The 65,775-nt window shown below is 42.7% G+C and overlaps 3 protein-coding genes across 4 annotated transcripts in view; all 3 read right to left on the reverse strand.

The window, feature by feature from the left end:
- The window catches only part of TBX19 (T-box transcription factor 19), a 19,301-nt gene extending 7,163 nt beyond the window's left edge, over nucleotides 1-12,138 (reverse strand). Inside the window, exons 1-4 of the mRNA XM_065417298.1 lie at nucleotides 11,942-12,138; nucleotides 4,021-4,285; nucleotides 1,243-1,377; nucleotides 9-70 (exon numbers count right to left, since the gene is read on the reverse strand). Coding sequence (XP_065273370.1) covers nucleotides 9-70; nucleotides 1,243-1,377; nucleotides 4,021-4,285; nucleotides 11,942-12,138 — 659 coding nt within the window. The remainder of the gene's footprint in view (nucleotides 1-8; nucleotides 71-1,242; nucleotides 1,378-4,020; nucleotides 4,286-11,941) is intronic.
- Nucleotides 12,139-27,370: 15,232 nt separating this feature from the next.
- On the reverse strand, nucleotides 27,371-40,587 carry SFT2D2 (SFT2 domain containing 2). The gene is made up of 9 exons (XM_065417616.1): nucleotides 40,519-40,587; nucleotides 37,786-37,872; nucleotides 36,316-36,401; nucleotides 34,244-34,325; nucleotides 32,403-32,438; nucleotides 32,253-32,311; nucleotides 30,340-30,369; nucleotides 28,682-28,724; nucleotides 27,371-27,527 (listed from the first exon to the last, which is right to left on the reverse strand). The coding sequence occupies exons 1-8, from the start codon at nucleotides 40,579-40,581 to the stop codon at nucleotides 28,685-28,687; spliced, it is 483 nt and encodes a 160-aa protein (XP_065273688.1). The 5' UTR covers nucleotides 40,582-40,587; the 3' UTR covers nucleotides 27,371-27,527; nucleotides 28,682-28,684.
- Nucleotides 40,588-46,041: 5,454 nt separating this feature from the next.
- Nucleotides 46,042-60,658, reverse strand: TIPRL (TOR signaling pathway regulator). 2 transcript variants are annotated; one of them, XM_065413871.1, is made up of 8 exons: nucleotides 60,469-60,545; nucleotides 59,618-59,773; nucleotides 57,811-57,990; nucleotides 56,835-56,934; nucleotides 53,768-53,899; nucleotides 51,483-51,578; nucleotides 49,572-49,634; nucleotides 46,042-47,612 (listed from the first exon to the last, which is right to left on the reverse strand). In XM_065413871.1, exons 3-8 carry the CDS (start codon nucleotides 57,969-57,971, stop codon nucleotides 47,463-47,465), a joined length of 702 nt encoding a protein of 233 aa, XP_065269943.1. In that variant the 5' UTR covers nucleotides 57,972-57,990; nucleotides 59,618-59,773; nucleotides 60,469-60,545; the 3' UTR covers nucleotides 46,042-47,462. The 2 variants fall into 2 exon arrangements, with proteins under 2 accessions (XP_065269943.1, XP_065269937.1); XM_065413865.1 differs by lacking the exon at nucleotides 59,618-59,773 and having other exon boundaries at nucleotides 60,469-60,658.
- Nucleotides 60,659-65,775: the final 5,117 nt, after the last annotated feature.

The following is a 65,775-nucleotide window of genomic DNA, read 5'->3' on the forward strand; positions in this document are numbered from 1 at the left end:
GAACTCACCTTTCCTTTGCATCCAGGAAGGCTTTGGCAAAGGGATTATACTTGATTTTGAGAGCTGTTATCTTGGGTTTACAAAAAACAAGGCATGTTAGTGAAGGTAATTTTAACAGAGACTTGACATAGCATTGTCCAGAGTCAACTGAATGGACTGAGTTCCTCCTCAGTTAGTGAAACAAAAGATAGGCATTGTATTTACCATGCGGCTATATGTCAGCCAGGTGCATTGTGTGGGAGCATTGCTCTCCTCTGAAGCATCGGACATTGGTCACTGCCAAAGGCAGGAAACCAGAACTGATGGACCAATGGTCTGATCCAGTATGGCAAATTCTGTATTACTATGAATACTTCTCCCAAAGTTGCTGAATTGCATAGAAATATGTATAATATCTGTAGTGATATTAACTAGGAAAAAAGGGACAAGGGCCACCAACCCTCATGCTTCAGGGCACAGCCTGATTACAGTTTGGGGTCAGGAAGAAATTTCCCCATATTATAGTACAATAGTCTGGGTGCATCATAGGAGGAGTGGAGGGGTTATACTTTCCACTGAAATATCCAGCACTGGCCAGTGTTAGAGACAGATACTGGAGAAGACAGAAAGTCAGTCTGTTCCAGCATGGTAAGGGGATGGGCTACTGGTACAGATAGACCAGGGGTCGGCAACCTTTCAGAAGTGGTGTGCCGAGTCTTCATTTATTCACTCTAATTTAAGGTTTCGCGTGCCAGTAATACATTTTAACGTTTTTTAGAAGGTCTCTTTCTATAAATCTATAAACTGTTGTATGTAAAGTAAATAAGGTTTTTAAAATGTTTAAAAAGCTTCATTTAAAATTAAATTAAAATGCAGAGCCCCCCGGACTGGTGGCCAGGACCCAGGCAGTGTGAGCGCCACTGAAAATCAGCCCACGTGCCGCCTTCGGCACACGTGCCAGAGGTTGCCTACCCCTGAGATAGGCCAATCCAGTATGGCAGCAGACAGAATACCAGACTAGCCTGACCATTCATCTGTCCTGGTACTGCAGTCAAATTCTAGACAAGGTGGACCAAGGGTATGTTTTGTTCCAGCAAGGAGACAGAGTATTCGATTAGATGGGCCCTCAATTCGCTCTGGACTGACAGGGAGACAGGATACTGGATTATTTTCACCATTGGTGTGTGCTGATCTGGCAGGTCTTAGGCTTTTAATATTTCTCATCCGCGATGACCAAACTGTGTGACATTATTACCCACCTACCTCTTCATTTTGATAAGCAGTGACAGCTATGAACTGAGTCTCCGGAAAGGAGCAGTTCATCACCATCCTGTGTGGGCCTCCCACACGAATGATGTGAACCTGAGGCTCATATTTATGCAAGGAATTCAGCATTATCTGCAGAAAACAAGAAGGAAGAGAGATGGAATTAATAGGCAGCAAGTTTAAAACAAACCAAAGGAAGTATTTCTTCACACAGTGTACAGTCCACCTGTGGAACTCCTTGCCAGAGGATGTTGTGAAGGCCAAGACTATAACAGGGTTCAAAAAAGAACTAGATAAGTTCATGGAGGATAGGTCCATCAATGGCTATGAGCCAGGACGGGCAGTGTCCCTAGCCCCTGTTTGCCAGAAGCTGGGACTAGATGATAGAGGATGGATCACTTGATAATTGCCCTATTCTGTTCATTCCCTCTGGGGCACCTGGCATCGGCCACTGTCAGAAGACAGGATACTGGGCTAGATGGACCTTTGGTCTGACCCAGTATGGCCATTCTTATGGACTGTCACAGCTACATCAGTGATACCCAGCCTGAAACAGCTGAAGAGCTATGTTTGTCACCAAACAGAGCCACAGAGGAATTACGGGTTTCAGAGTAGCAGCCGTGTTAGTCTGTATCCGCAAAAAGAACAGGAGTACTTGTGGCACCTTAGAGACTAACAAATTTATTTGAGCATAAGCTTTCATGGGCTACAGCCCACTTCATCAGATGCATCCGAAAAAGTGGGCTGTAGCCCACGAAAGCTTATGCTCAAATAAATTTGTTAGTCTCTAAGGTGCCACAAGTACTCCTGTTCTTTTAGAGGAATTACGAGCAATTACCTGACCTTGGCCTTGTGGTATTTGCATCGTGTCATTGATACTCGTTGTCAGTCCCATATTGAGGGGACATCATGTACCATCATCACGGTGCAACCCCAATGTCAGCAGAGCTCTCCAGGGTCATCCTCTCTGTGATTCCACACTACACTCTGTCCCCTCCCCAATTCCTGGTTGCTGAAAGAGAGAGAGAAGGATTTCTCCTTTCCTCCCTCTGTTCTAGCTGCAGGTATGGACAGGGACAGACTCCAGCTGAATTACATTAGATGCTTCTGATGCAGCAGTAAATATTTATATTATGATAGTGCCCAAAGAAGACCCCAGTCAGAATTGAGGCACAACTGTGCTGGAAGCTGTACAAACAGATGAGAGAATCCCCACCCAGAGGTGCTTATGGTCTAAAAAGCACTGGGACCATGATCTTTTTCTGTGTTTTGCACAGTGCTGAACAAACCAGGGGTCCACAGTGAACAATACAATTATTTGTTATTATTATAAAATACCTCCCTCCAAGTATCACATTTTGATTAAGAACAAAGAAGGGGAAGCAGAGCCCCAGACAGGGGGCATGACTTGCCTAAACACCCAGATTTGTTTGTCTTTGGCTCTGCTACTGACACCGTGTACGACCTTGGGCAAAGCATGTCACCTGTCTATGCCTCTGTTTCCCCATCCAGAAAATGGGGAGAAACAATTCCCTACCTCATAAGAGTGCTCTGAAGCTAAATTTTAAGGCTTGTGAGGTGCCTAGGTGAGCATAATAGAAATGACAACAAATTAGAAATACTACAATAAGGAGATACTACTCAGGACTAAGGTTAAAGTATTTATAGGTTTAGCAGAATTTGATTTTTTATACATATATAATTTTGACAGATAATATTGATGTTTATTTTTAAGCATTTTTTCTAATTTTTGTATATATAAAAGTTCACAGTTGCACAAAATTATGGGCATGACAGATAATGGGGGGCGGGTCAGATGATTATTATTTAATGACAGTAGATGTTGAGATTTGAAAAATTAAAGCTTTATAATTGTTAAACCACAAATTGTCAACATCACGTCAAGCTACACTTAAATCAATATCCTTAAATCAAACTCTAATATGTTCTCAAGCAGCATTTTTCTTACTTTGCCTATCTGGACATTTTGATTATCATTGATGGAAATATTTTTTGTCTGCTTGTGTGTATATATAGTAAAATTGACATTTACTGATAAAAATCAAATCCTTCCAAGCCTAAGTATTTACTTGAAAGGAATTGACTCCTGGCTGACAAGTAGCATCCAATATAGGAGTTCTGTACAAAAAACAAAACAAACAAACAAACAAAAGATCTTGTGCAATATTTTACTTTCAGATACGTCTTTAAAAAAATACAGTCCAAACCAATTTTTCTGTTTGTATTTTTAAGGGGCTCAAAGTGAATGTCACTTATTTCTAGTACATGCAGTTTCCTTCCAAAGGCCAAAGCTGACTCAATAGAATATTCATAATTATCATGAGGCAGAAGCAGACATAATAATTATTTCATTTAGGAGCAGCCTTTTATTCTGGTATCTGACTCTTGCCAACATTCCACTTACACCAAACAACATGGGGGGAAACAACAAAAACCTAATACCCACAACCATTTTTTCCCCTTTCTCTAAAGTTCTATGTAAAAAACCCAGCACACAAGACAAACTATGAAAAGCCCCCGATGATTAAGTAACCCACAGCACTCTCTGTCTCTCTTAACATCAAGAAGTCCATTAAAATCTGAAAGTGCCAATTAAGACCTGTTTATTCCTGTTTACGTTTGGGCTCCAGAGAATAATTGGCATCTGTGGGTGAAGAGGGCCCCTCTAATTGCATAAATGCACCCTTGATATTTCTTGATTGGTAGGTGCTTGCGATGGAAGACAAGAGGTGTATGGGAAACATCGTGCTGTACCTGCCCGCTTCCATTGAGCTTGTTGGTAAGTTTCACTTTGCTGAAGGAAACAGAGGCTTTCATCCAGTGTGCCCCGAAGTTGGGAGAGTCTGGGTGAATGTAGACGCAGCTGTGGCTTGGTGGCTCTGGTTTCCCAGCAGGCACCCATTCACCGTTCACGTACTTCCAGCGGTGGCCGTCGGTCGGGGCAAAGTCCAACAGGAAGGAGTACATGGCGTTGGGATCCAAACCTGACACGCTGATCTTTAAAACCGGGAACATCCGTCTGTAGTGGAAACAGAAGGCAGGAGTGGGAAAAGCATCATTAGTCCTGATATAAAAGAGGCTAGTTAGTATGTTTCTGCAAAGATGCTCCCTGAGTTGCTCAAAGAACAAATTACCCTCACTTTGGCTGAACCAGAGATGATGTTAAAGGGCTACCATCACTTTGTTTTCATTTCCTGTTGATCAGTCAGAAGCAGTCACAAAATGCTTTCATGTTACACCTGAAATATGGAATTTCACCCCAAAAACACCCTGATTGATGGGACCAGGACTGATAATATTGTCCTGCACTAGTCACACTCTTAGGGCTATCAACTTTATTCCACTGGAGAGGTGGATGGAAATCCCTATGCCACTGTAGTACAGAGCTAGAAGACAGCGAGAATTCAAATCTTATAATTTTAAGATCTTAATTTCTAGAAAACTATTAAAAAAAAATCATTCACACATCCCCACTTTTATCCCTGACCAGCCAATGGGGAGCCATAACTCTGACCATAAACAAGATATATCAACACAGGCAGATTTAAATTCTTCCTTCACTACATAGACATTTTGGAAAAATCACTAAGATGGGAGGGGTTCTTCAATCTAGCAGAGAAAGGTGTAACACGATCCAATGGCTGGAAGTTGAAGCTAGACAAATTCAGACTGGAAATAAGGTGTACATCTTTAATGGTGAGAGTAATTAACCATTGGAACAATTGACCAAGGGTCGTGGTGGATTCTCCATCACTGACAAATTTTTAAATCAAGACTGGATGTTTTTATAAAAGATCTGCTCTAGGAATTATTTTGGGGAAGTTCTATGGCCTGCTTTATACAGTTGGTCAGACTAGATACTCAAAATGGTCTTTCTGGCCTTGGAATCTATGAATTATATAGGTCGCTTGAAGTTGCATATGGAACATACATACATAAGAACAGCCTCACTGGGTCAGACCAAAGGTCCATCCAGCCCAGCATCCTGCCTTCCAACAGTGGCTAATGCCAGGTGCCCCAGAGAGAATGAACAGAACAGCGAATCATCAAGTGATCCATCCCCTGTCGCCCATTCCCAGCTTTTGGCAAACAAAGGCTAGGGACATGATCCCTGCCCATCCTGGCTAATAGCCACTGATGGACCTATCCTCCAGTTCTTTTTTGAACCCTGTTATAGTCTTGGCCTTCACAACATCCTCTGGCAAGGAGTTCCATAGGTTGACTGCGTTGTGTGAAAAAATACTTCCTAGCTTCTGGCAAACAGAGGCTAGGGACACCATCCCTGCCCATCCTGGCTAATAGCCATTGATGGACCTATCCTCTGTGAACTTACCTAGTTCTTTTTTGAACCCTGTTATATGGAATAAGGCAGGGCTTTAAAGCCACCTGCATATCTATATGGTTGATTAATGTGCACAGTGAATGAGGAAGACCATTTCAATTAGGGCCTGATCCAAAGCTCATTGAAGTCAATGGAAAGACTCCCATTGACATTGGTGGGCTTTGGATCAGGCCCTTAGTGCACAAAAATGCACACTTGTTGCATGTGCATCTTGAGCGGGAATTCGTTCTACAGATGTCTAGCAAATAGCTTTGCATCATGGAATTTTTGTTTTCTTGTTTTATGTGTGGAGATTGTTTTGTTTTTTTACATTGTATACATCATACAGTTTTATTTACACACACACACACACACACACACTCCATGTTGTAAATAAGCCTACTCTTGCCATGGTCCCCCCAGCACATATTGCCCCCTTGGTTTCACCACAGCCCCACTCATTAACATCACTCCCCACACCTACATCGTCACTCCCCCTTGAGGCCCACACTTCTCTCACTCAGCTTGTAAACTATGAGATGCGCCAACTGTTAGCCGTGTCAGTGATACATAGCAACATTTAAAAGCTGCAGGTGGTAGGCAAGCAGGGAGGCTGTGGTAGGGGGAGGGGCTGTGCGGGGAGCATGTTGGAGAGTAAGGCTGGGGGTGATTGGGAGACTGCGGGGGGGGGGGGGGGGGAAGAGGGTTTGGGGGCAGCACTCTGGCCTGTCCATGGAAAAGTGGCCTGGTGGCGGAGTGCTGTTCTGAAAATGATCAGGAGGGGAAGTGAGTCTGGGGGTAGACGGTTGGGGGTGAGAACTCAAGTTTCTGTAGGGATAATAACAAGGAGTCCGGTGGCACCTATTGATAGCTGTCCATGGGAATGACTCTCCATGTTGATATATATTAATTGAAAACCTGGGAAAGGCACACAACCTCCTCCCCCACCCCCCCCAGTTTACTTTGAGGAAAGGTTGTTAGACGGATATGTCCTACCACTGCAAACCTTAGGCCTTGGCTACACTGGCACTGTACAGCGCTGCAACTTGCTGTGCTCAGGGGTGTGAAAACGCCCCCCCCCCCCCCGAACGCAGCGAGTGCAGCGCTGTAAAGCGCCAGTGTGATCCGAGCCTGCAGCGCTGCATGCTCACTCGCAGCACTGCAAGCTACTCCCCTCAGAGAGGTGGAGTACATACAGCGCTGCGAGAGCTCTCTCGCAGCGCTGGCGGCGCGACTAGCCAAGGCCTTAGAAAGCATGCAGTGAGGTTGAAAACGGGCTGCAAACTCCGCTTCTTTGTTATGTTTAGGAAAAGCTGTACGACAGGGCGAACTATGGGGCTAGCGGGAGGGGTTCTCCCATTGCTGTAGTAAATTCACCTCCCTAGTAAGCAGTAGCTAGGTCGATGGAAGAATTCTTCTGTCGACCTAGCACTGTCTGCACCAGTGGTTAGGTCAGCATAGCTGCACCTCTCAGGCATGGGGATTTTTCACATCCCTGAGAGATGCAGCTATGCCAATGTAAGTTTTCAATATAGACCAGCCCTTAGTCTCTCTGTGCCTCAGTTTCCCAGCTACAAAATGAGGATGATAGCACTTCCCTACCTCACAGGGGTGATGTGAAGATAAATGCTTTAGCGATTCAGAGACACTCAGATACTACAGTGATGTGGGGGCTATACCTTAGATAAAACTTTTGAAATCAGGAGTTAAGTTATGGTTAGGATACGAAAACAGCTCTAACGTAAACAGCAACAGAATAAAAACAGTGGTGAATCTCACTGCATCAGCATCACAGCTCAGCTGCGTTTCATACTATCGTGAACTAGGATTAAGTGGCGTATCGGTTTAATAACTGGTATGTCCAGCACTTCTTGTGGCAATCAGAGTGCAGACGCCTCAAGGAGAGAACAGATGGATTAAACCCCAGAAATGAACGGTTGATTTAACTGATTGTAGACAATGATATTGTACTATAAAAACATATCGAGTACATACGCTCAAATAAATTTGTTAGTCTCTAAGGTGCCACAAGTACTCCTGTTCCTTTTGCGGATACAGACTAACACGGCGGCTACTCTGTACCATATCGAGTAAGGTCTTTTATGAAAGCTTGCAATGTTCTGAACTTGATGGTCATTAGGAGATGTGTACACACCAAGGTTAGGAATGTATGTATGTGTATAGATAGAAAGTTGCAAATTGTAACTGTGATGCAACTTTAGCATCACCTCATAATAGGGCCTAGAAGTAATCAGGCAGGGAGGGGCTACCTCCCGAGCCAGTTGTGTACAAGAATCCAGCCATTGTCCAGCCCAGAAAAGGACAATGGTGAACCATTAAAGCTAATGGAAAGACTTTGAGACAACTGGAGACAGGGGAGCGAGAACAATTTGTATAGTGGGGGTGCTGAGAGCCATTGAACCAAAGTGTAAACCCTGTGTATGACGGGAACCACTTCAAGCCACAGGTGCTGCCGCACACCCAGCACTTCTAGTTCCACCATCTATGACTGGAGATTTTCCCAGTCTGAATAACCATGAATTACCTAGTCTGAAAGGAAGAGCGGGGGGAATGGGAAGCCTTTCAAAAAGGAGGCTTGAAACTGAATTTTCCATCCAGAAACAGGGACAATTAGTTGGCAGGTGCTGTCCATGAAACACCGGATGCTCCTTATGGCTAGGGTGTACACTGGGAAACTGTTCCGAGGCACAAGGAATCTTGTATTAGACAAGGGGTTTTATCTAATATGGAAATGGAAAGCCTGAGATTGCATCTTTCTGTTTATTTTCTGTGTAACATGGATGTTTGTTTCCCTTCCTCCTTCATCTTTGGATCTGTGGCTTTTCTATTAAATAAACCTTTTGTTTAGTTTTACCCCAAACAAGTCTACGATGTGCAAACCACGTGGAGTGTGCGTGCCAAAGTAAATTGCTGTCGGAGGGCTGGTTTCATGCCTTCCGCGGGGAGGAGCCAGAGGGGAAAGCCCAAGTGCCTGGAATTCATGAAGGATGGATTTGGGAAGTCTCAGGACTGGAAGGACTGTTCATGTCACGCTGCAGGGAGGAACGAGGCTGGTGGAAGTCAGGGTGAGACTTTGTGCTTGTGGGCAGGCGACTGGTGTCAGGGTTCTGAGCCATCGCATCCCAGCATAAAGACACCCCAGGGTACAGGGCAGGCAGTGACAGAACTTCTTCCTGGGCTGTGTGATCCCCAAAACACTACATGTATCCACCTCTAACTTCTGTGATTCTCTACATCCTGCTATGCCAGTTACATTATTATAACGGAGCATCACATTGTATCGGATACATATATCAGCTATAGTATCAAAGTCTCTAATTCTGACTTGATATTCACTGTGGGCACTTGGAGTCACTATGATTCAAGCACATTTGGGGAAACATCAGTGCCCACTGGAGACTAATCTATTAGAAATTGTTAAATTGTACATGTTATACTTGTGCTGCTAAGTCCTAAACTTTAAGGCTATGCAGCAGTGCGGAGCCCTCCCGGCAGAGGGCACAGCAGTCGGGGCCGCATGGCGAGCGCCCCACTGAAGCCCTGGCCGCCCCCCTTCTCTCTCTATCCCCCCGCTCCCTCCCCCTCCCCCCGATAGCCGGGGCACATATGCAGTGCAGGGAATCCCCCTGCACCCTGGCTCCAGCCGCGCCGCAGGTTTTTGTTGTTTTTTTTTGCTTTGCCATTCTGGCTGCCACGATTTTTTTTTTGCTTGGGGCGGCAAAAAAGCCAGAGCCGGCCCTGTTTGCAGCCTTACATTTTTCTGGTTCTATTCATAGCGCTGCCTTTGATTTGGTAGATGACTTTGGCCAAGTCGCTTCACCACACTGGGCCTCAGTTTCCCCAGATAATAACACTTACTGGTTTGATAGTGTGTTGTCAGGATTAATTCCTGGTCGTTCATAAAGCTCTTAGGATGGGATTTTCAAAATTGCTCTGCGTTCCTCCCTTTGAAGTCAATGGGGGTTTTAACATAAACTTCAATAGGAGCAGGGCTAGGCCAGTGTCATGAACTTTTGACACTCCCACCCGAAAAGCCCAACACAAGACTTTTCTTGTTATTTACGAGTCCCTAGCCTGCAAAAGGCCATGAGTCATAGAAAAAAAGAGCTCCACCAGGTCCCACTTTGTCTGTCCCCTAGGACTCTGCAGGGCATTGTCTATATTTCCCCAGCTTGACCTCTGGTTTTAATTAAAATATACTTTTAGAAATTCAAAGAGGCCTTTTTACAAAAGCCTACATGATTTTATAGTAACAGCCCCAAACCCTCTAATAACATAACTGTGCTTAGGGCCATAAAACCAGAGACTATTGTACTTTGACTTATTTATAAGGCAACTTACATTTTCTATTATAGAAAGGACCCAGTCCTGCTTCCACCGATGTTAGTGACAGCTCTCATTGACTTCGAGGGGGGAGGGGGCAGAATCAGGTTGATAATGAAGGCAAAGTTTAGATCAAAGCAAAAATATTGAGAGTTTGATCAGTGGAAAGCTATCCATAGCCCACCCAAAAGTAACCATGAACACCTGATAACAACAGACCCATCGAACTCCCTCTTCCCCATGGCAAAAACCATTATCCACACATACTCACTTGTATGCTTTCCCTCTGGTAAAATACTATTCTGTGTAGGGATAAGCAGTATAGTCTACACTGATTGTTTACAGGTTGGTCTACAAAAGGAAGTTGCATTGGTTTAACTGAGGGTGTGATTTGTAACCAATTTAGTTAAATCAATGCAAAGCCCTTTTATCTGAGTTTAAACAGGCATGTCTGGGTTTGGCTTAAGTTGATTAGGAAACAGCTTAAGCCAAACTGAAATAAGCCATGCTTACAGCAAAACAAATGCCCACACAGGAGTTGGCTCTGCTTTAACTACATTCATTTAAAAACCAATTGAATTTAAACAGGCACAACTTCTGAATGTAGACGAGGCCTTAGAAGAAACAGATGTCTGTTTCTCCATACAGGTCACTCTTGGGAATGAATACAATACTAGTGTGGTATCAGTTCAATATCTGATAACTCAGGAATGTCAGCTGTTTTTGCAGGGGAGTAGGCTTCCTGAGTGAATAGATTGTTTTGATCTCTAACTGCTATGATCCATGACAGGTGCTAGCAGCTAGTACCACAGTTCAGCCGATGTCCCCTGTTCTGCGTCAGAAAATTGCTGGTCTTAATCTCTTTCTGCAAGATTGACACACGTCAGCCCTTCCGCTTGGCTCTTTCTCCCTCTTTGTTCCAATCCTTCCTTAATATGCATGTCTTCTATGAAATCTCCCAACAACAATCCAGCAAAGGAAGAACTGTGTGCTCTTAAAAAATGAAATCTCTGCCCTGCTTTGTGACTGGACCTTCCTCTAATCACCCCGTCTGTTACAGATCTAATGGCACGGTCTGCCCAGTTTAGAGTGGGAGCACCTTGGGTGGACAGTTCTCACTCCCAGCTCAGCAGAGTGCTAGACTTTTCCACTCCCTAAGGCTCCAGCTTTAACACTGTCTCCTCCTTTGCATTTTGTAGAGTGCCCACACACACTGATTGTGCCCAGCAGCTAAGAAGAATCGTGAGCAACGCAGAGGACATTTTGACTTCCTTAGATCTTGTGAATAAATCATTTACCAAAGTTCCAGCCAAGTTTCCAAATCCTCTGCCAAAGACAAAGGAGCAGCAGCACTGCTAAATCTGTACCACACCTATATGCTGCCAATGGGCTTGTCTTGCACCCATTTCTAGCACAAATTGTTTATACAGGACTGCGCATCAGGGTAACAGAGACAGGAAACTTGGTTTCTAGGCTGAGATCTACTATTGACTTGTGTGATCTCTGGTAGGTGACTCACTTTCTTCAGCTGTAAAATGGGGATGACGACACTGCTCTGCCTTTGTAAAGCACGTTCAGCCCTACAGACGAAAAGCTACTATCTAAGCACTGAGTACTGTTATAATAAGCAGTGTTCAGAGGGAATTATTTGCAAAGCCCTTGCAGTGGGGTTGGGAGGTGGAACTATCCTTCCCCTGGAAAATGTTCTTTACTATTTTGTTCAGTCCCAAGGCAATAAATATCTTCTTGCAGTGTCTCTTTCGATCAGGGATAAAAGGACACAGGAATGGTTTGTCAGTATTCAGAAAGGAACATGAACCTCCTCCTTAGTTTGCAGGCTGCCTCTGAGACTGCCTTTCCCTCCCTGCACAGGATATGTGGATGCACACACAGCACCAGCAACATTACACCATGGCTACAATTTTCTTTAGCCTATGTAAACAGCAGTTGCTAATATTCCCCATATACCGTAGGATACGCTAATTACACTGGGGACAGTACAGCACTCACCTGCCGTTCTTGGTCACGATCATCTCGTTAGTGACTTCCCTGAACCTCTGCCATAGCGCAGCCTCCTCCAAGACAACCTGGAGTTGTTTCTCGGTCGGGTCCCCTTTGTCTCTGCCAGCTTGGAGTTCGCTCTCCACGACATTGAGCAGCCTGGAGACGGTGCAGTCACTGGGCTTCTTACATCCCAAATCAGTCATGGTGTACTGTCAAAAACTTCTCAGCTGGCTTAAAAAAACAAACAAACACTAAACATACCTCAACCCAAGCCAATTAATTAGCCACACTAACAAATCTGCTCTCCCTGATCTTTGGCCATCTACTTGTTCCTCCCCCCTGGAAGTCCCAATGGGACAATGACACCAGTGTGTTAAGGTTGACACACATGCACATACAAAACGAGGACTATCTCCTAATTACTCATCAAGTCAGGTGGGAGGCAGCCTGATTACGCAATTGGCTGCCTCGGAAGAAGAGTTCTCCATCCAAATTAATGGGCTTTTATCTTTTTTTCAATCTGAAGTGGGTCTAATTGTTCTGCTTGAGAACCAGGTTTCCATTAATGAAAATTGTTTCGTTTCCAGACTGAAACAATGCATGGAAATTGTGCTTGTGCTGATGCAAACCCCAGCTAGCAACATTCAAGATTGGGGTGGAGAGATGCTAGTCTTGCAAGCTTTCCATCAGAAATCACAATGTGCTCACCCTGCTCCCCTTTTTCTTAAAAAAAAAAAAACCAACAATAAAAGGCCCCTCTGCACTTAAATTTTGCCCATGTGGTCTTGTGCCTGGAAGACAATTTAGTGCATGTTCAAAATGTCAGGAGTCTAAGACAAGCCGCAGGTCAAATATATGGGATTTTTAAAAAGGTACAGTTCTCTTTTTGGAAAGTATACTAATAATTTCTGGTCACCCAAAAATGACATGACAGAGAACCTTATGCTTTTTAAATTCAATAGCCCTTGATGCGCTTTTATGCTTATGATTTTTTCTGAGAAGTTGGAAGGGCGTATTTTTGGAGTTATTCATTTCATTGTAAGAAACACATTCAGCCCCTGCATTGATAAAAGTCAGATGCACTTTATAACGAGCGTTAAGGGTCTGGCAGACTTCCGACAGTCGGCAGGATTTAATAAGGTCCATCAGACCTATGGCAGGTTTACAAAGTCCACCAGACTTTACAGGACAAGAAGTCTGATCGGTGTCATGCTCTTAAGCACAAAGGGCTGGATTTTGCACCCTTTTGTGTTGAATAGTACCTCATTCTGCAAGTAGTCCCTTTGATTCCAGTCAGGGCCAGCTCCAGGGTTTCTGCCACCCCAAGCGACTCTTCGGCGGCAGCTCAATTGCGCCGCTCCACTCTTTGGCGGCAGTTCAGCGGAGGTTCTTCACTCCATCTCTTCCTCTTCGGCGGCAACTCAAAGAGGAAGAGAGGGACCGAGGGACCCGCCGCCGAATTCCCGCCGAAGACCCGGACGTGCCACCCTGATACCGGACGGAGTGCCGCCCCTTTCTATTGGCCGCCCCAAGCACCTGCTTCCTTAGCTGGTGCCTGGAGCCGGCCCTGATTCCAGTAGAGCCATGCATAGAATGAGGCTATTGGAATCTAGCCCCAAAGGAGTGGGGCTCCAGTCTTGCAAAGATTTCATGCTGTACCAGACTAGAGAGACTTGTTTACACTAGAACAAATTAGGACTCAATTCCCAGCAGTGGTAGCAACAGAGGAAGCTGTAATTTAGACAAGGCTCAAATGTTTTTACCACTGTGCCACTTAGCCCTGCTATTTTCAAACCTTGGTTTTGTAAAGTATTTTGCTTCCTATAGATTCTTTTCAGCCTTAATGTACCACTTTTTGATCAGCTTTCCTGTGATAAAGAAGTGAGTTAGGTTACCCTGTCAGTTCCAAGAAGTCAGCTTCCTTTCTCAGTTGCAGTATTAGGGCCCATTCCTGCAATTAATACTACCCACTATATCCTGATTTTCAGCATGCTGGATTCCTGCAATGCGTGTTGAAGTCAACGGGATTTTGGGGTGCTCAGCCCCCTCTGAAAATCAAGCCAGGAGGTTTTTGATGAGATGGGTGGTGATGGGGGTTAGTGAATTTGTGTAGGGCAGGGTATTTCTAAATTAATATTTTGGCTGGTTGTTTCTGCTGCATGGAGAGGATACGTTGTTCTTTTTGTACGCACTGCACAATGTCAAATGTTGTAACAAGCACCTAGAGGACAGGGCAGGGGGCTTTTAGTTGTTTATATATAAACATGGAAAAATACAATAAATAAATTAAAACTCGTTGAAATCTTTTGAAAATTCAACATTGATGCGAAGTTTTTGTGAAAAATCATCAGTTTTTCAACCAGCTCTAAATAAATACATACAGATTTCCTGCCATTTTTTAAATTTATCTTTCTTATTTCACGCCAAGGAGATGAAATGCAAACATGATTTAGATGCAACCTTAATGTTAGGAATTCAGTTGCTCAGAACTCAGGAGTGTCAAAGTTGGGGACCTGCAGCAGTGGTGACCCAGCCACATAAGGACAGTGTTATTTCTACAGCTGTAGTTTGGCATGTTCCTTTGACGGATAAAGATGACGACACAAGACTTGATGTTCAGAGATACTGACTGCCCATCAGTCCCACTGATTTCAACTGGAGTGGCAGCTGCTCAGCTGCACCTCTGAAAATCAGATCCAAACTCTCAGCATCAAGTTGCTCAGATCTCAAGGCAAATCAATGTACACACAAAAATAACAGACCACAGTGGTTGGAAAGGGAAGGAAGCAGGACAGCAGTAGGGGATACTGTCGCTGAATCCCTAGAGGCCAGTTATTTGCTGGTCACAGGCAGGTGATGGACTTGATTAATGTTTAGCCGGCTTATTTGTGACACTGGAACAATCCAGGGGGCAGGAGGATGGGTTGGGGTTTTTTTTGTTTTTGTTTTTTGTTTTTGGATGCAGCAAGTTAGTTTGAGCAACTTTCTTTGGTGTGTTATATTAAAGTGAGCACCACATACAGTAATGCAAACTCAGATGCCTAGAGCCAGCAGCTAGATCCATAAAGGCCAACTAAACCAGTGGCCTGATTTTCTGAGGTCTTCAGCATCCAACACTTCCACTGAAAACAATAGAAGTTGGGGGTGCTGAACACTTCCATAGCAAGCACTTTAAATGGATCCTCAAGATGGATCGAGGTGCCAAACTTTTAGTACCCACATTTGAAAATGTCAGCAAAGGGAAATACACTTCAGTTGCTCAACTGTCCAGACATTTGCACAAGTAGAATCTCAGTCTTATAGCTGAATTAATAGGGTTTTGGGGTTATTGAACCATCAGCATTTTCCAAAATGCAGGGTGTGTCCCTCCCTGACTAGTTGGAGGGGTTGAAGTGGGACAGACAAACCTCTCAGTTAGCCTCCAGAGTCCCAGCTTTTATTTTACCTTTTAAAAATTAGTCTCCAGCTGTTATGATTGCAGAAAATAAAAACAACAACCAACCCATCAAACTGTGGAGTGAGAGTAACTGAGCTAGCAAGTCTGCCTGAGTCTGCAGACAGCCTGAAAAATAGCTCTGAGGTGTGAACTCAGGGATCAAACTCAGATGCCAGCAATGACACTTTAAATGTCAATGTTGTTAATTATTTCACGGCTCATCAATGCATATAAGAAAGGAGCTGCAGGGCCATGGTAGGAAGATCTACACCAAGGTGTGGGGCACATCCCCCGCCCTGGAAGGGCCCAAAGGACAAGCCACGGCGGATGCAATGAGGATGCATTAAGATGGATGGTCTTTAACAACATAAGGTTTCTGGGTGGGGTGGTAATCGGTTTCATTTTTGTGAAGCGGAGCTCAACTTTTAGAAGTTTGGCAAATGCTGCATTCAAGGCAAAAATAGAACATTTTTCTTCTGTATCTGGTCCTCCTGCAACTTTCTCATTCTCCCATCACGTAACAACAGCCATCGAGAGATGCAACAGCAACCCCTCATTGGGGCTCCAGCATCCTGTAAGGGAGGCAAGAGTAATACTTCGAACAAACAACAACATTGGCCATTCTGTTCTAGAGCCCCTTGTCACCAGTCATTATCCCATGAAAACAGCATTGAGGCCAAAATGTTTCAGACCATAGCTCTGCCCAATGAAGAATTTGACTGTTTATCAGCGAAGTTGGAACTAAATGGATCTAAATCTATGTGAATTATTGAAATGGCAAAAATGCTCATTTTGTTCAAATAATTGCTCAGCTGGGTTTTTGGATGCGAGCTAACATGGCTCATTTTTTAAATGATTAGATAGCGACTCGTGCTCAGTGTGACAGGCCATCCTAAACGTGGTGATCTGCACTGGTCACTATTCTAGGTTTGGAAAAAACAAACACCTGAAGACATACCTAGGCTGCATGCCAAAAATATAGCAGACAGAGCACTCAGGCCAGAGATGATTGGTTTAAAATCCGTATCTCAGGCCTCATCTTGCTCTAGCTCATAGACTCATAGACTTTAAGGTCAGAAGGGACCAATATGGTCATCTAGTCTGACCTCCCACATGATGCAGGCCACAAAAGCTGACCCACCCACTTTCCCTTGAAGTTTTTAAATTAAGTCGCAGAGAATCCTCCAGCCTGCGACCCCTGCCCTATGCTGCGGAGGAAGGCGAAAAACCTCCAGGGCCTCTGCCAATCTACCCTGGAGGAAAATTCCTTCCCGACCCCAAATATGGCGATCAGTAGAACCCCGAGCATACAGGCAAGATTCTACAGCCGGACCCTTATTTTACCAGCGATGGCTCGTTAATGCCTAATTGACTAAAATCAGCTTCTTCATGCTTTACAATATCTGCATGTCCCAAGACCCACTTTATAAAGCCTTTCAGGGAAGACACAAACATCTGCATGACCAACTGCCCAGATGGAATGAGTTGTAGGCCAGGAAGCAGATAATAAACTAGTAGGCAGGGTTGTTTGGGGAAATTTAACTTCGTCTTTCCACCCTTTTTTTTTTTTTTTTTTTTTTTTTTAAAGTGAAACCTTCATTTTGGATTTCCAGGCTGCTGGGGAGTCAGAGGCTGAGCCTAGGAATTCCTGGTTCCCTGACCTGTTCCCAAACCTCTGCTGAGTCTTATTTCTGTTTGGGGGTTCAGGGATAGCTCAGTGGTTTTGCGCATTGGCCTGCTAAACCCAGGGTTGAGAGTTCAATCCTTGAGGGGGCTATTTAGGGATCTGGGGCAAAAAAAAAATAGTTGGGGATTGGTCCTGCTTTGAGCAGGGGGTTGGACTAGATCTCCTGAGGTCCCTTTCACCCCTGGAAATCTATGAAAATGGCCCCAAGCCTGGTATTTGCTTCTATATGAAGCTTCCTTGGTAAAGGAACACAGAACACTGGTTATTTGTGTTTGCCAATCATTAAAAACATAAAACTGGTCAACTCCATCTTCCTCATGTAGTCGTAGGGAAAGGATGGCTGCAGGAGTGACAGTCATACACTTTTTGCATTTACTTCCTGTAAATACTTCAGTGCACAAATTTACTACCAGAGATATTTGGCAAAACAATGAATATGCACAAAAAGCTAATATTTAGCTTATAAATTGGAGTCTGTATTGAAAACCCAATTCTAGGAGTTATACTCATCCAACCGGGGAGCAGAAACAGTATCGTGTGACTTGCATCCAATCAAAAACTAACCAATGCAGCTCAAATGTCAAATTATTGGACAGTCCTTGTGAACAGCTAATGCCAAATCCAAAATTTATTTATATAATTATTTGGTGAATAATTTTAAATGAAGAGACCCAAGAAAGCCAGGAAAAACAGCAAAGGGGAAAGAGAGGCTAAATCCATTAAATAAAAAAAAGGACATTCACTAGGACTTCTTTTTTGCTGAGCTCCAACAATGAGCATGCTCACCTAGGCATTGCTTGGATTATTTCTTTGACTGTCTGATTAAACTCAGACTCTTTTTGGCCAACAGCTGCTGAGACATAGAAGGAAAAAAAATAATTAACAAGGCTTGCTCTCCATCTGACATTCGATAGCTGGTTTTTGTCTTCAGGCCCACGCCTGCAAATAAAAGACAACCCTTCTTGATAAAATGAAATCCACAAGAACGAGACTCACTCTTTCCATCTCCCCAGTATCCATTGAACCACCTGAATAAGTAAGCCTCTCTGAACATTCAGTCCCCGCAGCCGCGGGAAATTGAACACCTCACTCGCCATGACACTAGCAGGAAATCAACACCCACCAAGTATGGAGTTATAATTAAAAAAAGAACAATAAGACAGCTGCTTTCAGCAGTGTTTTTAATCATGGATCTAGCACCCTAGGAGATTATTGGACTACAAGAGATTTAGGAAAGATTAGTCTTTTCATTACCGTTGGAGGGAGGGGGTGGGGGACGGAGGGGTTAGTTCCTATGCAATGCCAAACAGACATGTTTCTAGTATATATGTAGACAACTTGTGCTGTTGGTACCTGATTGTCTGGAATTTCAGTGGAGATCATAGGCAACAGGAACTACTTATTTCTATTTTGGGAGGGAAAAAGTTAATTGAAAACAGATCTGATCTGACTAGACTGATTAAAAATATTTTGTAAGGTAATTATTGTACTTTCCCCCCCTTCTTTAGCTTCTTCAGGGATCTCCAAGCTCTAAAACAATCATGAATTTGTCTCCACAACCTTGCTTGGGTGGTGGATTGATATTATTGCCCCACTGTTACAATGGGGAAGCTGAGGAACAGAGATTAAAAATTACTTTGGACTCTTTTTTTTAAACCCTTACATTTCAGAGCCTTCTGAGAAGTGGAAGTAGGTGGGATCTTTTACACTGGGAAAGAAGAGTTGGGATTTTGGATACAGTTAAGGCACTAAATCCATATGTGGGGCACCTAAATTGAAGTGGCCTGATTTTGCAGAAGGACTGAGTCCCCCAAATCCTATTCAAAGCAAATAGGAGCTGCAGGAGAGCATCATCTTTGAAAAATAATCATTTTTACCTCTTGCCCCCTATCCCATAGATGGCAGACCCAGAAGCTTTGGAAAATGCCCTCCGCATAAGAGTCAGATCCTGTTCAGGCAGGAAGTGGAGAATTAACAGGTGCTGAGGGTGGTTTAGCAGCAGTGGAAGAGAATCCACCTCATGATGCCTCCTATAGGCGAGGGATCCACATCCTGGAAAGGCAAGGTGGGCAATATTGTATTAGATGCAGTCTGGGGAGATAGGGGGATGCATGTAGGAGCTCTTGTACATTTAAACCCAAATGCAATCACAGGTGCACTTCCTGCACCTTTGTTTTACCCTGCACCAAAGACTAAGCCAGAGATGACCATGCAAAATAGGCCCAGCAGCATCCATCATCTAGGTGTCAACTTGCAAAGTTGAGGGCGTCAGTTTTCAATAAATTGTGTATAGTAGGTACCTTAACCTCCAACCTTGCACTAAAAGGCATGAAAGAAAACCAGGGCTTTTGTCCCCCTACAATCCTGTCACCCAGAGAGATAGCTAAGACAGTCACTGGGACAGCCTTGAAACATCTGCTCCAGCCTACAACTCCTATGCACTTTATTTGTGCCATGTAATCATTGTCCCATGCTTGCTACCACAAAAATCAAAAGCCCAAGCCCTCAAAGCTACCCCTTCATCCAGCTGCCTGAGAGAGCACCTCCAGCAGGCTGCCAAAAGGACAACTAAAATATCCTCATTCCAAAGCTTCCCCCTCAATCACACCTACAGCAAGTGCTCCAGCTCTCAGTGTATTCACTCACTCTCTCACATGATAAGGTCTCCCGGGAGTAGAAAGAAAAAAGGAACAGAAACCTATTTCTTAAGCATCTCCTGTTCTTGTTGGATGGGCAATCACCATCATACACTAAACCTCGGGCTGCTGCTACACAGACTGGAACAATGAGGAAGGTGCACACAGAAATTAAACCCTCTCAGATCCTAAACCTCTCCCTGACACTGAATTTCTCACACTGCAGGGAACTCCCCCCAAGCAAATCAAAATCTTAACAACAAAAAAAGGGGGGGAGGGACAGAGGGAGTTGGGGAAAGAGGCAAATCACTCTTCTGAGTCTCTCATCCCCAACGGGAAATACGCTACCAGCCCACCACCTATAAAAAGGGGACACAGTCTCTGCCCCAGAACTTAAGAAAGGCATAAAAAAGATCTGACTGGAAGCTGAAGCTAGATAAATTGACGGCTAGACATGAGCAAATTAACAGTGAGGGTAATTAACCATTGAAACAAACTTACCTAGGGATGTGTTTGATTCTCCATCGCTCAAAGTCTTGACATCAAGACTAGATACATTTCCAAAAGACATGCTCTTCCTCAACCAGACATCATAGGCTTGATGCAGGAATCGCTTGGTGCCGTTCTCTGGACTGTGTTATGTAGGAAATCAGACTAGATGATCCTATTGGACCCTTCTGTACTTAATCTAGGAACTTGATAGACAGTAAAGTCTTTAGGCCTGGGTCTTCATGTGTATTGAGATAACACTTGAAGACAGAGTTGTTTGGGCCCTTGCTGTCTGATTCTCCAACAAGAAAAATTCGCTTTCTGGACAAAACATTTTCTGCAGAAAAATGTCAATGCTGTTGGAAATCTCTGATTTTCCATTGGAAAAATTGTTCTCAGCTCTCCAGCTCCCCTGCTCCTTGGCAGCCTGCCTAGAGGGATGCTGGGGAGCTCGGGTTTGCAGGCTCCTTGGCTCCAGGGCAGTCTTCCAGGCTGATTGTCCCAGAGTGGGGACTGCCAGAGCTTCCAGCTCCTCAACCCAGCTCCCAGGGCTCCTGGCAGCGCAGGGACCCTCAAATATTTTGAAAATGTTGAAACCAAATAACAGAATTCGTGTACTGCAGGAAATTTCCATTTTTTGTTCATTTTGAAAAAAAAATAATTTTTTTTTGAAATTTCAGAATTTCCCACAGCACGGGAATTCCAGTTACCAACGTTCAAGGGCTGGCCAAAGACTGTGGAATGAATTCCTCCAGGAACTAAGGACCATCACAAACCTCACGACCTTCTGCTGTAAGTGCAAGGTGTATTTCTTTGACATTGCCTTCTCTAACATAGCCACATGTGTATATATTAAAAATCCTAAATGTGGATCAATTGTATAGTCACTTGCTTGAGCACACGGTGGTTTGTTGTGAAATATACTCAAGAGACCCAATAATCAATGTCAATCAGGTTTATTAAAACGGTACAGGAAAAAGGTTCTATATACCAGTCTCCGAACAGCAGTCCTGTGCAATGACGTTACATTCACCTTACACAGGTGTGCTCCAAGAAGTTACATCCCTAAAGCCATCTTTTTATACACTACTTGTTTACCAGTAAAAAAAGGTACTAAATTTGTCACCTGAAACTGAATTTAATCAATCACTGTTTACCTTGTTTGTTTCTGGCACCATGGTGTACCAGTTTATCTTTTGTTCTGAACCCACGCATTCCAGATCATTATGCACCCGTATCTTTCTTCTGAGCACATGCATTCCAGGTACTAAGAGGCATGAAGACACCTTCTAGGTTTCTGTGGGTAATGCCTTTCCTGTTGCTGTGAGGAAATAATCGTATGTACTGATACTGACAGTTTTCTTATCTACTCAAGCCCAAGCTCACTTCAAGGTGTTATGGGATACTTAGCATGTGTGTACAGGACTATAACAAAAGGTACAGGCCAATTTGACCTCTATAACTTCTATACTGATGCTTAATAATATATATACTTAAATGCTTGGAATATATGTTGCAGATAGTATTATCAGAATAATACACTGGTATGCTAACCAGGATATATTAGTCAACATAAACAAAACACTTTACTGCACACAATTCTCCCCCTGGGGAGAGATGAGAGAACACACACGACATATTAGCCATCTCGCTTAATGCACTACTGAAATGCACTCATATTACAGTATGCAGTATAAGAACCTATACAGAATAGAGCCTAGCACATTGTGGGTGCGACCAGACATGTAACTGTTCCTTTTATTCTAAAGAATTGTATACAATTCTTTAGGAGCATGAGTAACTATAAGCAGCACAAAAAATGAGGGCATATCAACATTTTCGAAAACTCTCCTTTTTGATCAAGGGACTTGACCAAGAACAGAAAAAGACAGTGTCAGAGACAGGATTAGACCAAGTGTTCCTGGCTCCCAGGTCTATATTCACTCTATAGCTCCTCACCTGATCTTCCCCTTTTCCACGCCAAGAGAAAAAAACAGCTGAATTTAATATAAAAGAAGCCCTTTTGTACTATTCTATTTTCTATGGACTACTTAACTTCACTTGCAGTTTCACCTGAAAACTCTGCATCATTTAAATTAAAAATTAAAAGCAATTGAGAAGCAACAGATCATTTACTGCAGTGTCAACTTTATTGAAAAACAAATGATGTTCACATGTCTTAGGATCTAGCTTCATTACAGAAATTTTTTTGCAATAAGTTAAAAAACGTTTACTGAACAATTACGAAGTCAGACAAAGCAACCAGGATATATATAAAAGGTCCAAAAGCAGCTTATAATACAAAACAGTTATTGTAGTGGAGAATTTCACAAAATGTTTGTTTGTTTTACAAAACTCCCTCAGTTGATAAAGCTATTTTTAAAAAAATCACATTACATTTCAAAGCTCGGCACGAGATTTTAAAAATGGAATAGCCCCATATTTAACGGCTGTGCTTCCCTTCACAATCTGGTTAAGATTTACTATGGTCTTAACATGTACGCATTTGCATTTAGGACAAAAACATGTTTTTTTTACTGAATAGTTTTTAGAACCTATAACAAGAATATTACAGATACCAATGGTGTTGATCTTGAAAAGGAGGTATTAACAAGATGAAAATAAGGCAACTGAACTGACTGCAAACTATTTTTAGAAATTAAACTGGTTAAAATGACAGATTGCAATCACATACAAGAAAGTGTCATCTCTTAGTACACGAAGGCTGGCCAAATGAGTTTCCCCCCAGAGTTCTACAATGCAGTTTGTGGCCACCATTTTTAATAGAAAAATGTGGACCATAGTAAACTGCATGCTGGGAACAGCGGGTCATACATCTGCATTAAAGATAAAACAGACGCAATCTGCTCCCAATTTACACAAATTTGGCACAGAGCTTCAATTCCCTGAATGAAACCTGCCCCAAGATGCAACACAGAATTCTGGCAGCTTTGCTGTATTCTCCAGGAATATCCACACCAACATCATGTGAAATTTGAAAAGTAATTTTCACAAGATATTTTCTGTATCTAAGACCTGGTGCAGAGTACAAAACACACTTCCTTGGGTTTCAAGATTGCCCATTCAACTGGTCTTTAATATTCAATAGTCATAAAATTATTAACAAGACTGGATATTTTGTTTCTTTTTCTAAAATGCTGTTATCACTAAAAAAGCCTCAGGCAGTATCAGTATTCAAAGTGCACTTCATTATGTGTCATTAAAGTCAGGTTCCACTCAGAAGAGTGATTAAAAATTGCATATAGGCTTTCATATATAGTGTGCCCCAGACACTCCAGAACTAATGTGCTTTCTTTACAGGTGAAAAGGTTTTTCTAATTTCTGTTCCTACCAAATCTGACAAGTCAGGCTTTTTTTGTTTGTTTGTTTGTTTCTTTTTTTAAAAAGTTATTTTCCAGGCTAGAATTGCATTTTAAGGCCTTTTTTGGTTAAAGTAGCATTGCATTAACATGTACTGCAGCTTCAGCAAATGAAAGACAAGCTGGTCTGAGACTTTCAAGCCTGCCGAAGGGAGCTAGATACTCGAATCCCACTGAGTTTGGTACCCATGTGCCCCTTAAGCTTCTTTGAAAAATCTCAGCCCTTGTGGTTGTGTGCTCTGTAAAATTAGGAAGGAGCTTGGCAAGGGGAAGAAGCTTTGAGATCCAACACATGATTTTTTTTTTAAATGAATGAAAGACTATTTTCTATGTGTTCTTGATGTACTACACACTCAGCAGAAAGGTTTTGAATGTGAGGAATTGTATACAGGAATCTGGTGGCTTTAAGACACCTACCTACCCACCCATCGATAAATAACCACCCATCAGAACAGAAGCTTGTTTAACAACAAAAATAACTGCCTTTTCAGTGCAAATGAGTTCACATGGAATGTATTCTACTGTCCAGTTTCATTATTTCCACATTAACTAGACTATTATGTTGTTTGATACCATAGTGGATGAGGTGTGTATGCAAGGCAGGTAGAATACAGTGACTACTGTAATACGCAGGCATTCAAAGAGGACAGGTTAATTACAGGCACAAATATGGGAATGCAACATATTTTAGTAACAAGGCAAGTGTTCAGTTGCAATCAAACATAGCAGCAATCTGAACAGAGGTATTAACGAGCAAGTAGAAGTCACAAGCCTTTGTTTCAGTAGAATGAAGTGGTTTTATTAGGCAAAGCCATTTGGAGGTGAACCCACAAACCTGAGTTTCTCTCATATTGGAGACAGTCTGGGTGGAGTCTTTCCTACCCAGTTAGCCCCCAACCACAAGAGTATGATTCATTCATGGAAAATTTTTGCAATGCCGGAGGATAATATGAACACTATTGTCACTCAAGTGGTTATTATGCCTCCATTCCCTCTGCCCTCCCCTTTCTTTCAAAGTTCTGAGTCCGCCTCCCGTACCTCCCTCCATTAAGGACATTCAACAACCCTACATGAAATACAGTTTACTAAACTTATTGACTCAAGAGCTGCAACTAGCTTGTGGATCTGAAATTTAAGACACCCAGACAATCTGTGTGCTGGCAACAAATTACTGTACAGCTCCAAACCGTAAATTCCCTATTTATAAAATTAACCATTCTGCCAAAAAGTTAGCAGGAAGGTTTTAAGTAGCTAATATGCAGACACAAAAGTTCTATCCAGTGTATAAAACGGAGGTTTGATTCTGGTGCTCCTGATTGGGTTAGAAAGCTGTGTGCTCTGGTGCAACATTCCAGTGCAAGTGCTAGCCCTTTACGAAGGCAGTGACGGTCAAGGAATGAGTGATCTGAAGTACAGGAACAAGCAATCCAGCACGGCAGGATTTAATTGCTTACGCTCCTACAATGATGGACTTGGTTAACAACACTTTTTGGGGGAAAAGAAGCATATGCTACTTACATAGAGCTTTCCGAGAATTCCCACAGAGACGCTAGTGCTAAAATAAACTTGGGCTTGAGCAAGGTATTAAGGGATAGATTTTCTAATTGCCTCTTACAGAGGCATTTTGTAAACATTGCAAAGACTCTTACAAAAAACCTGGATAGGATCCTTTGGCAGGATACAGACTGGGAGGTAGCTCAATTCCCAGTTACACTGAGGCACACAGGTTAAGTGACTTGCCCTAGCCAGGAAAAAAAAACCCAAAAACTCCCAGCTTTCTGCTTTAACCACTATATCACGCAGCCTTAAGGAGGCATAATAAACCAGGGAGCCATTTTTAAAAAAGGCAGATCCCTGGAAATCAGAGCTCAGAAGCAGCTGAAATAACAAAGAAGTCAAAGGAAGCCAAACTGCCCAAACCAAATGTGATGCGTTTGTGAGAGATGGACAAGGCTTTGTATGTGTGTAAACAGAGTTAGGCTTTGTTGCAGCCTGAAAGCAAATCAGAATCATCTCCCCAGAGAAAACTCAATTGCTGGACAATGACTGGTGTCCACCTGTCTGCAAATCATGCGAAAAGTGGGATTTCATCACCTCCACAGAGGCGGGGAATGTGGTATTCTAACAGAGTTACAAAATGACTAGTCAAGCAGCAGCTTCAAGAACAGCAACAGGAGACAATGTGAATGGGGCAATTGTCCCTAGTTTTCCCCAAGCTCTCCACTCACAGATGATTTGGGAGGGGGACCCTAACTGAACAGAGCCTACAAGATTACACTTGCCACCCCCGACCGATATTTCATGAGTGTCTGCTGCTGCCTCTCTCAGTGCCTAAGGGAGTCTGCTTCAACCCTGAGAGGCTGCCTGCTCAGCAACACACTTCCCAGTAACTAGAGACCACAAGACAGTCAGAGGTTACAGTTGTGTATAGATTCTGGCTCAAAGCGGGAGGCTACTGTGGTTGGAAAAGTCAGTAGTCGCACTTCTCCACCCCTCCAGTCCCTAGGATCTAGACCTCAGGTGGTGGTACAGCAGCTTCAGGACCTTAGTAGCATAGAGCTGAAGCCAGAATTGCTTTCATGGTGGAAGTGGAATAATTCAGTAATATCTTGTGGCCAGGACCCCTGGAGTGCTGGTGTGCATATAGAAGATGGCAGCAAGGTTGTTGTTAGAGGAATGTTCCACAGTCTCCACCCAACAGGACTGCAACACAGAGTAAGACAACAGATCAGGGCATCTGCCCAGAGCCTCTATTCCTGGGGAAGGAGAGAGATGAATGCCATTTGTTAAAACCTAGGTGGCCCAGGGAGGCTACTGCTTTAAGGTATCATGACATCGGAATTTAAAAACCATGGGGGTACAAACAGGAAAGTGTCTCTTGGGTCCTTCACTGCTCCTTCCTTTCAAGGAATAAGCGTGGAAAAAATAATGGCGTCAGCATATTAATTTCAATGTTAATTCCCCATTCCTTTTCATTCACAAACACAGATTATTTTATGGAGGAACCTGTTCTCTATAGCTCTCCCATACTTCCAAGCATAGCTAGGGCATATTTTTAAGGTCTGTTCTGTTCCTAATGGATTTCTAAGGAAGTAACTTTAGCCACAAGAAGCCCATAGATATCTTGTTAAACTGGATGATGGGCTTTGAAAAGGATCCTGTGACAATGGAATGCACTAAGCTATCTAGAACGACTGAAGGACACAAAGGTTTGGTTTTTGTGTTTTAAATAACTCATGGCATCCAGAAAGTTTATTAGAATCTGAGAAGGAAACTGTGTGACTGATGCACTGTTTTGTTGCTGGCCTGGTTTGGTTATGAGCCATGGGTAAGGTCCTAGCTATGCTACAAATTGGAACCACGTTTGCCCCTAGGTTACAAGTTGTGACCGGGCTCCCTGATGTGGTAGTCTTTGGGAGGCAGGTAGGGCCTTAAAGAACAAAGGATGAACCCTGCAAAAAACACCAAGATTTTGCAAACACTCGTCTACAAAGCCTCACTGATCATCATCTTCCCAGACCTTGGTCCCAGCCCATAATGTGAAAGATAAGCCTTTGTACCAGTAAGGTAAGGCTGCATTAAAAGGAGAAGTGGTAAAGCAGTGTCCCACACAGCATAAGAGTGTCCAAGGGCTGAACTTATACCAAGTTTGCCAATGAGCCACTGTACAACTTGGAGCCAGATGACTCTGTGTTGAGCTCTCACAAGAATTTGGCTAAGGATTCAGAGAAAGAGGATGCTAAGGTGGTCTTGGAACTTGTTGGCGTCATAAAAATCCCAGCCACTAGGTAGAATTTGTTCAAAGTTGGCAGTTTAATCCTGCATACATTTCCTTAGCAATAGCAAGTACAGCTTACTATCACTCTTCTCAGAATATAGACACTTGAAGATCATACGCTTGTGCATTTCTTCTGGTCCACAGAGTGATATTTGAACCGCAGGGGGATTTAACGATCTCTCATCTCTGTACAGAGAAGTGACAAATGTTATGAACCGATGAGAGAGGGAAGTCAGAAGAACAGTGTCTCTTCCTTTTCTAACACTAATTCTGCCACCCTCTGTAGAGGATTTTTTATTTTAAAGGGTGTATAGAAATGCTTTCCTACTTTAAAGTAAAACACATGGACCATTTAGAAAGAATCTCTGATAGAATCTGTGCCCAGAAAACTAACTGAAGCTCAGTTTTTCCTTTGCTTACCTATCAAGTCCTGGGTTGTCTTTCTCCCATACTACAGCTGGGAACAGGATGGGCACCTATCCTGATGTGAGAAATGCAGCTCCCTGCCCTGCGATACTGCTAGCTGCTGCAGAAATCAGGTCCGTAGCAGGTAAAGGGCCTCTTAATTTACCTTGGTTGCACTGAATTCCTAGCACTTTTCCCATGGTGATCAATGCTCTTTTTAAGTTATTATTTTACAGAGACACTGTCAGTAGTTTAAACCCAAACTTTAGTAGTTGGGTAAAGAAATGAAACTTTCAAAAATATTCAGCCAAAACAGTTTTCCCATTTAGACTGAAACCTTCCCTGGTGGTGTTATAAATCCCACCATGCAGCACTGAGCTCTTACAAGAGAGCCAGGAAGTAAGAATGGATCAGGGGAGTTTCATTGTCCAGTGAAAAAATTAAACACAAATCTAAATGGTGAGACATTAGGGTTTTAAAAGTTATTTCAAAGCTAGGTGGAGGTCAGAAAGTGCAGACTTGGTGTCTTACTATGCAACAGATCCTCAGCTGGTGTAAACTGACATAATTCCATTGAAGACAATCGAGCTGTGCTGTTTTACACCAGTGAAGGATCTACTCTATTATTTTTAGGCTAACAGTGTCTCTTTAAATGTTATTTTTGTTTCACTCTGCATGATTTGTGTAATTTATCTAAAACAAAAAAACTGAATTCTAGATGTCAGTCCAGCTGGGCTAAATGTTACAGAAAGCACCACTTCGCTATTCTGACTGACTATCATTGTTTACAAGTAACCACATATGCTGGATTTTAATACAAGCCTCCCACTACAAGCTGCAAGGCATATATTTAAGACACAAGTAGGAAGGTACATACAAAACGGTTAGCATAATTCCACTGTACTTCCTAGAGTGTCACAAAACAGCACATATACCTGTTATGACAGACAAACAGTAAAGCATTTCTTCACAGCATCCCTGTGGAGAGAGAGAGAGAGAAATACGGACATGACTGGGCTGATTCCCCAAATATTTCATTGCAGTAACCAAGATATGCTGCTTGAAGACTTAGACATTTATTCCTGCACAGTGTACATTTCCATATGTAAGGCTGCAGCATTCCCCCTGCATAACATATGTGTATGCAACCTGTGTGATGACATGTACATAGTGGAGACAACTTTCAGTTTCGTTTAAATGGGAGATGCATCTATGTACTTGTCTGGGTGGGGGGGCGGGTGGAGAGCAGGAAAGTGGGGGAAAAGAGAGGATGTCAGAATTGGACACACGTTTGTACGCATACACGCTAAAACAAGTATTAAAAGAAATCTTAAATGCATACAAGAAAATCTAAATTAAGGTTCCCACAGGACAGCTAGTTTAGCTCCATTGTTCATCTGTAGTATTTTGGATTATTGCTTATGTTTTCAAAAGGCAATTCTTAGGATTCCATTGCAGACTATGTACCACGTAGCTAAGGACTTGACTACTTGGGAATACTCAGTAAAGTTATGGCAAATCAACTAAAGGTGCAAAGTAAATGCACCGAAATGAAAACATGCTAAACACACCCATGTGGATGCTCTCATTCAGGGGTAAAGTGGCTTTAGTTCACTGAGATTAAGGCCAGGTCTGCACTACAGACTTATATTGGTATAACTACGTCACTCAGGGGTGTGAAAAATCCACCAACCTAGCGCTTTCTACACAGGGGGTTAGGTCAACAGGAGAGCTTCTCCTGCCAACATAGCTACTGCCTCTCAGAAAGGTGGATTAACTACACCGGTGGGAGAGCTCTCTTCCATCGGCTTAGAGTGTCTTCATTAAAGTGCTGCAGCTGTGCCGATGCAGCGTTTTAAGTGTAGACGTGCCCTAAGTACAAGGTAGAACAGATTAGTAAGCATAGGAGCTAGGACATGTTGCAAGAGATCATTCAAGATGAAGCGGGTAGTTAACACCTCTGCAGTCAGAGGACAAAGGACATCTCCCTCAAGTGACAAGCCTACATTTCATTGGGCAGCATGGGATATTTCTGCAGGTGTGAAGACCATTGAGTTTGTCACAAGGGACCTGGGTGGATTTGGCAACTGACAGGACAAGCTTGTCATCAATGTTCTGGAGGGCGGCAGTGTTTGAGAATATGGGGGAGTTTAATAACTTGTGAGAGTTATTTGACAGCATATTCATACAGTCTCATGCACTTTATAGGTTACATGCCTCAGAATGCAGTGTGCCTTTCAGTGCATACAACATTTGAAAAAAAAGTAGTGGGTGAGTTTCAGCAAAAAAGCCAGCAAACATGATGGGACCTCTGATGTTTCCTAAAAAGTTTACTGGGAGGAGGGGAAAAGAGAAAGGAAGGGGATGGTAAGAACTCCTAACCCCCTGCTGCCATGCCCCACCCCAGAAACAGCTGCATTTCAGTCACGGGTAAAAAATTCTTAGGTGTTTAGTTTGTAATCAACTCTAAGGTCATTCAGAAAAAACAGCAGCACATAACCATTTTAAAATCATACAGTTTATGGGGGAGTTAACTGTAAGATAGTGTTTAATAGATATTCACTAATATAATAAGGAAAAAAATCAAGCTTACCTTGCAAACGGTATGAAAGAAATGCTGTACCTAAGAGAGGAAGAGAACATTAAAAAAATTGAGTTACCATTCACTTCAGATTACATTAAACTCCTCCCCACACCACACTGAAACAGAGACAGAAGTGTCTCAGGGCAGGTCTTCACTACCTGCCGGATCGACGGGTAGTGATCGATCTATCGGGGGTCAATTTATCGCATCTAGTGTAGACGCGATAAAATCGATCCCCGATCGTGCTTCCCGTCGACTCCAGAACTCCAGCTCGCGAGAGGCAGAAGCGGAGTTGACGGGGGAGCGGCAGCGGTCGATTCACCGCCGTCCTCATGGCCAGGCAAGTCGACCTAAGATACGCCGACTTCAGCTACGCTATTCGCGTAGCTGAAGTTGCGTATCTTAGGTCGACCCCCCCGCTAGTGTAGACCTGGGCCAAGTGTACATAAAGACAAAACTCCAGTTCAAGTAGTGGAAAGGCATGCAAGCCCCTCCTCAGCCATCCTCCTGAAAACAACTTTGTTGAATCCATGAAGTTCCACAGCAAAGCTATGGCTTGCTATAAAAATGTTTATTAATAATAATCTTCCTCTCTCTGAACCCCTACGTGCACCAAGCACTGGAGCAAGTAGGATTGGTCCTCTGGCTAGTGATGTACTGGGTGACTTGAATAAGGACACCTAGTCAACCTTCTATTTCTATAGCATCTGTAGCAATGAACCTGGGAAGCTGTACAAAAGTAATAATAATGAAAAGGAAACTGGCCCTAAGCAATCCTGATCTAAACCACACAAAGTAAAGAGAACAGTCAAGAACAATATAATCCAGCAAGGAAGAGCTAGTGTAAAAGGGAGGGCTGAATGGGCAAAGGCAAACTGATCCAAACAAGGGAACCTTGCTGCTGGTTCCAAAAAGAGCAAGAGAGACTCTGGGAGGGAGTCCCAGTGAGAGAGATTCTGCAGTAGAAGTGCTCTTCCCCCAGCCCATTCCAAGTAGAACTCTGGAGCAGAGAGCTCCATCTGATCTCAAATGGCTCATAGGACAGTCACTCATGAAGATCAGGTTATTAGGATTAATTTGGCTAGGTCAGGGGTCGGCAACCTACGGCACGTGTGCCAAACACGGCACACGAGCCGATTTTGAGTGGCACACAGCTCCTCTGACGCGGTCCCAGCCCCCAGCCCCACTCAGCTGAGCAGGCTGGTGGCGTAAGATCAGCATTTTAATTTAATTTTAAATGATGCTTCTTAAACATTTTGAAAACCTTGTTTACTTTACATACAGTAGTTTAGTTATATAATATAGACTTATGGAAAGAGACCTTCAAAAAACGTTAAAATGTATTACCGGCACGCGAAACCTTAAATTAGAGTGAATAAATGAAGACTCGGCACACCACTTCTGAAAGGTTGCCTACCCCTGGGCTAGGTGGTTCGTGTTTGGGTGGCGAGAGGAAAGGGAGAACTCCCCTACCATAATTCATACAACTTCACAGTCCTCTGACAGTCTATCAACTAAAGCTAGTTTTAATCCAAGTTACTGGGTGGGGGACGCAGAGGCAGCTTTAGCAGGGGTTCATGCACCCACAGAAATCATCAAACCAATGGTGCCAAACCCAAGTGACGCTGCAGCCCTGTATGCCAGGTTGAAATGCCTGAAACTGCAGCCAGGCCCAGGAGCTGCTATTGTGGTGCAGGCTCGCACTCTCCCACCCCTCTCCAGAACCTCCCCTCTGCACCAGGCCAGGATAACGGTTGCAGTGCCAGGGGAAAGGGTGCTGCTGCGGATGGCTGGTGCCCCCTTGACTATAACTCAAAATCCATCTCCTAGAAGAGTTTAGGATAGCATACCCATTGAATTCAGATGCTACACCTGCCCCTATTGCGGGGGGGAGGGGGGCGCGGGAGAGAGAAGTTACCTACCATGCCAAGGCAAAAAATTGCAAAATGCAGAAGATGAGAGCAAGCCCCTTGTTGTGCCACTGAAAGAAGAAACAGACAATAATGCAATCAAATAATGAGCATATATATTTGTTAATGTGCACTGGCTATATACAAGATCCAAATACTCACCCAGAAAGCAGAACACAATGTTAGTATGAGACACAACTAGAAGAGAACAGAGAATTTCAGTTAAAATAGAGATTACTCCAGTTAAAATATATTTATTTTTTGCAAATATAAAGGAAGACTGAAGGGAAATGCAATATTTTACCTGATCCAATGTAAAAACTGCTATTTAAAATCCCCTATCTATACTATTTTTGAATACGAAATAAAGCAGCAAGCTGGTGAACATCACAAAAGGAAGATCACAGCTGCAGTCAAGGAACAGCAGAAGGCTTCCACAGCTTGTGGCAATTTCTATAGGTTCCTACTTTTTCCCAGGACAATTTTATTAGTTAGTGTACACATTCAAGTATACTACTTCACTTTCTTATCTAAATAGAAATAGAGAACTTTCCAGCTGCTCTCTGTCTCTGGCTGCAGCTCTGATTTGCCCATCTCTAAACATGCCATGAATCTGTTTCCTATTGAAATCACTAAGACAGCAGCCCTGGGGTATCACACAGTACCCAGTTCATATCAATTGAGATTATGAAAAATGTTCAGGTACTTTTTTAGCTACTACTTTATTTATTTATTTTAAAATGTTACAAGGCCTGAATGTAGGAATGATCCATCCACTTCAGGCATCTGTAATGCCTACAACCTACATCTACTAAAAAATAGGAGCTGCACGGTTATGACACTTCTGGAGGGGCTTTTTGCTAGACTCCTTAAATTTACAGCTGAAGATCAACACTGTCACTTATAGGTCTGTAGTGTAGACCCAGCCAATCAGTATAACTACATTGGCTCAGGGGTGTAAAAAATCCACACCTTTGAGTGATGTAGTTATTCTGACCTAACCCTCCGTGTAGATGGCGCTATGTAGATGGGAGAGCTTCTCCAGTTGACAGAGCTACCGCCTCTCAGGGAGGTGGATTAAATACACCACGGGACAGCATCATCGCTAAAGCGCTACAGCTGCATCGCTGTACGTGAAAATAAGCCCTTTGTTGAGGTGCTTCAAAGCTGAAAGAGCCTACAGCTAGTAACCACCTAGATCAGTGGTTTTCAACCTGTGTCTAAGGGGTCCACGAAAGGTTGTCGTTACCATAGAACAGTGGTTTTCAACCTGTTGTCTGCAGACCCTCTCCGGATCCGCAGACTACACCTAAGATTTCCAAAGGGATCCGCACCTCCATTCGAAATCTTTTAGGGGTCCACAAATGAAAAAAGGCTGAAAACCACTAACCTAGATGCATTTGGCTAAGCGGCAAAGTTCCCACAAAAATTCAATTATACATGAAGCTGTAAGTCACCTGAGGATGACCAGAGTCTCCAAAAACCTTGTTATGAAACAACATCTACAGGCATTTTAGCAAAGAGTGAAACTAGCAGCTAGGGTAAGTAGAAATAAGAGATAAAAATAAGAGGGTTGACACTCTAACGTTACATTTCTGTCTGCATACATCTCCACTTGTTTCATCCCAAACCCTCTTCTAAATAACTCCCAGTCCCCCTCCTGCCTTCACATCTTCTTTTATGTTGCGTGCGAGAGAGAGAGAGAGATCTCCAAAACCACTTCAGCAACACCTATCAATCCCCTCAGTGATGATGATTCTACTTCTTCACGTACTTAAACCACTGTCCCCTGTACTGTATTGCCCTGATTTAGGCTATGCTCTTCAGAACAGGGGACCGGTCTTTTTCAGTGTTCTCTATAACTATATACATCTCCAGTGCTATAAGAACAGGAATAAAAGCAGCACAGTGAAACGTAACTAGATCAAAGCAGTATTGATGACTTTGTACTGTAATTTTGCACTGAATTGAGACTAGTTAAAACAAGATCCTTTGATACTTACTAGCATAACAATAGTAGCTATCAAACGAGTAGGCTCAAACATTCTTTTCAATTGTCTCATAGGTCCCATAAGGAAAAAAGTGCTGTAACAAGCAAAACAACATAACACAGACACATAAAACATCTACATACAGCAACAAAATTAGATTGTAAGATGCCCTAATCAAGCATGCTTACTGTGCTGTCATAAATTGACGTTCTGTCATAGAGGGTCACTATTATACTAGATACCAGTGCCTATGTTATTATGGTGATTGATGCTATCCGTATAGCAAAGACAGCCAGGCAGTACTATAAAATAAAAATCAGTATCCTACTGACAATGGGGAAGATACATACCAAGAACTGGGCACCAAACAAACTAAGGAGTCTTGGGAAGAAGCAATTGCTGATATTTGTAATCTGGATTTGAACAGAGATGGAGTCTAAACATTCCAAAAGGGATGTAGGGACAAGTTTGGTGGAAGTCAATGGGTCCCATCCCAGGTCTCCATTCTGATTTGACGAAAGTGATCTCTGAGATACCTGGACTGCATTTACACAGACAAGTCAATGAGTTCACTTCCTACCAACGTGCTAGACACAGTCTTAAAGTGCCATCAGACTCGGCTGACTTTGTAGAACAGTGAGGCTCAGATTAGATTGATCAAATTTTCATTTAACTTTTTTTTTTTTTTTTTTAAATCTTAGCTTGTTTGGTCCAGCTAATGTACCCGTTTTCTCTCTGGTTCTAAGATGACTCCTCTCCTCCCACCTGTTGCTGACAACAGGCTGCCACTGCTTCAGTCAAGAGCAGCCCAAGATACAGTATAATGGAGGAGATAAGGTGGTGGGAGAGAGAAGAAAGCGATCCCAAGCCAGCCACTGATGACGAGAGAGAAGTAGTCAAGTAGAGTATTCCTGTGAAGATCAGCCAGATGGCAAGTACCCAGGATAGCCACATAGCCATTGTCATGCTTAATTCTACTGCATGCCAGGGATGATGGGAGTCTCACTAGTCTTCCCTCCCTCCCAGTCACGTGGCAATGAGTTACACAGTCAAATTACACACTGCATGAAAAAGTGCTTCCTTTTATTGACTTTGAATTTCCCAACTTTTAATTTTACTTAAGTGTCCTCTAATTCTTATGTTACAAGACAAGGAGAACAGGCTTTCCCGCGCTAACCTGTCTAGAAAATTCATTACTTAGTACTTGTATCACATTCCCTCTTTTTAAGGTAAACAATTCCAATCTTTTCAATCTTCAATCTTGAGTTTTTCCATGCTTTAGATCATTCTCATAGCTCTTCTTAAATTAAAAAGAAATCTTTACATGATAAATATTGCAAAGTCCAGGTTAAAAAAATATTAAGGACCCACATATCCTTGAACATATCAACTCGTGTCCGACCTTAAAAAACCAAGTGTTCTAGCTCGAATTCTGTAATATGCTGTTTGAGATGGGGTGACCACCATGGCACACAGCATCACAGATGAGGCTGCACCTTTGATCTATGTAATGGCATTATAGCAGTCTCCATATTATTTGCCACCCCATTCCTTACATATTCTAAAATCTTGTTTGTTTTTATGTCAGCTGCACATTGTAAATAGCTCAATGAAGACCTCTTCCCAATGATGGCCAGGGTCTCTTGTGAGGCCAGCGAGACTAGCTACACAGATATGCCTCCAGCATGGACTAATAGCTGATGGTTCAGAGGAAAGTGTAGAAAGCTACAATGATGCACCAAACAATACATAAGTTATGTAGATGTCTTCCTGACCTCTGCAGGAAGCATGAGATTTGATTCCTCTTATTTCAGCAAGTATATCCAGACAATATTTGATTCAAACAATAAAGACAAAATACCAGTTGAAACTGTTTCGTTTCCCAAGAACTGGACTGTTTAAATCAGTCATGTTTGTTCCTCTGCTATTACTTCTGAATTTTAGAGATCCGTACATAGAAGTGAACATTCAGCCTCACATCCCATCATTTCCACCACTCAGACAAGCATGTATACATTCACACACCCTCATTCTGTTCCCATTTTCTGCCTTTGTATCAGGTAGCTAATTTACAGAAATGTTACCTTCCAAGGGATGCAATATTCCCCAGAGTGTAAAATACTGCAAAGAGAACTAGTCCTCTCCTTGGCACCCATAGCAGGCAAGTACCCTGAAAAGGAAGATAAGAGAACATAAGAACAACCACACTGGGTCAGACCAAAGGTCCATCTAGCCCAGCATCCAGTCTTCTGACAGTGGCCAGTGCCAGGTGCCCCAGAAGGAATGAACAGAACAGGTAATCAAGTGATCCATCCCCTGTCACTCATTCCCAGCTTCTGGCAAACAGAGGCTAGGGACACCATTCCTGCCCATCCTGGCTAATAGCCATTGATGGACCTATCCTCCATGAACTTATCTAGGGTTTTTTTTTTAACCCTGTTATGGTCTTGGCCTTCACAACATCCTCTGGCAAGGTGTTCCACAGGTTGACTGTGTGTTGTGTGAAGAAATACTTCCTTTTGTTTGTTTTAAACCTGCTGCCTAGTAATTTCATTTGGTGACCCCCAGTTCTTGTGTTATGAGAAATAGTAAACACTTCCTTATCTACTTTCTCTACACCAGTCATGATTTTATAGACCTAACTGGATAAAAATTGTTTCATGTTGCAACAAAAATAGCCCTAAAACAGTGTTTTTAGTAGCACTGAAGAAGCACTAAAAAAACTTAAACCTGAAGGGCAGTTACAAAAGTTGGTTTGTGTTTGTTCACATTCTTTATAGTGATCAGAGCATTACACTTGCTGATAGAACCCAGTTTCCTTTTTTATAAAAAGGGTTTTGAAATTTTTTGCTTTCATCAGGGATGGGACAATCCCCGAAACTGAAATCAATTTCTGCACAAATGGGCAATTTTGCCATATTTGTGCAAATCTTATTCTTTAAACAACAGTAGGAATATCCAATACATGGATATAGTACAAAAGGATGTAGTTCCATCTACAAGGCCAGTTTTACCATGTGAGGGACCGTGCGCCTTCTGATTCTATTATAACAGTTTGATCTGACCTTTGTAGACTGATTAAATCATGTTACCACACAATCCCTCAATTTGCCTATGTAGATGAATCCTTAGTATTGCCTGGCTCAGTCCTCCTGCCTGGCCTGAATCCCATTCCCTTCCTGAACGCTAGCACTAGTTTACCAGTCCCATCCCACGTAGCCAACCGCACATCATTCCCCTTGGTACTTGAGAATCATGTTCCATACAAGTTGCATATTGATCCACACATCACCCAGTCCTCCAGAAATCAAAGAGGAAGTGAACTGATCATCTTCTTGATTTTTAGTTTATGTTTAGTTTAATTTTATAGCTGCATTTCAAAGTTTTCCCTTCCCAATCCAGATGCCTGCTCAAAATCCCAAGCAGCTAGCAGAACTGGGGCCAGTTTGTACATCATTTTGTTATCCGCTTTCGGGTGCTATAAAAAGTAACTGCAGCGCTCGAAACGCAAGCCTCCTCCTAGAGCAGAAGTTGACAGACAGAGAAGAACTTACCAGGACAGAGCACAGAACTCCTAGGGCAAAACAAGCGATGAAGCCTTTCACTCTCGTGCCCCAGCTTAATGAAGTTGTATCAACTATCTGGAAGCCAAAAACAAATAAAGACACATATCCTTTAACACAGTGATTCTCAAACTTTTGTACTGGTGACCCCTTTCACACAGCAAGCCTCTGAGTGTGACCCCCCTTATAAATTAAAAACGTATTTTTTTATATTTAACCCAATTATAAATGCTGGAGGCGAAACAGTATTTGGGGTGGAGGCTGACAGCTTGCGACCCCCAAGTAATAACCTTGCAACCCCCTGAGGGGTCACAACCCCCAGTTTGAGAATCCCTGTTTTAGCACATCAACTTGTGACCCAACTTAACAAAACAAACTTTATAGCTCTATTTCCATCAGTAGCTTAAGCACCATCTGAAAAATATTCCACTAGAACACACACACACACAAAAAAAAGAATCCATATACAATAGCAATACTGCTAACAGAGAGCTCAGTTTTGAAACCACACTGCAAGCAGAATTCCCAGTGAAGTAAATGAGAGCCATATGTTAATACCTACAGAATGAGGCCCCTATCAAGTCCTAGACACCTACAATAAGTGAATAGCTTGCCACAATACTATATAGTTTGTTTGTTCTGCTATATTTGTACCTACATACCTAACCTTTCCTGTTCTTCTATTAGCAGACACATATCCACCTCAGTGAGCATAGGTTCTTCACCTCCACATTAAGGCCTGGTCCTACAACTAAAACTTAGGTCAACCTAACTACCTCACTCAGGTGTGCAAAAAAAAAAAAAAAATTCACACACCTGAAAAATGTAGTTAAGCCGACCTAAGCTCTAGTGCAGAAGCTGCTAGGTCGACAGAAGATTCTTCCATAGAATTAGCTGTTGCCTTTTGTGGGGGTGGATTTACTACAGTGATGGAAAAACCCGTTCCATCTCCGTAACAAGTGTCTACACTACAACACAGCAGCAGTGAAGTTGCAGCACCACAGCTGTGACACTACAGCACTTGTAGTGTAGCCATCCTCTCAGTTATTATTTATCAATTTCCCCTCCACAACCCTTAATTTCGATATTCACTGGAAGTGAATCAGGGAGATTCCATTCAAATTTTCAGAGAAAAAGCAGTTTATAAAAAGCACCACAATTTGTTTTCTATGTTGCATTCATCTAAATGGAACAGAACTATAATGCTGCTATTTCATCCATCTAGTCAGAGTGAAGTCCTTGCAACACATTTCCTACCCACCCACAAACATCCAGTTGGATACACTGAACAGCAAAAAGTTACCGAACTCTAGAATTGATGAATACGTGAGGATGTTAGCCCTTACACACTAGAGCGTATTTAGTTTTAGACACATGGGATGAAGGTGAGGGAAAGAAGTTGGATGGGACTATGAAGTAGTTTTCATGCATTCAGTTGGAAATCATTTAAATACATGATATCAGACTAGTTTCTAGTAAATTTAGTCACCTTTCCACATATAAAACATTCTTAAAAAATTAAGCCCCTTTATTTTAAAAGTTGCATGGCATCAAATTTGGCTCAAGATTTAAGCTTTACGGGAAGTAGCTTTTTATAAAATCCAAGAACAAAAATGTTTACACTATTTTTGTAAAAACAAACCAAACAATTTGTTTAAAAGAAACAAACAACCATTCCCCTGCAGTGTTTGAAACCCAAACAATGTAGCACTCAGAACCTGAAAACAAAACCATAAACCAAGGTGGAACTGATTTACATTGTCTAAGAGGAAAGAAATGCAGTGAGTCAACAAAAAGCACAAACAGTGAGAGATACACTGGGTGGCTAAAATTCTTTCCCTTTAAACACTCTGACAATGTTTAAAGTTATTGATAGTACAGATAACATTTGTTTACAACATGAGCTCTGACCCTGGTTAGCACAATGTCTGTGTGGCCGGAACGGGAGTTAGGCTTGAGTCTGAGCTCGGGGTTACGGTGCAGTGAAGGCATACCCTAGGTCAGTGGCTCTCAACCTTTCCAAACTATATATCCCTTTCAGGCGTCTGATTTGTGTACCCCCAAGATTCACCTCACTTAAAAACCACTTATTTACAAAATCAGACCTACAAATACAAAACTATCACAGCACATTGTTACTGAAACGTTGCTTACCTTCTCATTTTTACCAAGTAATTATAAATCAATTGGAATATAAATATATTACATTTCAGTATATAGAGCTGTATAAACAAGTCATTGTATGGGGAAATTTGGAGTTTGTATTGACTTTGCTAGTGCTTTTTCTGTAGCCTGTTGTAAAACTAGGCAAATATCTAGAGGAGCTGATGTACCCCAGAAGCCCTGCGTACCCCCAGAGGTACAGGTATCCCTGGTTGAGAACCACCGGACTAGGTGGCGAGCGATCCCGTAAAGCTCCCATGTCCGACCGGGACTCGCTTCCTAGCCCATGGGAGCGTGCTGCGATGCCCAGCTGCCCGGCCCAGGCCCGGCTCCCCGGGGGCAGGGCGGGGCTGACTGGCCCGGCACCGCCGGGCACCGCTCCCCTCGCCAGAGCGTTCACTGAACTTTGCGTTCCCGGGCTGGCCGCGGCGGGATACCCGCGGGGTTCGCCGCCCCCCGCCCAGCCGGGCTCGCAGCAGGGCACGGGCCGGAGCGGGCCCGCGGAGGGACAAGCCGCGGCGGCCCGGCCAGCAGGAGGGGCCAGAGGGGGAGGCTCGTTACCTCGCCTAGGCCGCCCTGCTCCTCCGCGTCCTGCCCGTTCAGAACCCGCTTGAGCTTGTCCATCCTGCCCGGCTCGCGGCCCCCAGCTCCGCCGCCCGCTTCCGTGGCCCGTCTACCTTGCTACTGGCCCGCCCCGCCCCGCCCCGGGACTACAACTCCCAGCGTGCACCGCGGCCAGGAAGTCGCCGGTTTCTAGCCAACCCCGCGGCTAATCCGGCGCAGTGCATGATGGGAGATGTAGTCCCGACCCGCTGGCGCAGTGCATGATGGGAGATGTAGTCCCGACCCTCTGGCGCGGTGCGTGCTGGGAGCTGTAGTGTGTATTGGCCTTTCTGCTGAAAGGTGTTGCCAGCCCCCAGTGGCACTTGGCTCCTATGCCAAGGCAGCTAGTAGCGAGGCATCAGCCTTCACTTGTGGCATGCTGCTCCTTTTTACACACTCACAGTGCCAATCAGAGCAGCCTCCAACACAGCATTGCCCGCTCATGATTTTATGGCAAATCTCCCACTATTTGGTACTTTCCCTAAAGCCCCAACTCCCAGAATTGAGAGAATCTAAACTTTCATTTAAAAAGTTTCTAGACATCAGCATTGTGGAGAAATGCTGGGGAATAGGGCCGAAGTCTAATCCAAAGGCTCAAAGAACAGAACACAAATGAAAAAAGCAGCAAACATTTATTATTTTAAATATTGTATTTTTAAAGCCAATCTCACTGGTTTGGGGTGCCCGCATCATGATGTTTGAATGCTTGGATTTGGCAACGTTTCTTAAGTCATTCTGCTGCGCAAAAGGGTCCGCTGACATTACTTCAACCATATTTAAGGTGATCTATTACTACAAAATAATATAAATAGCATGCCAAGTGCCTATATAAGGGCAACTTCTATTTTATTATTTTTCTTAAAATGGAGCATATTCATCTTTTTTAGTTTTCTCCCTGACCCACTATTGTTTAAAAAACACCATTGTACATAGTGTCTTATTTCTACCCAACTTTAAAAAACTCCGAAAGCCAGTGTTCTGTTAATCATTTCTTCACTACTTTCTTTGGGTACACATTTGCTTTCCTCTTTTATTTAGCTAATGCTTAAGAAAGTTGTTTATCGGGCTTCCAGAATATCAATTATTTATATAGCAAGATTATTGAAGACTTGAAACATTGAGACTATAAGCAACCATAGTTGCCTTTTTGGCCTGCTCCAGCAAATTTTTTAGTACATGCTTTATGCACTATTCATTATGCATATAGATGTGCAGAAGTGTTTGCAGGATCAGGCCCTAGTATGCAAAAGATGTTGGTAACACATAGGGCTAGCTCCTGCATCCACTGAAGTCAATCATAAAATTTCCATTGATTTCAAGAGCGCAAGATCAGGCACTTAGTTACTAAGTATGCTGTAAGCTATTAATACAAGAACAGTAATATACATGCTTTCAAAATAAACCTGCTCTCCCCTGTCTGTTTTGCAAACAATGCATTTTGAAACATTTTCAATTCAGAATTGTAAATTCCGTTAAGAATATTCCACAATGCTAAACTTTGAAAATGTCAAGTTGCACTACACCTCTACCCCGATATAACACAAATTCGGATATAACACGATAAAGCAGCACGCGGGGGGGGGGGGGGGGGGGGCTGCACATTCCGGCAGATCAAAATAAGTTTGATATAACGCGGTTTCACCTATAACGCGGTAAGATTTTTTGGCTCCCGAGGACAGCGTTATATCGAGGTAGAGGTGTATTTTAAAACATACATGTCTTAAAAATATCATGTCTTGAAGCATTTAATAACTTCAATTACACCAAATAAATTTCTTTATGGTCTGTACTAACATCAGTTTAAGAACCAACCAAAACACTGGTGCAATGAGCAATTTCTTCATAGCTCTGGATGGAAATAAATAAGATTACACTCTTGGAAGTGCAGATCCAGTTTTTGCACAGTAAATATAGGTATATTATGATGAAAACATTAATTTTTCATTTTTTAAACAATTATAACTTATATTTCAAGCCTTTGGACTCATTCTTCAAACAGCTCATTGGACATTCCACCCATTCTAAAAATTGGTTTATGGCATTGGGAAATTCAACCAGGGCAACAAAACAGGGCATGTATAAGTGACAACACTGCGCCAGACAAACTAGCTTCAAACATTAATGATCTGCACAGACATGAAAGCACATCCATAGACACATAAAGCAAGAAATGTATCTTCAATATTGTCTGTGTAGCTTTTTCAGAACCCTCATGGACTTTGTTTCTTGTTTGTTTTTTTTATTTAATTACCAGCCAGTAATTTTCTTCAGACATGAAGCCGGCAGTAAACAGGCAGTGTTTTGTCTTGTTTTGTTTGGATTTTTTTTAGGGCTGTTAACTAATTGCAGTAGGTAACTCAGGCAATTAACTCAAAACAAATTAACTCAATTAAAAAAATTTATTGTGATTAATCACAGTTTTAATCACACTGTTAAACAATAACAGAATACCAATTTAAAATTATAAATATTTTTGGATTCTTTTTTAACATTTTCAAATATATTGATTTCAGTTACAACACAGAATACAAAGTGTACAGTGCTCACTTTATATTATTTGTGATTAGAAATATTTGCAAAAAAGAAAAACATTTTTCTATTCACCTCATACAAGTACTGTAGTGCAATCTCTTTATTCTGAAAGTGCAACTTACAAACGTAGATTTTTTGTTACATAACTGCACTCAAAAACAAAACAATGTAAAACTTTAGAGCCAATAAGTCCACTCAGTTCTACTTTTTGTTGAGCCAATCGCTAAGACAAACAAGTTTGTTTACATTTATGGGCAATAATGCTGCCCACTTATTTACGTCACCTGAAAGTGAGAACAAGTGTTCATATGGAACTTTTGCAGCCGGCATTGCAAAGTATTTACGTGCCAGATATGCTAAACATATGCTAAACATGCCTGTTCTCACTTTCAGGTGACATTGATGTAAACAAATGTTTGTCTTAGCGATTGGCTGAACAAGAAGTAGGACTGAGTGGACTTGTAGGCTTTAAAGTTTTACATTATTTTGTTTTTGAGTGCAGTTATGTAAAAAAAAAAAAAAAAAAATCTACATTTGTAAATTGCACTTTCACCATAAAGAGATTTCACTGAGAGTAATAGAAAAATACTATTTATGTTTTTTACAGTGCAAATATTTGTAATAAAAAATAGAGAGCACTGTGCACTTTGTATTCTGTTGTAACTGAAGTCAATATATTTGCAAATGTAGAAAAACATCCACAAATATTGAAATAAATTATATTCTACTATTAACACTGCGATTAATCACGATTTCTTTTAATCTCATGATTAATTTTTTTAACTGTTTGACAGCCCTAATTTTTTCCAAGATTCACTGAGAGATGCAGTACTGTGATTCTTTAGACTGCTTTGGTTTCACAGTGTTATCCCTGAACATTTAGCGCTAAAGTGAGTTTTAAATTTCAACATGTATACACAATTTGCATCAGTTCTTGGAGAGTGGAAAGAGATGTGCTAAGAATTCCAGCTCAGACTGACTTCTAAGGAAGCCAGGAGTGTTCATCACCTCTGAAAGTTATGCCTAATACAGTACTTCCCAAACTTTTCAAACCTGAACCCACGCAACTGCTTTAGAAAAATTAAACCAATCACATCCTGCCTTCAACCCCCCATGGGCTGTTAGAGGTCTAGCCATCTTAGTTTATACATCTTTCTTGCCCCTCCAGTTAGGCCTTTGGGTTCACCTCCCTAAATAGCAGCACTTTGGGAAATGCTGCCCTATTTGTTTTCATATCTAAAGTGGTGTATCATGTGATATAAGTATCTGAAAAAGGTCTAATATACATCATCCAAGTATACTGTCATTCCTTTTATGTTTATTTTTCTAATAAAACTCAGACTTAGACAGAACTATAAAATGTTGCATACATTTTATTTAGTGATAGACAACTACAAATATAGACCATCACATATTAAACTGACCACAAAACTGCCAGAGAAGCACTTGCCCCATCCCTCTGAGGCATACAACCTGTGCACATCACATAAGACTGGCACTGGCTTCTTTCCTCTGGGAAGCTTGTATCTGAGCAGCATCCAATACACCGATTTCACAGCCTTTTGTGTATTTACACAACATAACACATTTAGAGTGACAAGAAAAAACACCCCATACTGCATTTTATTTTGCAGGGAAGTATAACTTTCTAATAGGATCCTGTGATTTCTCCAAGGTGCAAGTTCCATTTAAATGCATGGTAGTCAAAAAAGATGGATATCAGATGTGTACATATTCAGAGATAAGTGCGAACTCCACAGCTCCGTTTTAAACAGATCACAAAAACACTAGCAGCAGTAATGGAAGGGCTATAACACACAATATATGCTAAACATGCAATACACCCCTTCTCAATACTAGACATGGAATATGTGGATTGTTCTCCTCCATCCTGCCTCAGTGTGATGGAGCTGAACATTATCACTGACCAAACCTGAACCATAGTATTTTTAGCCAGCACACAGGTATGTTTCCTTATGTTATCAGCATCCCAACTCTGCTCTCCATCACTACCAACCACGACTCCAAAATGTCTGATTTTTTTTAAGCCTCTTAAGAGGCATCTAAAATGGTGTATGCCTTAAATAAAGGATGCAGTCATATTTATTTACCCGCACAATGGCCCTCCCTCTTTGCTCGCTGTTGTTCCCGTCCTTTGCCTTCTTTTCCCCCTCACTGAATGAGACCTAAATGTGTTTCCCCAAATTAATTTACTGTGCCTGCTTCCATGTCAAATTCCTTCCCTGCCAGATTCACTCTGTTTATCTAGATACGGGGGGCTTGACTAGGAACCAAGTGTAGGGAGAAGAAGCTTGGAGGTAGCTGGGGCCTGGTGCTGGAGGAAGAATAAATTGGCATTTTTGCATATGAGGGTTTACCTGCCTCTCAGTGGCCACATATTCAGTCATCCCACACTCTAGATGTCCCTGGGTAACATCTACCTGGAAATTAGCTAGCTCTTTGAGTAGTTAGTTATATTTTAAACTCAGTCCTCTTCTCTAGTTGAATCAAACTGATAGTAAACCATTTAATATGTTTGTGTTGCATGCTAGTCTTTTCCAAATGTAAGGCTGCAGGTGTATTCAGGAATACTTTGCACTGATATAATACTTTACAAATTAATCCTCACAAATCCAGTGAGGTAGGAATGTATTACCCCCATTTTATAGATGGGAAACAGAGGCACAGAAAGGTTACGTGACTTACGCATAGTTATACAGTGAATCTGTGGCAGAGCCAGGACCACTGCTTAGGAGTTCCTGCCTTTCAGCCCGATGCCCACTCCATTAGACCATACTGCCTCACTGCACTTGTGAAGCCAATCTTCAGAAAGACACCTGCCATCACTATCATGGCAGGAGCTCTCTCTAAAATTCAGTGTCATCTTAAACCAAAACAGCTTTCATTCTTTTAAGTCTCAATGGTTTTCTTAATTTTTTGTAAAACATCTTATCACTATCCGTCAACTCTAAATTGCATATTTTGATGTGGAGAAAAATTAGAATATATACATTTCTTAATAAGATTAAAAGTTTTCTTCCCTCATCTGAATTATTGCCACCATCGTGGAATATTAAGTCAGTTTAACACTTAAGATTTACTTTTTGTCATCACCTGCATTTAATTCTTGCACTTCATTCAATATGGGCATGAAACCAGATTGGTCAGTTTAGGTTCTTGGTTCTCATGCTATAATCACATTGATGTGTTTAGGTTTTACGACTACATAGGGTAAATGTTTAAATCCACAAAAGTGTAAATTGTGTTGGAACAGAATCATGAATATACACACAAATACACTTTTAATCTATTAGGATTTGTAGGATTTAAGAAATAAAACCTAAATTTCAGGCCTAGCATATTTGACAGTGTCCCTTTAAAGCTAGGGAAACTTCAGTCTCAAAAAACCAATACCTCAACCCTTTAGGAATTGAAATACCTGGGACTTAGCAGTTTGATTGTCAGGCCACAACCAACTAAATGGGGTGCTGGCCGGGAAGTCAATGCAGTACAATGCATTTTAATGACTAGATACTACATTAGCAGCACACCTAATCCAAGTAAGAGTCAGATTAGTGTTGTCAGACAGTCCAGCCCCACTAGATATCAGGTGAATTGGTACTTGATAACAAATTTACCATTGTGTGGGCCTCTGTTAACTTCAAGCCATTTCCCTGCTCTGAGTTAATGGCTCCCGAACAAGGTGATATCTTTATAATGTGTCTGAAATTGTAATGCTTTGCACATTGCTAACTTTTTAAAGCTATTCATGAGGGAAGAATAAATATCCTCCAATAAAATGTCTGGGCTTAAAATTCAGAGAAATTACCTAACTTGTATATTATGTTACACCAAGGGGAGCCAAGCAAAATTTCTAATGTACAACAGAAGGTCAATCATCATATACATCATAGGGAACAAAACCTTTTATTGTAGAAGAATTCTACAGAGTTAATAAAAGCTGCTCAGTTTTGTGAATTACACTAGCTTCTCGGTACCAAGAGCCAAAATTCTTGATCCAGGGTGCTAGTGGTTGAGGGTTTAGGCAATATAGCTGCCAAATGCTCAAAACAGAACAAAAACAGCTATTCATGGGAGGGGTTTATTCTCCAAGGCAATTCTCCTGTTTGTTACCAGTCTATCATTCATTCCAAACACAGGTTTGAAATAATTAAAAAAAAAAAAAAAGGACAATATATACATTAGTGAAACCTGTCTGAAATGAGCTTTTTGCCCCCTTAAGGCTACAGAAAAATTAGCCAAACAAATGATCTTTAGCCCATAAATAGTGAAACTACCCCAGTGGTAATGGTCAAGTGATCATATGATCTCCAGAAGAGGGCCCATTTCAAGTCCACATAAAGTCACATTTATTTAGATTCCATGCATGTGCTTTCTGATGAGGCTGTAGGCTCAGGATCCAACTTCTCTGGGAATTCTAGCTTCTCACAAACAGTCTCCTTTACAGGTAAATACTGAGAGATCTCATTAGGCTCCGTGAACAGGGAGGGTGGAACATGCTAAGGAGCAAATATTTTAGTTAGAAATAAGTCAAGAGACAAAGGAAGATTTTCAAAGCAAAGTTTAAAGGGAACCAGTCAACTTAAACTCCCACCTGTATGAAATATTTACTGACTACAGTTAAAACACACAAGATCAGACAGCTATTCATTCAATGTACTTTATGCATTTAACTGCATGTTGTGTACACTCAGTTTTCCTTCTCTGTGTGAGTCTTTCAGAACAAAAACATTTAATAGAAAAATATAACCGTAAGACCACAAAAACTGGCAGGGACAGTCAGGGGCAAGTGTGGGGTATTCAAAACTACATTTTCACTTTTTTAACTGATTGTATTTTTAAATTGAATTTCTGCTCCAAAGAGTGGCTGAGAATGGTATTGTGGAGTCCCATGTTTAATGTCTCCCAATGACTCCAACATCTTCAATGGAGTAGCTCAGGTTTAACAGACTAGCACATCAACAATTCTGTTGATAATGTCAATGCACTTCCTCTTAGCTCTGAAGAGCCCAATACAGCTACCAGTAAAAGTTTTAGACACTGAAGTCAGCAGATTGATTCCCTGTGTGTATTCAGAATTCTATCTGTTCAGTAAATGAAACTACCAAAAAACTCTGCATTTTCAGAGCAGAAATGCACTAATTCTAAGCGTTTAGAAGTATTTCATTCAAGCATCTTAAATTAAAACCAGACAATTCAATGAAAGGGGCATTTTACAAACTCTCTCTTCTCTATAGGTGCTTCCAGAGACTAAACTGCCTCATTACTTACAGACGTTTGGAGAGTTATTCTGAGAACACTGACTTCAAGCCTTATAAAGTAACTTCATCTAGAAGATTACTCAAAAGTTGTTGGAATGCAGCCCACACTGCAACCTGTAAGGCTTTTAGCAAAGCACAGTGCTGTTGAATTTTGAATGCTGGCTCTTAATGTAACATGCTGGGGTTCATACTACTTTCTCTGAATGATTTTTAGATCTGATGTTCCCAATTTACAAGTCAAAAGCTGATTTTTTTTCGAACAGGTAGCTTTGCAAACTCAACTAGGGAAATCCATTTGTGCTCTGTCCCTTTATCATAACCAGCAATAAAGATTATGTAGCTTAGATGATCATTTTGAAGCATGTGGCAGAACAGCATCCAGCTCACTCCGCTAGCTATGTGGACTCTACAACACAAACTTAGATTCTGTCATTAAACAGATTTAATTCAGATATGCAGGGATCATATACCATATGCTGAATAAAAAAGGGTCATTCTTATAGCATAATCCCTTACTTTTAAGGATATCCAATGTTTTACAAACAAAGCCCCAGAAATTAGTGCAGCATTAGCCTCATTTTACAGATGGGGAAAATGAGGCCGAGAGACATTAAGTGATTTGTCCTAGGTCACACAATGAGTCAGTGGTGGAGTCAAGAATAGAACTCAGTAGTCCCGACTCTTAGTTCCTACCTCTAACAACTAGGTCTTGCAGCTCTCTCTAAACGCTTATACTATTGTACAAATGCACTTTAATAGCATAAGACCATAGGCCTTTCCATTTTAAAGGCCAATTATAGCATTTGCATCAGCCAGTCTGCATCAGTCTATGCTAGTAAATAGACCTCAAATATTGCTAGCAGTGTAGGCAACCACTAGCCTGCAGAATTAATTGCCACAGGAGATCAAGGGGTCTTAAATTGTGGATGAATAATTCTACCAATAGCCTAACATTTATAACTATTAAAACAAAGATGAAGAGTAATCTAGTACCATGTGTCACCTTATGCACCGAATATCGACAAGGGCCAAGAATCAATCTTCCTCCAAATAGCATTGCACAATGGTCAGGAGGAGTTTCGCCTCTCTTCAGGTCCAGGCTAAACAAACAGAGCTCTGACCTGATATGGCACTTTCTACACTAGACAGAAGACACTGAAGCTAGTATACATGGAAAACATGTTTAAAATGCATTACCGTTAAGCTTGAAATTTTGCTTTCTTTAGACGTGTATTCCCGTATCATGTAGGGCTTGTCAGCCTAATAAGAGAGAAAACAGGCAAAACAGTTACAAAACACATATTCTCTAGTATTCCATGAACTGAACTTTGTAAATAAACTGAATTTGAATACATCTGGATTTTGTTGGCTAAAGATTTTTCAGTGTAGAGACTAGGATTTAAGTTTACTGTGGGGAAAAAAATGAAGTTTAGCAATTTCAATCTAGCTCCTAGCAGTCATTTATCTGCAAAACAAGAACTATGATATAATATATTTGTTAATCTTTGCTCAGGTGAAGCCCAATTATTGGCATCATCAATGGCATTGAAGGGAGGAACAAACAATACATCATGTTCATCCCAGAAGTGCCCTGATCTCGTTTCATGGGATGCTTGGGCTCAAGTGCAATCTTAGGAGTTTCTTGCATCTTGGTCTGGCAACAGCATCACAAAAATTGCACTCTCCAGAAGTCAGCCATAGAGCAACAAGGCAACAGGATATTTTTCAATATATATATATATATATATATATAGGATATTTTTTTTCAGAGACAGGGAGGAAGCAGCAGAATATGGCAGCCCACTTTTAAATACTGAGGAAGGGGTCAAATTTAGATGCCTCAGGTGCCTCACCATCGCAAGTTGCCTTCTCCTCCAAATGCATGGTTACAGGTCTGAGGAGCTGTATGGCTTGAGAAGCAGAAAATTCAGACTTCAAGGCAATTTCTCAATTTGGAGCTACAGTACAGTGGATTTTGACTTCCACAGCAGGCTGTCTTTTATTCCAAAATGATCTGCCTGCCATGGAGCCAGTCACTAGGTGCATGTGACTCAAATGGCTGCACAAAATAATGCTGAATTATGTCCTGTACAGGGCAGTACACATATAACCAGTACCCTTTGCAGCAACAGCTAGCCAGTCCCGGTAGTCATATAGCTTTCTACCTGGTTTAACAGAGTAGTAAAGGAAAGAGACCTCTAAAGCACGTACTATCCAAGCATCTCAAAGTGCTTTACAGACAGTAATAAAGATTCCATATCATTTATTCGGTAAGTTATCCACATTTTAGAGATGGGAAACTAAAGCAGAGGAAAACCAACTTCCCCAAAATCATAGCATGAGTCAGAGAGAGAACTGGGAATTCTGACTCAGTTCTATAATCAGATATGTAAATGCTGCTGGGAGCCACAACAAGCCAACAGGAGATGCCTAGAAGTTGGGAGCAATTAGCATAGAGAACAAGATCATATTATTCACTTTGTATGTTCTACTGCTTTCACTTACCCTTTGTCTGTCTTGTCTGTTTAGACTGTAAGCTCTTCAGGTCAAGGACTGTCTGCTACTCTGTGTTTGTACAGTGCCTAGCACAATGGGGCTCCATTCTTAGTGGGTCGCTGGGCATTACCGTAATAAACATGCATAAAATAATAAATTCGAAGTTCAGTTCAGCTAGCCTCTACTTTCCCTAACCCAACATCAGCCAACATTGCTGTGACTTCTGCAATTCTTCGGACAGAAAGTAACACAAGAGAAACAAGGTGGGTGAGGTGATATCTTTCATCATATCAACTTCTGTTGGTGAGAGAGAGAGAAGCATTTAAGCTCACATAGAGCTCTTCTGCAGGTCTGGGAAACTTACTCATTTTAGCTGTGACACTCTGAATTAGTTTCCCAGGCCTGCAGAAGAGCTCTGTGTAAGCTCAAAAGCTTGTCTCTCTCACCAAGATAAGTTGGTCCAATAAAAGATATTACCTCACCCACTTGGTCTCTCTAATATCCTGGGACGACACCGATACAACACCACTGCATACAACGACAGTAACACTGTACGGGCCATATTCTGCCAAGTGGAACATGAAACAGACATCAGGGATATTAAGTGTTTACCTCATGGTAAAGTCTTGTATCATTCATCCTGATAAGTACACCATCAACTCGCAAGAAAAACCTCAACAACACAAAGAAGCTGGAAGGCATTACTCTCTGCAAAAAACCAAGATGTTTAATTTAACACATTATGACATTTTACTGTAAAATACACAGCTATTTAGCCAAGAAGTTCAGAACCACTAGTGCTAGTAGCGCTTGGACTGTTCCAAGCCATGGTCTTGTGAAGAGTACAAGTTCCACTGGAGCTGCACAACTGAATAGGAGGCAGTGATCTTTAAATGGTGCAGTCAAGGTCTGTGCCTGATGATCTGCTATAGCTGCCTCAAAAGATCTGAGAAAATACCAATGTACAATATCATTCAACAGATTGTTACATAACATTTATAATGATCCTGCCCTGCCTAGTGCAGTGACAGGGGAAAAGATTGTTCCTTGTAACCTCGGATACCAATATCCTTTTCTTCTACAAGATTATGTTTTTAGAAAGAAATACAAAAAACCTTACATTTTAAATATATTGGCCAGTTGGGGCATTAAATGTCTCCTAAACAGACATAACTCCTCGATATTATGATCCAGGCCATCACGTAAGACAGGCCTCACCCCCAATGGTAATTCGACACTGCAGTTGCAAGCGTGCTTCCCAGCAGTAGAGAGACATGCACTAGCTCGGTTTATATTAGCATGCTAAAAATAGCAGTGTGGCCGCAGTGACGTGGACAGCACTTTGAGCTAGCCACACAAGTACAGTCACACCCAGCCCTCTGGGTGTGTGCTCTGGTGGCTAGCTCAAGCCACTGCCCATGCTGCCATCGCCATACTGTTGTTTTTAGCGGGCAAGTGTGTCTCTCTCTACCCGGGCTGGGAAGCACACCACCAACTGCAGTATAGACACACCCCTCGAACCCAGGCAATGGGGACAGATCCTGTCCTATTTATTTAAGGGGCTCCCAGGATTTTGTAACAAAAGAATGAACACTAGGATGTTGATAGTAATAACAGGTTTTAAAATTTTTATTAAAGTTAATGTTTAAAATTAAATATACACAAGTTAAGAGGGAAGGTACTGTACATCTGGGGTCAGGCTTGATTTATGAGGGATTACAGGTATCGGTTGCAAGGGTGAAGAGATACATACATGTCACATAACCAGCATAGACCCAGATGGGGGTGCAAGAGTTTTTAAAGTGTCAGTGGATAAGTGGGCTCGGGTACACCAAGTCAGTAGCGAATGAGTACGTGGCTGGGGTGCATCCCTTGGCTCGTCAGGGAAGGAAGTGGGCTGTTTCAACACACTTCTACAGCATTCACAAAGTGCTTTACAAATTTCAGCCAATTAATCCTCAACTCCCCTTGTGAACCAGGTGAGAAACTGCAGAAGCAAGCTGTTATTATAGAGGGACAGAGTCATGGTAAATCCCCTTTACAAATGTTCCTTACCTGTAACACTAAAACCACCTTGATTATTTACACTGAAGGAATTTTTAAATTTTAGTTTATTGCACTATTACCACTTTGGACCCAAACAGCTTGTGAAAGTTCAGGGACCTGTGGGTTGTTCCCGTTGGGAGAAAACACTCATGATGGAGTCTGGTATTTTTGTTTATTTACAAAGAATGTACAAAGTCCTGTTTCTTCAAATGCAGGAGGAACAAAAAACAAAAAACAAAACAAAAAACCCCACAAAAACAAAAAAGGAGACTGTTTCTTTGCTCACAAAACCAAACTTTCAGCCAGTACTCTGACCCAAAACCTCTCCTCTCAGCATGTCGCAGGGCCACACTAATGTGGTTCCAGGCTATGTCTGCTCACCACTCTCTCTCTCTTCGGCTTCTCTCTGTGTGTGTGTGGCCCTCTCCCCGCGCCCACAGAACACTCCTCCCTTATTCCAAAACCAGTACTCAGGCCTTGGCTACACTGGCGCTGTACAGCGCTGCAACTTGCTGCGTTCAGGGGTGTGAAAACGCCCCCCCCCCTGAGCGCAGCGAGTGCAGCGCTGTAAAGCGCCAGTGTAATCAGAGCCTGCAGTGCTGCACGCTCGCTCACAGCGCTGCAAGCTACTCCCCTTGGAGAACTCGCGCTTCACAGCGCTGCCGCAATTGTCTTACATTTAACCTGAAAGAAGGCCTGCTGTTCAACTCATCAATTTAATGGGTTTTAACTAAACCTATAACAATACATTAGGTCTGCTTTTTACTTTACCTTAACTTCAACTCAAGAGAAGATTTTGCGGGGGGGGGGGGGAGGGAGAGAATATGTACATAGGAAGTGATTAAACTCACTATTTTTACACTCAGACTTGAAACACCATGATCATGAAGCTCATCTTCAAACAGCAGAACTTCTTCAAAAAACATAATCTGTTCCCGGGCTTTCAATTTCTCTGTATCGATGTGATCAGTTGTAGGAACAACCTAGGAAAATTAAGTTTAAGAATAGTTAGCATAATTTGGCAGTGTTGTTGTAGCAGTGTCGGTCCCAGGATATTAGCGAGACAAGGTGGTTGAGGTAATTACTTTTACTGGACCAAATAATTTTACTGGACCAATTTCTCTTGGTGAGAGAGACAAGTTTTCAAGCTTACACAGAGCTCTTCTTCTCACCAACAGAAGTTGTTCTAATAAAAGATATTACCTCACCCACCTTGTCTCGCTAACATAATTTGGCATAAGATATCCGCAGACTATGTCTTCTGGTGAAAACCCTGGACTCTGCAACTCCCTGTTTTAATACAGCCTTACTTCTGTGGTGCTCAGCCAAAGGTCACTGAGCTTCTCATAGAAAAAAATTGCTAAAAGCTAAAAATTCCAAGAGGAAACATGGCCAAACAAGACAAGAAACCCAAAGTTTGGGATTTCCCATGAGCTGTCATCTTGCAGATTGGGGCAGGCTGAGCATGGGTTTTGCTAAATTTCACTTGAAAAAAAAAGTAGCTGCAAACTGTTTTGACTGAGTTCTAGATTTCAAACAGTCAGGGAAGTACTGAGCGTATTGTGATGCTGGCCGGCCAGGTGCCAGCTCTTGCCAAGACTGCAGACATTAGCTAAGAACTGACAAACTCATAGCTGGAGACCAGACCAGCTCATTTATGTGTTAGTGTTGCTCAAAATAGGTATTAGTCTTATAAGAATGTATTTAGTGTTTAGATTCTATAGATTGTTTGTAAGTTACTGCATGAATTCATCATATTTGTAATGTCTGCATTCCAAGCTATCAGGAAATATGTAAGTTTTGCTTTATAACTTTGAAAATGTTTGCTCTAATCTTGTGAACTCAGATGGGAAGAGTGATCCCCCCAGCCTGTCCAGAAGAACTATCAAAATCAGATGGGCCATCAAGGAACATCGCAATACAAAGGACTGGTGAATGGCCCTATCACATCTTGGAAATGCCATATGCAAGGAAGGTCATTCAATGGACTTGCAGGCCAAACGAAGGAAATAAAACAAAGGCCAGGTGTACACTACAGACCTATAATGGTATAACTTTAGCAATCCACCCCTGAGCGATGCGGTGATACGGACCCAACCCCCCATGTAGACGGCACTATGTTGGTGGGAGAGCTTCTCCCACTGACACAGCTACTGTCTCTCAGGAAGTAACTATGCCAATGGGCAAAGCTCTCCTGTCGATGCAGTAGCGTCTTCACTAAAGCGCTGCAGCTGCGCCGCTGTAGCACTTATACATGAAGTCAAGCCCAAAGACACATGAAAACTTTCCATCTCTTTGCTGTTTGAACTCTCACAGGGTCAGAGACTCTAAACTGAAGCCAGAGATCACCAGGGGTTACCTCTGGATCTGCCCTGAAAGACATTTTGAACCAGGGCTTTGGAGCTGTGCTCCGGCTCTGCTCCAGCTCCAGGCAAAAACCTGCAGCTCCACTGCTCCGCGCTCTAGCTCTGGGCTCCACTCCAAAGCCCTGTTTTGAATTAACAGATCACAACTCTGTCACTCTTGGGATTTTTATTGCAACTCATTTGTGCATCTATGTTTCCTTGCTTTAACCTGTAACTAACTCTTTTTTTTTTTTTAAACCTTTAGATAGTTTTTACAGGATTGGCTACATGCATTGTCTTTGGTGTAAGATCTAGGGTACCAATTGATCTGCGGTAAATGACTGGCCTCTTGGGACTGAAAGCAATCTGAATATTTTGTGATTTTTGGTGTAAATGACCATTTATCATTAAGTCCAGCTTGCCTGGATGGCAAGATAGACTGAAGAGTCCAAGGGGATTGTCTGTGACTCCATTGTAAGACTGGTATAGTGATCCAGGAGTTTATATTTGTCACTGGCTTGGTGAAATCTATTTATAGAACACACCACCATTTTGGGATATGTGTCCTGTTTTTGTCAGTCTGCCCTGAGGTTGGCAGTCATAATCGTGAGCCAGACCAGACAGTGTGACATGTATTAATAGATATTTCTGAATAGTATTTTGGTTATAAATATTGTAAGCTTCTATAATTTATATGGAACACCAAGATCTTTTATAGACAGATAATAAAAAATGCTTCTCCTCCTTAACTGCACAGAAAACTTGGGTATCTTTCTCACTTCCCAGGACCTCTCATTCTATAAACACGCTCAAAGCTATCATTCTTACCCGCTCTGAAAAGGTACCGGCCAAGTGCCATTTGGCCAACAAGAGAAGTTTTATATTTATATAGCACAATTCATTCCAAAGGGACCCAAGAGTTTGGGGGGTTTTAAATAACTATAGTAATGCTAGGGGATTAACTAGAATTCATCTGCCTAGTAGAAGTAGGGGGTTGAGGATTTTTTTTTTTTTTTTTTTAATTGCTAATATCAAGCAGATGCACTGGATATTTCAGGGCTACTTTAAAATGGTTACTTACGATTGGGAGAGGTTGTCACAAATGAGGTATGAACACAGTTATTACTGTATGTAAGCACAGCACCACTGATTAACAGCCAAATCTGGGGTACAGCATCACAGCCAACTGGCACGCTGCATGCTTAGGGTACCACAGAATTACAGGAGACCTTCAGTCCTCATGTATCTGGGGAGTTCAGGACTTCAGTGGCAACCCAATAAGCATCAAGAACCCACACACACAGCCTTATATTCCAAATACAAGGGACTTTGGGGGCATTTTTATATATAATTCAGAAATTTAAAAAAAAAAACAAAAAACCCTCAACATTAAATTACTCAAAGTGAACTGTGATTTGCTTAAAAAATATACGGAAGACTCCATAAACCCCAATTATACTTTGAAAGCAGATCTCTTCAAAACTATGCAACCTTATTTTGGAAGGCGTGCTTTGTTTTTCAATAAGTCTATACACAATGTGATGCAATGAGCATTTAATGAAAAAAGACTCACTTTTAACTTTACAGTATCTCCTAATAGTGTTCCTTTGTAGTCTGTCGTATAGGTCCAATCATATGGTTTAACGACTTCTTTCGTGTGTTCAGCCTCAGTCCTCAATAAAGGAAGAGAAAACACCACACTTTGTAATAAGTGATTAACATTACAATAACACATACAAGAGACATATACTCTGGTCCCAACACTGATGTCCTTAAACAGCCAAAACTTCCTGGAAATAGCGGTTTTGCCTGTGCAAAGACTCTAGTGTCAGGCGACATCTATACAGTACTGCTTCTCATTGACAATATCCATGTTTATCTAGTAATTTTTTATGACCATTCCAAGCATCAACTCCCATAGCATAAGTGCTTCGTTCATATGATTTTAGACAGAAGTCTTTAGTTTAATGTTGTCAAGTGTTGTACAGTTTAAGTTTGCCTGCTCAACCCAAGGATTCTGCTGGCAGAATCTATCTGATATTAAACCGATACTCCACTTCATCTTAGGCATTCGGACAGTTTTGATGCTTCTGTGCCTCGCTTCATATACTGCCAGCATCACTGCTAACAACCTGATAAATATACAGTAGAATTCTGTATCAAGACTAAATGCACTACAAAAAGGAACCTCCAGTAGCAACATTTTGTACTTGCCCTTTGACATCTTAAGGTGAAAGGTGCTATGCATGATCTTGCAACATTCAAATCACAACAGGAATTTTTCTATTGACTAAAATGGAAGCAGAATCAAACCCAAGTCCTTTACAAGTGTTAAGTAAACCACAATACTCCTGAGAAGCAGGCAGGTATAACTATCCCAGTTTTGCGGATGGGGAGACTGAAGCACAGAAAGCTTAAGTGACTTTCAAGACCACACAGTAAGTGACAGAGCCTTGGCTGCCAGTCTCCTGTATTAGCCACCACATAAAACTCCATCTCCCATCACATTAGTGCTCACCCTGGTATTGTGGTAATACTGCAGTGCTCACCTGCTCTCTTGCCATTCCTCTGCACAGGCCACTTTAATCATACCTTGATAGTTATTTACACATTTTAAAGCATCTGTTGCATTGAACTCAATTCCAAAGCCATAATCATGCTGAATTCTTAGGATGTTGTCTCCAAACATCATTTCTGGGAGGGAAGGCATGTGCAATTCATCAGCTAATCTGCATGCGGACAAAGAGGTTAAATCAATAAGGTTGCAAACTACATTTGCAGGACTTTGTAACTGTGCCCACAAGCATAGTTTAATTTGAGTGATCATTTTCCCTTCACACTACAAAATATTCCAATAGTCTCCTCTCTTCCTCAACAGTGTCAGAAGATCTCTTAAACATGGAGAAGTTCAGAGGTAGACAGCTGTGGCTAGTCTACTCTAGAAAATTTGATCGGCCTAATTAGATCATCACCCCTGAGCAACGTATTTAAGCTGATCTAAGTCCCTGTGTAGACAGTGCTAGATCAACGGAAGAATTCTTCCATCGACATCACTACCGCCTTTCAGTTTTACTACAGTGGCTGGAGAACCCCTCCTGTCACCTTAGTAAGTGTCTACATTGAAGCGCTCAACTGTGCCGCTGAAGCATTTTAAGTGTAGACATAGCCTTACTACTACTTACCACATAGTATTACTTTAGAGCAAGATAAAGATGCACAGTCTGCCCATTTAAAAATATAGCTTCAGTTGAAGAAACGAATGGCTCAGAGGATCAGTACAGTGAGAGGCAACCTTTCACCTTTAGGTTGGCAGTTCTAAACCTGCTCTGATTGGTAATTGATGGAAGTTTTCATTATCTAGCAGGTATTCGGTTATCTATGAGGAGTTAATCTCTCAATGAGAGAAAAATAAGCATCTACATTGCAAACAATTGGCACTCTTTTGGGGTAGTCTCAGCAGACATGCCAAAGACTGAGTGGGAAATATAGACTAAAATTAGATTCTCTCCCCTACTAGTGGCCAATGTACCATGAGGAACATTGGCACTAATCTAAGTCCCTGTGTAGATAGTGCTAGATCAACAGAACAATTCTTCCATCGACATCATTACGGCCTTTCAGTTTTACTACAGTGGCTGGAGAACCCCGCCTGTCACCTTAGTAAGTGTCTACATTGAAGCGCTCAAGCTGACAAGCTATTGCTATCTCTGGTGAATCTGCTCTGCAGACAAAAGGATTAGAAAGACAAGAATCCATCTCTCTCTCTCTTCTGTAATTGTAATCATTGTGCAGAGCTATCAGTTGAAAAATGCAGTAAAAGTTATTTTAGTCACTAAAGCAAGCAGCTATAACTTAAGACACATCAGGAGCAGATAGAATGAGCAAGGTGCCATTTTTGCAGTCACTTTTCAGAGTAGAAGTGCATTGCATTTGTACAGTGCCCTGCACAATGGGTTCCGGCTTTATGACTAGGGCTCCTAGGTACTATGATAAATAGTGTCCAAACCTTATGATTTCATCTGCCTGCATTTACTATACACTTTGCTACAAAATGCAATTAAATAAGATAGTCCATTCAGGACTTCAAAAAAAAAAAAAAAAAACATTTTTCAACATGACAGTCTTATATAAAAGAGCTTTTTAAGAAATGAGTTTATGACAAACAAATGAATCACACAAAAATAAATGCAACACAAACTGAAAGTCACATATTGGCAAGAGACTGAAGAGCTGAAGTAAGTCTGACAGATTTAATTTACCATAGTATTTGAGATCCAGAGATATCAAACTATCAAAGACGGTTGCTGCTAAACAAGCTCAGACTTTACTTTTAGTATCTGAAATATTTATATTTACTTTAATGTTCGGGTTTCAAACAAACTTTAGTCAGGTCTGAAGGAAGCAGTTTCCCCCACCGCTTTATAGAAACAGAAATTGTTGCCACATATGAACAGGCGAGTGGTCCATTTGTAAGAAAACCTGAGTTGAGGAGTCCACAAGAGTCCTGAATACCTTAGGAAGAGGAAAGCAAAAACATCCCTGCCTCTCAAACCAAAAGATGTTCCACAGTATCACACAAAGGATGCAAAAGAAACTCTTGATCCCAGCAGATGGCCGTTTGGGACTTACATTTATTGGGGTTTTTTGTTTTTAATAGTAGTTCTTTCTGCAGTGCATCTTTAGGAGATTACCTTAGCAGAAACTCAACTCTTGCTCAGTAATGATATGCCTACACCGCATTGTAAACCCAGGTCTGTAGGACCCATGCTTGGGGACTCAGGCTATGTCTACATTAGCACTTTTGTCAGTCAGTGGTGTAAAAAAACAAACAAAATCCACACCGATGACTGACGTAAGTTTCACCAACAAAAGCGCCAGTGTGGACAGCACTATGTCCTCAGGAGACCCGCTCCCGCCGACATAGCTACCGCCCCTCTTGGGAGTGGTATAATTATGCCAAAGGGAGAGCTCTCTCCCCGTGTGTGGACAGCAGAGGGATTTGAGCTCAAACCACAGCCTGAGCCCAGGTTTACAACGCAGAGGCGATCCGCAGCCCTACCGGACCCGCTGAGCGGGCACATGCAGCCCCCGGCCACCATCCAGGGAGGACCCGATCGGTGAAACCCGACCCTGGTCTGTAACCCCCGCCCATCCATCCGGCCTGGAAACGGAGTCACCGGCCACGACCCCCCGCCCCGCGACCCCACCTCTCGGCCTGGGCCGATTTCATGATGTGGGTCCGAGCGGCGTTGAGTCTCCAGGGCCCGAAGGTGAAGTCGCGGCTGGTGCTTTGGAACACGGGGTACATGGCGGGGCCGGGGAGGGGCTGGGAAGGGGAAGCGGCGGGAGGAGGCGAAGGAAAAGGTGGTTGCCGGTCTCCCCCGCAGTAACAGCACCAGCGCCGCCGGAACCGGAATCCACCCCCATACACTTCCGCTTCCGGAATCACTCACCTGGGCGCGCGCCAGAAAGAATCCGGCATCGTGACGAGAGGCTCGCGCCGCGGACGGAGAGAGGGAGATGGGAGCGGGCAACATGAGAAAGAGGCGGGGAGAGGGCAGGGTCACGTGACAAAGGCCCAGTGAAGCCGGGGACCTACATCTCCCAGCGGCCTGGCCGCGCGCTCGGAGTCTCTGCTGCTGGGACGGGCCGCGCGGAACGAGGGGAGGCGCCGCGCTAGCGGGAGGTGTAAGGCTCCGTGGTACCAACCCACAGAGCAGAGGTGCGGGGGGTCGCTCCACGAGGGAGACGACCCGTCCCATCTCCCCCCCTCCGGGGGCGGCTCCGGTCCTGCGGGGCTGGGTCCTACTCTGGGCGTTGCGACCTGGCCCAGGTGTTCGCAGTTCTGCTCCGGGTTGGCACATCCCTCCCTCCCTGGGGACTGCAACGCTTCCTGGGGTCCCCAAGTAGGGTGACCAGACAGCAAGTGTGAAAAATCAGGACAGGGGGTGGGGAGTAATAGGAGCCCATATAAAAAAAAAGCCCCAAATATCAGGATTGTCCCTATAAAATCGGGCCATCTGGTCACCTTATCCCCAAGGCTGAGGCACCTCGCTACCACCTGCCCTTAGTGTTGTCTACACTTGCTGGCAGGGGTCAGCTCCCCATCTCCATGGGCACTGCAGGCGCTTCAGCCCTCCAGCCTCCCCCTGGACTGACTAGTCCTTGTTCTGCTGGACACCTAGAATTCATAGATCTGCTTCACCCAAAGAAGCAACACACCCCAGCTTACCAGTTCCACTTCAGATACCCGCTCTGTTTAACACATGGCACTTATCTGTTGTGAAAACAAGTGTAGACAGAGTTTCCAGAAATAGCAAGTCAAAGTATTGGAAATTAATGGTTACATGTAAAATAAACTTATAAGCAGGGATCCTAGTTTTCTATGGTAAAAAAACCCCAAAATTTTCTGATTTTTAAAAAAAAATCCATGTTTTTCTGTGATTAAAATGAAATGCGGAACTTTAGTTTCCCTAGCCTCAATATATATAGGCATCGGTGAAACACAATGTTTTATTGATATATTTACAAATTTTAAGCAAGTTTGAAGCCTACCAGGGCCATCAATCATTATAATAAAATAAAAATAATAAATTGCAATTTGTATTTTTACATATACCAACTACTGTATTTCTATGTATTCTGTATTTTCAGAAAAATGTTTTTATTTAATTCACAAAAAAGCTGGAATGATCCAGTCACAGTGCATTGTTTCTTTACTGTTGTTGATGGCCTTGCTGTTTCAGCCTCTTGTTTTCATTTCTTTTCATTCAGTTTATGATTAGCGCTTTCCATGTGTTCTACAATTGTCTGCCTTCAAACGTAATCTACAGCCTTGCTGCATACAGTACAGAAAAGCACATTACCATCAATGTGAAATTTGTCCTTGCCAAACTCAGTGACACCGTCTTTCAGGATGATTTTTAAAGTTTAATGCATCTTTTCTTAACTTTAATTACTCACATCTGGAGGTTGAAGTGAAAATTGAGAGGCATTAAAACACGAACCCCTATACTCCATTGAATAATCCTTACAAAAGTTTGTCTCCTTGGTGAAGGATCCAGGGTGTACCTCAGTACCCCCAGTTATACTCCCAAAATTCATTGTTTTATTCATAAACAAGATGACTCCCCTCGCTGTTTTTTCCCCCCTGCTGGTCTTCTCTCACATGAATTCACAATCTTCATTAGCATCAGGCTTAGTAATGCAACTAGTCACATTGTGAGGCATAAAATACACAATGATCAGACAGAGACAGAAGTATTTATCTGCCTAAACAGAACTCATTTATCACTGTCTGGCAATCTGTCCTGTCCTAACTCACACCTTCAGAACATAGTTTTCAGTATAGATACATACCTTCTTAAATATTATGTGTACATACATCTTGCAATGATTAGGATGACCAATGTGATACTGGTTGTCAGTAGAGACTTCACGTGCCACCTTTAGCACATTAGCAGACCCAGGGGATCCCTTAAACTCCTAAGTACTCCTTATGCCCTCTGGCAATTCACACCAAGGGGTCCCTGGGTCACAGAGACGGTGGGGCAGATACACCAAATCTGAGTGGCACTGTGACTACGTGTGCTAGGTTGCAATGCCAATCTAATTTGCCCCTTTTCCTCTCTGTCTATATCTGCAGAGGGGCAGACACACCAAACCTGAGTGGTGCTGCTGTGACAGGGGAGCAGTCTTCTGCAATATACTGGGTAAACTGTATTGAATTAAGTTTAATACTTTTGCGATCCATTGCATTAAAAATGCAATTGTTTATGTGTTATTGTAGGATTGTACAGTAACTCCTCACTTAATGTTGTCCCGGTTAACATTGTTTTGTTGCTGATCTATTGGGGAACAATCTCGTTTAAAGTTGCGCAATGCTCCCTTATAATGTCATTTGGCAGCTGCCTGCTTTGTTCACTGCTTGCAGGATTCTCTGGAAGAGCAGCCCCTCCTTGTGGGGATTAGAACTGGGCGGGGGGTAAGGTAAGGTATCCCCTGTAAGGTATGTGGCTCTGCAGCTGCCCAGCAGCACTTCAGCTGTCCCTCCCCCCACTGCCATCCTGCTCCTGCCCTGCCCTCTGCCTTGGAGCTGCTCCCCGGAGCTTCCTGCTTGCTGGGGGAGGAGGGGAAAGGGGTGCTGATATCAGGATACCCCCCCCCCCGCTCCATACCCCCTCTCCACAAAGCAGAGGAGGGGGACAGGGCTCAGGGACAGAAAGGAGGGAGCTTGCTGGAAGCTGTTGCTTCCTGTCTGAACTGGCTGATCTGCTTAAAAGGGCAATGTACTTGAAGTAGGGTCAGCGTCCTTAAAGGGGCAATGCACGTCTCTCTCACTCATGCACGCACCCCCCAGCACTTTGGAAAGTCAGCACCTGTGCAGTCATCATGTGCTGTCAGGAGGAGGGAGTGGTGCGCTCCAGCTGGATAGTGTGGGCTCATCATCATGTTCAGTTTTTGCAGGGAAGTGTTTGCAGCTACTGCCCTGCATCTGTTGTGTTTCCTCCCTCCTGCCTCAGGCCAGGCTGCCTTGTAGAGTGTGAGGCTACATTAACAACAGCATATTAACCCTTGAGGGCTCAGCTGAGTGCTAGTTCATCATTTAACAGCAAGGCATTCCCTGGGAAATATTCCGCCCTCTTACTCCACCACCTTAACCAAGCTTCACAATCATCATTGCTGTGTACAATATTAAACTGTTTGTTTAAAATTGTTTAAAACTTATACTGTATATGTATATAATGTCTTTTGTCTGGCAAAAAAAATTTCCCTGGAACCTAGGGGCCCCCCCCCATTTACATTAATTCTTATGGGGAGATTGGATTCGCTTAACATTGTTTCACATAAAGTCACATTTTTCAGGAACATAACTACAACGTTAAGTGAGGAGTTACTGTATGGAACTCCTGTAGAGGAGATATGACTAACATAAACAATGGGGAAATTACATTACAAGCTTTCATAAAACACCTTACTTGACATATTTTATAGCACAATAACATTGTATACAGTCAGTTGATTCAACTGTTTTTCCCGCTTTCTTCTTCGGCGGGAATTCGGCAGCAGGTGCTTCCCTCCGAGAGGGACCCGCCGCCGAACACTCCGACGTGCCGCCCCTTCCCCTTGGCCGCCCCAAGCACCTGCTTGCTGGGCTGGTGCCTGGAGCCAGCCCTGGTGAGACAGGTGAAAGCGCATCTTGTGGAGAGGAGCAGTGGCCAAGTGCAAAGGGCTCCATTTGTTCTAAACTGTGGATCAGCTAATAGTTTCATGAGGCTGTAGTACAGGGGTGGGCAAACTTTTTGGCCTGAGGGCCACATTGGGGTTGCAAAACTGTCTGGAGGGCCGGGTAGCAAAGGCTGTGCCTCCACAAACAGCCTGGCCCCCGCCCCCATCCGCCCCCTCCCACTTCCCGTCTCCTGACTGCCCCCCTCAGAACCCTGACCCATCCAACCCCCCCTGCTCCTTGTCCCCTAACTGCCCCCTCCCAGGACCCCACCCCCATCCAACCCCCCTTCTCATAGTCCCCTGACTGCCCCCCCCAACCCTTATCCACAACCCTGCCCCCTGACAGGCCCCCCAGGACCTCACGCCTATCCAACCCCCCCTTCCCCGTCCTCTGACCGCCCCCCCCAAACCTCTGCCCCTTATCCAACCCCATGGCCCCGGCCCCCTTACCATGCCGCTCAGAGCAGCATGTCTGGCAGCTGCGCCGCCCGGCCAGAGCCAGACACGCTGCCGCGCTGCTCTGCAGGAGTGCGCAACCCTGCCGTCCAGAGTGCTGCCCATGCGGCGGCGTGGCTGCAGGGGAGGGGGGATAGCAGGGGAGGGGCTAGGGGCTAGCCTCCCCGGCCAGGAGCTCAGGGGCCGGGCAGGATGGTCCTGCGAGTCGGATGTGGCCCGCGGGCCGTAGTTTGCCCACCTCTGCTATAGTATGTAAAAGCAGCCTGCGGGGTTGCTGTAATTCAGTAGTTCTCAAACTTTTTGTACTGGCAACCCCTTTCATACAGCAAGACTCCTTTATGCTCATGTAGATACCCCCTTCCCCCCCCACACACACACTTAAAGTTACATATACCAATGTCTACAGGAGTCTAAATTAGTGTAATGGAATCTAAGTTACATATCACCTCTGAATTTGGACCTGTGAGTATGAAGTGGGGCAGGGAGAAAAGACTAGCAGAGAAGTTGAGAGGGTAGACAGAGGGTCAAAGGAATAGGAGGAAAGGGGTTGTGGCAGATGGGGAGGTGGAAAGAAAAGAGACCTATCAGGAAAGAAAGTGAAAAGGGGGATGGCTGATTGGAGAAACATGGGAAGAGAATTGGAAACTGATAGAGGAGAGAAGGGAAGGTGGAAAAGAGAAGGGAGGGAAGAAAGAGGAATGGAGGAAGGAGGGTGTGGAAAACAGGATGTTGAGGAGAAGATCTGGAAAGGGGGATAGAACAGGAAGGGTATGGAAAGAGATGGATAGAAGGGGTGGAAAAAGAAGGATGTGGAAAGGAGGCTGGATGGA

This window comes from Emys orbicularis, chromosome 1 (assembly GCF_028017835.1).
Source record: "Emys orbicularis isolate rEmyOrb1 chromosome 1, rEmyOrb1.hap1, whole genome shotgun sequence".
Taxonomy (NCBI): Eukaryota; Metazoa; Chordata; order Testudines; family Emydidae; genus Emys; species Emys orbicularis.

Excerpts from the sequence above, each read along its gene's own strand:
- SFT2D2 (XM_065417616.1), bottom strand. The coding sequence starts at position 40,581 with ATGGACAAGCTCAAGCGGGTTCTGAACGGGCAGGACGCGGAGGAGCAG. Across the intron at positions 37,873-40,518 it reads AGCAGGGCGGCCTAGGCGAG|ATAGTTGATACAACTTCATT; the intron begins GTAACGAGCCTC and ends TTTGGCTTCCAG. Across the intron at positions 28,725-30,339 it reads TCTTTCATACCGTTTGCAAG|GGATGCTGTGAAGAAATGCT; the intron begins GTAAGCTTGATT and ends CTCTCTCCACAG.
- TIPRL (XM_065413865.1), bottom strand. The coding sequence starts at position 60,569 with ATGTACCCCGTGTTCCAAAGCACCAGCCGCGACTTCACCTTCGGGCCC. Across the intron at positions 51,579-53,767 it reads CAAGTCTGAGTGTAAAAATA|AGAGTAATGCCTTCCAGCTT; the intron begins GTGAGTTTAATC and ends GGTTTTTTGCAG. Across the intron at positions 49,635-51,482 it reads ATACAAGACTTTACCATGAG|GCTGACAAGCCCTACATGAT; the intron begins GTAAACACTTAA and ends CTCTCTTATTAG.